General features: G+C 44.3%; 1 protein-coding gene and 1 pseudogene across 1 annotated transcript; both read right to left on the bottom strand.

The window, feature by feature from the left end:
* Positions 1-24,805: 24,805 nt before the first annotated feature.
* On the bottom strand, positions 24,806-50,962 carry LOC134369054 (histone-lysine N-methyltransferase PRDM7-like; annotated as a pseudogene).
* Positions 50,963-57,575: 6,613 nt separating this feature from the next.
* LOC134369053 (testis-specific Y-encoded protein 3-like) lies at positions 57,576-61,816 on the bottom strand (the record flags this gene model as incomplete). Its single annotated transcript, XM_063085253.1, has 8 exons — positions 61,750-61,816; positions 61,207-61,209; positions 59,724-59,863; positions 59,064-59,219; positions 58,242-58,319; positions 58,001-58,112; positions 57,761-57,906; positions 57,576-57,656 (listed from the first exon to the last, which is right to left on the bottom strand). Coding segments are annotated over exons 1-8 (783 nt in total), but the record flags the coding sequence as incomplete, so codon positions are not given.
* Positions 61,817-72,089: the final 10,273 nt, after the last annotated feature.

Genomic DNA, 72,089 nt, shown 5'->3' with positions numbered 1-72,089 from the left:
AGTCTTTAAAGTTTATATATGTAATAAAGTTTATGTATGTAATCACATTGCTTGCAAATAGATATCTGATTTCCTACTTTACAAATTGTATGTCTTTATTCTGTTGTCTGATATTTTTGGATAGTACTTCCAGGACTTTGTTTTAAAAAAGCAGCATAAGTTGGCAACTTTTCCTTCTTCAAGTTCTTAGAGAAAAAAATCTTTTAACTTCCCTCTTTCAGTATGATGTGGTTTTGTCATATATCACTCTTATTGTGTTTGACAATGTTTTTCTCTGCTTCCTTTTACAAAATATTTTATTATAAAACGATATAGAATCTTGTAAAGTGCTTTTGTGCATATTTCTTGGTTCTGTTATTATGATTTATCACTTTTATTAATTTGCATATGTTGAATCATCCTTATATTACTGGAACAAATCTTACTTGATCATGGTGAATAATCTTTTAAATGTGATGTTGGATTTTGTTTGCTAGTATTTGCTGAGAATTTTTGCATTTAGGTTTATCAGCAATTGGTCTTTATATTTATTTATTTATTTTTATGTCTTTGCTTTTTGATACCAGTATAATGCTAGACTCATAATAAGTTTAGAAGTGTTCTCTTCCTTTCAATTTTTTGATGGCATTAAAGAAAAAAAAAAATTGTTTGTTGCTTTTGTTTTGTTTTTAGTGTTTGGTAGAATTTAACAGTGAAGTCACCAGGCCCTGAACTTCCATTTGACAGATGGCCTTATTACTGATTCAACCTTATTGCTCATTATTGGTCTCCTCGTGTTTTCCATTTCCTCATGACTTGGTCTTCATACATTGTAATTGTACAGAAATTTAGGTATTTTTTGCTAGTTTTTCCTGTTTGTTGAAATGTAGTTGTACAAAATGCTATTTTATTATCCATTTTATTTCTGTGATTTCAATTGTAATGTCTTCTTTTTATTCATGTGAGTTTTCTCTTTATTTTTAAAGGTAGTCTAAAGTTTTGTCAACTTTGTTTATCTTTTCAAAAAACACTGCTTGTTTTATCGACTTTTTAAATTTTTAAATCTATATCTTTTCTAATCTTTGTTGCTTTTTCTTCTACAAATTCTGGGTATATCAATTTTTTTTTTTTTTTTTTTTAGTTTCTTAAATTGTAAAATTAGGTTGTTAATTTTACACCTTTCTTCTTACTGTAGACACTCTTTGCTATAAATTTTCCTCTTGAACTGTGAATGTTGTAATGTATAGACATGTTGTGTTGAGTTTTCATTTTAATTTGTCTCAGAAATTTTTCAGTTTTCTAATTTTGTTAAAAACCCATTGATTCAGAAGCAAATTGTTCAATTTCTATGTATGTGAAGAGTTTTTAATGTTCCTTTTACTACTAATTTCTAGTTTAATTTCATTGTGGTAAGCAAAGATACGTTCTATGATTTCAATATTTTTCTTAAATTTTAAGGCTTATTTTGTCACCCTACATAGGGCCTACTTTAGAGAATGTTTTGTGTGCTGTTTATAAGAATGTGTATTGTTTAGATGTTAGATAAAAAGCTTTCTACATGTTTTGTGTATTTGGCCCTTTTAATCTAGAACTTTGATGTTTCTTTGCTGATCATTTGTGCATATAATCTCTTTATTGCTAAAAGTGGGGTGTTTAACTCTCCTTTATTGCAATGAGTCAATATCATTCTTTAGGTTTATAAATATTTGCCTTTTATGTTTGCATGCTCTGGTGTTTGGTGCATTTATATTTAAAATTATTATATGCTTCTGGTGTTTTGGCTTCTTTATCACTATGTAATGCCATTATTTCTGTTTTTTCTTTTGATACATTATTAGTGAATTGTATTTATCTGATATAAATATAGCTACTTTTATTGGTCTTTATTTCTATTCATAGTGACTCCATTTTGTTCAAATTCTAAATTAAAAGGTATTTTTCTTACTCTTGCAACCTGAACGGCATAGCTTGCAGCTCGACATTAGAATACAATGATTTTGGTTCACATGTTTCTCTTAATTATTGTCTGTGGAGTAGTGAGCAAACAGACATTTGGGGTTTTGGTAACAAATGGATTATTTTTTCCCCATTTCTTCACTTTCAGCCTGTGAGTGTCTTTTTAGATGAAGTTTGTTTTGCGGAGGCAGCATGTGGTTAGGTTTATTTGTTAAAATGTATTAACCTACTCTAATCCTTTAATTAAAAACTGTACTGTATTTACATTTAGAATTATTGTTACATTAGTAGTCACTACAGCTATTTCATCACTTGTTTTTTTGTTCATATTTTTTGCTTTTGTAGTCTCTTTTAACTTTTTTTTTCTTCTCTTACTGTCCTTCTTGGTATTTAAGTGATTATCTCTGGTGGCATATTTTAATTCTATGCTATTTATTTTCAGTATATATATTATAAGGTTATTTTATGTTTACCATGTGTTGGGAAAATAGAATAGTTTGGTCAGGGCCCTCACCTCAGGCCCAGTTGGGTGTGGTTTTAGCACATCTTTGTAAGCAAATTGTGCGTGTGTGTGTGTGTGTGTGTGAAGTTAGTACAAATACACACCAATGTATCTTTTTAGTGTTGTTGCTATTCTTGAGTTCTTCAGAAAGAGAGAGAGAGAGAGAGAGAGAGAGAGAGAGAGAGCAGTTTTAGTGAATGAGACAGGTGGACATCTGCCTAAGGCATCTGCCCTGTGCAGCCATGTTTTCCCACCTTTTGCTCCATGACATTTTGGCTGGTTACCCAGCTTATAGACTTATGTGAAGGAGTCTGGTGACGCAGCCTGGCGTGTGTGGGGTCTCGTGACCCAGACTGGCATCTGAAGAGTTTGTGAGCCAGTCTGTGAATGGGCTTGAGGGGCCTGGGAGCTCCAGACCCAGCCCTAGTGCAACAGTTGGCCCAGTCAGCAGGATTACCGGCAGGTAAAAGAGCCCGACAACTGGTATGGTTGCCTACCTTTACAATTGGTGATGTTGACAGGATTCCAGACCTTAGCTGTGGTTCCACAATTGGTGTAGTTGGCAGGATTAAGAGTGCCACACCATGATACTGACAATAAACGTCTTACAGTTATAATAGGTTATTTAAAACTGATAACAACATAACTTTTATTAGAAACAAAAGGATGAAGCAAAAGCATACTCTAAACTTTAACTTTATTACTTTTTACCTTCTGAGTTTTTAATGTCTCTGTTTACATATTTCATTCTGTCTCTTAACCAGTCCTCATAGTTATTACTTTCAACATTTTCTTTTTAGTCTCTATTAAAAATATGTTATTTACTCTCCACATTTACAATATTAGAATATTTTAAACTTGTCTGTATATTTATATTACCAAACAGTTGTATACTGTCTATATTTTGTTGTTACAAATTAATATCTTCTTTTTTCAGACTGAAGAATTTTCTGTAGCATTTCTTTTAGGATGGGTCTGGTGTTGATAAATTTCTTCAGGTTTTTCTTGTCAAAACTCTCTTCTTGCTAAAATGGTAGCTTTGCTGAACAATAGTTTTGGTTGGCAGTGTCTTTCTTACCTTTCATTTATCAGCACTCTAAACATATTATCTCAATCTCTCCTAGCTTGTGAGATTTCTTCTGATAAATCCACTGAAAATCGTATTGAGGATCCTTGAAATGTGACGTATTTCTTTTTGCTGCTTTTAGCATGCTTCTTTATCACTGATTTTGATAATTTGATTATTTTGTGCCTAAGAAATATGGTAATCCCATTTGGGTTGAATATGACTAGTAAATTCTGAGATCCATGTACCTGAGTGCTGTTGTCTTTCTTCAAGTGTAGAGAACTTTCAGCCATTATTCTAAAATATGTTTCTAGGCCATATTTGGTTTGTTTCCTTTGTAATTTATTTGCTTGGTTATAGTTTTCCATAATGTTTACAGGCCTTTCTCATTCTTTGTCTGTCTATCTGTTATCTATCCTCTATATAATCTATTTATTTTTGTTTCTCAGATTCGGTGGCTCCAGGCGTCCCTGGGCTTGTGGCCACATCACTCCAGTCTCTGCCTCTGTCTTTGCATGGCTTCTTCTCTGTGTCTGTGTCTCTTCTGCCCCTTATAAGGACAGCTGTCATTGGATTTAGGACCACCCTGATCCAGAATGACCTCATCTCAAGGTCCCTAACTAATCACATCTGCAAAGACCCTGTGTCCACATAAAATCCTCTTCAAGGTTCTGGGTGGACATTAATTTGGGGGTGTCCCGCTCCCCCCACTGCAGGTTTTATTATGAGGTCCATCTCTGGTCTCCACATTTTTTCTTCAACAAATAAGACTAGCCGAGACCCAGGAAGACTAATAAATCCAGTTTTATAAAGCATCTTTCACACGACCAGATGTTTAGCTCTGTTTGTGGCAACATAAGAAGAGAGCCACAGAAGCAGTAAAGTCACAGGTGTGAAACTGCCAGCAGCAGCAGGGCAGATCAGCAGACACTGGTCTCGGACGCTGAGAAGATACTGTGTCAAGTGCATGGCAGCCCCAGCACTGTCCTCTGAGAACACTCAACACCCAGGATGGAACAGGGTCTGGATGGGCAGGCAGCTGACCTCACGGTGTCTGCGTATGACCGGCAGGCCCTGGACCCAGCCCCTGAGCGGAAGCCCGGTCTCCCCCCACATCGAGTCTTCCCCATGGAGATAGCAAACTCCAAAAAGGTGGACAGAGATCATCATTGGTGACAGCAATAACCACCTGCACAGAGACAGAGCCAACGGGTCCCAGGGCTGGGAGAGGAGGGCATCCCTGCGACCTAATTCTAACCCTCCCCACCAGGAGAAGAGCCAGGACTGGAGAAAACACAAACTGATGTTCTCAACCTGTAGAGGGTCCAGCGAAGCCAGCAGATGCACATGTTCTGTCTCCTAAATGCTCTGTCCTCTGGACACTCTGTCATCGATGGTCTATCCCCTGGATGCTCTGTTCCCTGGAAGCTCTGTCCACTGAACACTTGGTTCCCTGGACACTTTGTCCCCTATTTGCGCGGCCTCTGTGTACATTGTTCTCTGGACACGCTGTCCTAAATGCTCTCTCCTCTGTGTACTTGGTCTTCTGTCTCATCTCCTGATTATTCCATCCACTGCCTGCTTGACCCCAGGTCCCCATCCCCCAGGAGGAACCCCTCTTTTGGCTCTGCCTGAAACCCTGCTCTGCTCTGTCACCCAGGGATTTGGGGAGCACAGAGGTCTGTCCTGGATGTGGACACTGCTGTCCTCTGAAGGGCAGAGATGGCCGTGTGGCCATCGTGGGCTTTGCAGCCAGCAAAGGACCAGGACCTGGTCAGCTGAAGGAAAGAGGAAGATCTCTACTAACTCAGGCAGCGACCTCACTGAGTGACTGCCCCATGGGCAGGCAAGAGGCCCCCTTGTGGGGAGGCTGGTGGGAGGGGATGCTGATATCCATGCAACTACCTCCGGGTCCAAGGTGCAAGATGTATCAGAGTCCCAGGAGCAGCAGGGCTGACACAGTGGGTGATAGGAGACACCCCTGGGGGAGATGGTGAAAAGGTGGAACCCCAACATGGCCCCAAACCCTGAGCCTCTGCAGTGGGGAAAACCCTCCCATTCCTCCAACAGGGACCAAACTCAAAGGGAAAATCCAGGAGAGTGGCTTGGACCCATCCAAGCAGTTGGCTGCGTGGACACTTCTGCAGTAGGAGAGGAAGGCCATCTAGTGGGGATGGAGGGAGTGGCTCTGCAAGCAGCCATGGCTGGGAGACCTGGGACAATTTCTCAGTGCTGGCAGGACATGTGCTGAGGCAGAGAGCTTGGCTGAGTGATCCTGACGGAGTGTCGAAAAGGCTGGTCCAGGAGGTGGCAAATGCCATCCAACCCAGGCAGCATGATGGGCATGGCCTGTGAAGACCTCAGTGCGGAAAGCTTTGGGCCACCTGGCAGAGAAGTCCAAGCACAGGACCGTGACTACTCAGAGAGGACCTGGAAGGCTCAAGTGTGTGTCCTCTCAGAATAAAGATTCAAGTCTGTGATTCCTAGGAAACCCTCATGGGAGCCAACACCACCTGCTTTTCGGAGGATTAGGACAAAACCTCTCATTCAGGTTAGGATTGTGGTACCAAGTCTAAGGACAATGACGACTCAGCACCCAGTGAGACAGTGTGATGGCCTCTAGGGCCACTGGCCTGTAGGATTACTGACCTCCGGTGTTGCTGACCTCTGACCAGCTGGCCAGCCTGCCCCTAGGGCATTAACAAGCAAAAAGAAGCCCAGAGACTTTAAGAACCAGCCTGACATCAGCCCCTAACATCAGCCTTGAAGTGTGCTTTGTTACAGTCCATGAATCAGTATTGACACATTATTGTTAACTAACACACACTGGGGGCTCACTCTCAGTGTTGTGCATTTTGTGGGGTTGGGCAAATGTGTAGAGAGCACTAACATTTATGGAGCAAATGTATTTCACAGGGCCTGTTTTCCAGGGCCGTGTGGCTTCAGGTTTAGCCTAACCATTTAAAATTACATATAGAAATGTTAACCTTGCAAAAGACAGGAAACTTTCTTCAGGCTAGGGTCTCTGATGTGGATGGAGAGTTGTGGCAAAGCAAGGTTGCTGGCTCAAGGACAGACAAGTTACTGATTGATGCGTAAAGATACTGGGAAATCGCTGCAGGGAAAAACAGTGTTTTCTAAGATCAAACTTTTGTTGGTGGACCGACTTAACCTTTTGCACATTGCATTATGGAATGCACGTTGCTGTTTCACGTTGCTGAATTTTACCAGCCTCTACTGTTAAACTACAATTGATCATAAGTACACCTATGTTCCCTTCCTGTAACTTCCTGGTCTGGAGAATAAATGTGGGCAGAGAACCCCAGTGTGTAGTTAATTTCCCATAGGAAGGAATGCTTCTGTCTTGAGGGTTCCAGGAAATTAACCCCTTCGGGTCTCTCACTGCTCAGAAGAAATGGGCTTTAAGTAACCCTTTTTGTGGCTCCATCAACCAGGGGAAGAACGGTGACAAATCCATGTGAGGGAAAGCAACAAAATGCAAAAGGTCATGTATCCCCATTCAAGTTGTAGTTTCACTGCCCTGAACATCCTCTGTGCTCCACTGGTCCATCCCTCCCTCCCCTGACCCCTGCCAACCAGATCTATTTACTGTCTCCATGGTTTTTTGCATTTTACAGGTGTCATGTGGATAGAATCATACAGGATGCACCTTTTTAGATGGCTCCTCTCACTCAGCAACATGCATTTCATGTTCATCCGTGTCTTTACATAGCTCAATAGCTTATTTCTTTTTATTGCTGAGTAATGCTCCATGGTGTAGTTGTAGCAGAGTTTGTTTTCTGCTCACCTACTGGAGGATTTCCTGCTTGCTTCCAAGCTTTGGCAATTATGAACAAAGCTCCTATAAACACGTGTGGGCACATTTTTGTGTGGACATAGCTTTTCTGCTCGGTTGCTAAATGCCAGGAAGCATGATTGCTGCGTCGCAACAGAGTGTTTAGTGCTGTTAAGAAACTGCCAATCATCTTCCAAAACCACCCCACCATTACATATTCCAGTCTTTCTTTTCTTTCTTTCTTTCTTTTTTTTTTTTTTTGAAAAATTTCTGTAACCTACTACTGTCTGCCTAAACTAACAATCGTACCTTGTTTCCTGCCGATTCCTTAAAGAGCCATGGGGAGTTTAGTCTCCCCAGAAGGTCTGTCCACCCCTGCGGGCTGTACCAGCTTCCATCCAACAGACCGAGCTCTGAAAATGATGCCATCTGGTATCAAAGACGTCCCCCATTAGTCCTCACAGTCAGCTCAGCATAAGCACAGACACGGTCACTCTCCCTCACCCTGTCCCCTATCCCCTCCATTTCCTTCAAGGCCGGGGCATTCTGAAAACCTCTGGCACAAAACGGGATCTTAGGGGAAACAACGAAGCCGTTAGTGTCAGGATAGCTGCCCATCCGCTTCTCAGAACTTAGGCTCTTCCCCCAACACCCTCCTTCCTAAGTTCAAACCCTATGAAGCTTCACTAGACTGTACGGAGGCAGACACTGACCTTTCAGTCTCCCCTCGAGGTTCACTGGAGATAAACTGTCTTATTTGATAACATTTGGCTTGGAGTCCTTAAGTCTCTTGGTCTCGCTGACCTAACACACCCATCCCTGGTCACAGGGCTGCAACCTTTCAAAAGTTCAGCAGAAATACAGCAGGTGCAGAGATACACCACGCACACATGGCAAAACCTCAGCAAGTCGTGAGTCACTAGCAAGCATCTCTAAGTGTTCATTTTGCTCTTCTTTCCATTTTTCCGTGTATTAGAAGAATTTCAAAATGCAAGTATTGGGTCAAGCAACCTAGTCGAAGGGGAAAAGTCTTCCCAGTATATGTGGCTGAGGAGACTCCCCTTTGAGAATCTGCCCCAGGGAGGAACCAAAAGGTCCTGAAGAAATGTGAGAATGGAGGTGCTCATCCCAGTGTTATTTACTGTAGAAAAACATGAAATAAATGAAACACCTGCCAGTTCGATTGTACATTCAGGTGGTGAAATACTGTGCAGCCCAGAAAGCCGTGTTTTTGGAGCACGTTTGAAATGTTTCCACAACGCGTGCACACGAGGAGGCTGCAGGAAGTCGGAGCTGGCTCTCAGAGGATGGTGAGGAGGTTTTTGTTTCTTCACTGTACTGGACACCTGGGGCTGCTGGGCTGGGCAGGCATCGTGCAGGAATCAGACACAAGCCCACCCCTGCGACCCTTGCTGAGGTGTCAGCGGTGAGAACTAGAGGGCATTTTGTAGTGAAGTCGTGGTGGGCTCCAGGCACCTGCAGACCCACCTGTGGCTCTGGCCCAGCAGGTCAGGTGGGTGACTTGTGGCTCTCTGGCCATGAGGCAGGTGGTGAATCTGAGGTTCTCATAACAGTGGGTGTTTGTTGCCCCATATGGAATGCTCTCCTGGTTTACTGTCTGCCCCAGCAGGAATGGCAGGGATGGAAGAATGCTGTGGTCGAGGCAGGAGGAGGATGCAAAACCCCCTCAGGACCTTTGAATTCCACCCCCAGTGTCAGGGGCATTTCTAATACCACCATGTACATTTCCACCCTCTCCAAGGGATCTTCCATGCACATGCTGGACACACCATTAGCAAAAGCAAGTGATTAACGGCAGGAGAAAAGAGTTCACTTGTACCTCCCTTCCCAGTGTTCCCAGTGTTCCCGGTATCCCCAGTATTCCCAATGTTCCAAGTGTTCCCAGATTTCCTGGTGTTCCTAGTATTCCCAGTGTTCCCCGTGTTCCCAGTATACCGGGTGTTCTCGTGTTCCATGTGTTCCCGGTGTTCCCCGTGTTCCCAGTGTTCCTGGTGTTCCCCGTGTTCCAAACATTCCCAGATTTGCTGGTGTTCCGAGTATTTCCAGCGTTCCCCATGTTCCTGGTGTTCCCAGTGTTCCCCATGTCCTCAGTATTCCCAATGTTCCCAGTGTTCCTAGATTTCCCAGTGTCCTAGTGTTCCCTGTGTTCCCAGTGTTCCCAGTATTCCCATTGTTCCTGGTATTGCAAGTGTTCACCATCCTCACCAGTCGTGCTCAGCCGGGTCCGCTCCCAGAGGACTAGGTTCACATTGGCCTTGCCCAGCTCCAGGATCCCTGATGTGAGAATCTGTACCTGGGCTGAGGTCCCCTCCCCTGTCCCCTGGGACCCGCTGCCCATCCCCCAGTTTGACCCCTCAGTCAGGAGCACCTTCCAGTGGGCCTCATGTCCTCCCACGTTAATGAAGGTGGCCTAGTCCCTGTGGACTGTCTTCCTCACTCCAGACCAGGACTTGGAGACCAGTTCCAGCACCCTGTTCCTTCACAGGAGGACAAGTCAGCACTTTGAAAACACGAGCCACGGGCCTCCACATCTGAGACACTGGATGGTGCAGCAGGCAGAACCAACTGCACACCCTCGTTTGCCCACACGCATGGCGAGACCCTTGTGGCCACATCACTCCAGTCTCTCCCTCCATCTTCATGTGGCTTCTCCTCTGTGTCTGTGTCTTATCTCCTTCTGCCTCTTTTAAGTATTGTGTCTCGGGGCTGGCTTAGCTCAGCACAGCTATGTTAAGTGGCTTTTCCACTGTTCCCCTCCTGGCAAGGGGTAAACATTACCTTCATCATCAAGGGAAAGTCTTGTGCATTGTGTCCGCAGGCTTCAGGCTGGATTGCTTTGAACCAAGACAGTGGCTCATTGGGAGCCTGTGCCTTAACCAACCAGATGTTATCAGACCACAAGGGTGGTTTCACTTGCATACCACTGATTTCAAAACTGCCCCTTACTCTGCCAGAACCCGCAAAGCCTTATAATCCTCCTGCTTTCCTTTGTTGGTGGAAACTAACCTGGCTCAGTCTCCCTTCCATGTTACTGGAATAAAGGTTTTTGGCTGAAATAGTGCCTGGCTCGGTCTCTCTCTCTTTCCCTATTCTGTGTCTCACTGTATCTAATAATAAGGGCCTTGTGATGACACTGAACCCACTCACACAATCTGGAGCAATCTCTGCATCTCAGGATCCTTAACCAAATCACATCTGCCAGGTCCCTTTGCCATGTGTGGGGCCGACTCACAGGTTCTGGGATGGGGACGTGGGCATCTTTGGGGACAACATTCAGCTGACCACAAAGTCTCACATACAAGAGGTGGAATTCTAGCACAAGAGCCCCAGCTGCAGGCACATCTCCAGGTGACCCTTGCTAAGAGGGAATGCCACGAGTACCCTGACTGGTTCCAGGAGAGCTTTGGGGCATAAGGAGCATCTGCCTTGTGGTGGGAACTGCTCAGACCCCTGTGTCCTGGAGACCTGGCAGGGCTGGCAGGAAGTCAGGGGCAGGGTCACACAGAAGGAACAGTGCCATGCGAGGATGCGGCTGCCCCTCCCCTCCCCATCTCTGCTCACAGCACCTGCCTCAGAGCTGAACTCTGACCTGCCAGGGAGCCAGCCCAGCTGAGGGGCCTTGGAAGAAGCACCCCCCCCAAATGAGCCCAAACGAGAGGGGAGTCTTCAGTGGTGGCCCTGCACTGCACATCCCAGGCCCTCAGAGAGACTCTGTGGTGACAGTGGGTGGCCGTCCTCCCCAACTTTGCGTTGAAACAGAGCAAGGACAGCCCAGGCATCCCTTGTGCATGGATAGGTGGATACACATGGTCTGTCCACACCATGGAGATGGTTCACCCGAGGCCTGAAGCTGTGACATGCTGATGCGGGTGAGCCTCACACAAGGAGCGGAGGGGAGGACGCCAGACACACACGGCACAGAGCATGTGAGGTTTTTCACACGTGTGTACAGAACAGGCGAGTCCACAGGGACAGAAAGCAGATCAATGCTAGCCGGGGCGGGGACTGGGGTGACTGCTGATGGGGACGGGGTCTCCTTTTGGGGTGATGAGAATATCCCGGGTTAACAACACCGTGATGTATTAAAAACCAGTGAGTCGTTCACGTTTGAATGGTGAAAATGATTTTAAAAAGCCAAACCATCTCAGAGAAAAACGTCATTGGAATTTTGGGAGGCATTGCATTGAATTTGTAGATCACTTTGGGTAATATGGACATTTTCACAATGTTCATTCTTCCAATCCAAGAGCATGGGATACTGTTCCATCTTCTCGTGTCCTCTTTATTTGCTCTCAACAGTGGTTTGTATTTCTCTTTGCAGAGAATTTTCACATCCTTGGTCAGCTTTATTCCTAAATTTTTTAATTTTATTTATTTTTTTTCTTTTTTTTGTGGCTCTTGTACATGGGTTAGCTTTCTTGATTTCTTTTTCTGCATGTTCACGGGGGAAGTATAAAAATGGTACTGATTTTTGTGTGTTCATTTTGTATCCTGCAACTTTGCTGATATCATTTATCAACTCCAAGAGTTTTTCTGTAGAGGCTTTACTGTGTTTGATATGTAGGATCATGTCATCTGCACACAGGGACAGTTTGACTTCATCCTTTCCAGTCTGGGTGCCCTTTATTTCCTTCTCTTCACTGATTGCGCTGGCAAGTACTTCCGACACTATGTTGAATACCAGTGGTGAGAGTGGGCATCCTTGTCTAGTTCCTGTTCTTAAAGGAAAAGCTTTCAGCTTTTCCCCATTCAGGATGATGTTGGCAGTGGGTTTATCATATATGGCTTTAATTATGTTGAGATACTTTCCATCTATGCCTAACTTGTAGAGAGTCTTTATCATGAAAGGATGTTGAATTTTGTCAAATGCTTTTTCAGCATCAATAGAGATGATCATATGTTTTTTGTCTTTGCTTTTATTAATGTGGTGTATCACATTTATTATTTGCATATTTTGAACCAACCTTGCATCCCTGGGATGAATCCCACTTGATCATGGTGTATAATTTTCTGTATGTGTTGCTGTATTCTGTTAGCTGGTATTTGATTGAGGATTCTTACATCTCTATTCATCAAGGATGTTGGCCTATAATTTTCTGTTTTTGATTCATATTTGGTTTTGGAATTGGTGATAGTTGCCTCACAGAATGAGTTTGGAAAAATGGCCTCTGTTTCAATCTTTCGGAACAGTTTGTAGAGAATTGGTATCAGTTCCTCTCTGAAGATTTGGTAGAACTTGCAGCGAACCCATCCAGTTCTGGGCTTTTCTTTGTTGGGAGCCTTCTGATAACAGCTTCAATCTCTTTTATTGTTATTGGTCTGTTCAGATTTTGTATATCTTCTTTCTTCAGTTTTGGTAACTTGTATGCATCCAGAGATTTATCCATTTCCTCCAGATTTTCAAATCCAGACATTTATATGGAACAACAAAAGACCATGCATAGCCAAAGCAATCCTGAACAAAGAAAAATGAAGCTGGAGGCATAACACTCCCTGACTTTAAATTATATTACAAAGCTATAATAACCAAAACAGTATGGTACTGGTGTAAAAACAGAAACATGGACCAATGGAACAGAATAGAGAACCCAGAAATTAAGCCATATGCCTTCAACATCTGATCTTTGAGAAAGGCAGCAAGTCTACATACTTGGGAAGAGACTGCCTTTTCAACAAATGTGCTGGGAAAACTGGATAATCATATGTAGGAGAATGAAACTAGACACATGTCTGTCACCATATACCAGAAACAACTCAAAATGGATTAAAGGATTATATATACATCCTGGAAAATAAAACTCCTTAAAGAAAACATAGGGGAGGGCTGACCGCATGGCGCACTTGGGAGAGAGCAGCGCTCCCGCTATGCAGGTTCGGATCCTACATAGGGATGGCCGGTGTGCTCTCTGGCTGAGCACAGTGCAGGCGACACCAAGTCAAGGGTTGCGATCCCCTTACCGGTCACGAAAAGGACAAAAAAAAAAAAAAAAAAAAAAAAAAAAGAAAGAAAAAAAAAAGAAAAAGAAAATATAGGGGAAACGCTCCAGGAAATAGGAGTGGGTACAGAATTCATGAATAGGACCCCCAAAGCACAGGGAACTAAAGGTAAAATAAACAAATGGGATTATATCAAACTAAAAAGCTTCTGCACAGCAAAAGAAACAATCAACAGAGGAAAAAAACAACCAACAGAGTAGGAGAAAATATTTGCAACATATACATCTGACAAAGGTTTACTATCCATAATATACAAGGAACCCAAACAAATTTACAAGAAAATAACAAATAAACCTATTAAAAAATGGGCAAAGCAGCTGAACAGATATTTCTCACAGGAAGATATACGAATGGCCAACAGACATGTGAAAAAGTGTCCAATATCACTCCTACATCTGGGAAATGCAAATCAAAACCACACTGAGATACTATCTCACCCCAGTTAGGATGGTTAACATCTGAAACACTGACAATGATAAGTGCTGGAGAGGTAGTGGAGAAAAAGGAACTCTCATCCACTTTTTGTGGGGCTGCAAAATGGTACGGCCTTTATGGAAAACGATATGGAGCTTCCTGAAGGAATTACAGAGAGATCTACCATATGACCCAGAGATCCCACTGCTGGGAATAGACCCAGATTAATGGAAATCATCATGCCAAAGGGATACATGCACTCCAATGTTTATTGCAGCTCTGTATACAATAGCCAAGAGCTGGAACCAGCTGAAATGTTCATCATCTGATGAGTGGATAAGGAAACTGTGGTACATCTACACAATGGAATTCTACTCTGCGATAAAAAAGAAAGATATACTACCATTCACAAAAACATGGATGGACTTAGAGAAAATTATATTAAGTGAAACAAGTCAGGGACAGAGAGAAATATCACATGTTCTCACTTATTTGTGGGAGCTAAATATGAACAAGTGAATAAATACACAAACAAATAACAGTTGGGGGGGAAGAAGACAGAAGAAGCACAAAAATTCCTTGAAGTATTTAGGCCAACTGCACAGATATGATGTGGAGGTGGGGGAGGAGAAAGGGTAAAGAGGAACAGATAAAGGGGCATGAAAATCAAGTACAACGTATTTTGAGAAGTAAAATTAAATTAAATTAAATTCAAAACAAACAAACAAATAATAATAATAAAAAGCCAAACCAGAGCAGCAGCCCCAGGCCCATGCTGACACCTGCTGACCCAGGACCTGTTCCTGGGAATGGGCTGGGATACAGCAAGGTTGTTTTCTTCAACTACAGTTCCCAGTGCTGCTCTGATGGGCCACCATCAGCCCATCTGGGCAGCCAGCCCCACCCTGCAAAGGCCAACCCAAGGCAGGCAGGCCCAGGAGGGCCAGACCCCACAGACCCAGAGGTCTTAATAAATCGCCTTCCCTGCAGCCACAGTGCACCTGAGGCTGCACTTCCTGCCTCCCATCAGTGCTGCAGGGCTGCAGGCCAGGAGGGGTGTGAGGACTCCCGGGCCCTGCAGCATCCAGCTCAAGTGGCCTGCGGGACCCACCGCAGGCAGAGCTGGACAGCGAGCTGCTGCTAAGGTAGGTGCGGCTCCCACACTTGCCATCTGAAGTTCTCCTACAGCAGGCAGACATCGGAAGCAAGAAAAAAGCCCTAAGGAGGCATAGCCTAGGTTAATCCACCCAGATAAAAAGAGCGCCTGGGGCCAGAAACCAGGAGGCGTGACTCAACTCCAGCACTGTGTGCCTCTCACCTGGCTCCCATCCAGTGTCTGCTCCTTGGTGTCTAAAATCTTTGCACACATCTGGCCTGGTGTTCCCTGCGAGGGATGGGTGAGCCACCACAGGAGCAGCCAGCACAGGGACAGCTCACATTCATAAGAGGCTGGCTCTGGGGGCCTGCAAGCTTTTTCATGAGGACTGACCACTGGTGACTGTGAGAAAGTCCCCGTCTCCCTGGGGACTTGGTCTCAACTTCAGAATCCTGTTCATTTGCAATGCAAATGTCAGGAGTGGGTTTTCACAGATGTGGCTGGTGGCTTCCTAATCACCAGTGTGAATGGTGATGCTGGAGTCTCCACAATCAGAGGTTGACTGAGATGTGCCTGCCCCTCCTACTGTGGCTTGAGTATGGTGGGGGATCTGGTCATGGGCTGCAGCCTCTGGGATGGGTCCAAGGCATGAACTCCAGCAGCCTGTGACCAGACACTGTGCTATGACTCCCGGTGACCCCGAGGATGACTCTAAGGGGTGTGTGATCCAGCCTCTACAACCCTTTAAGGAGACCCACACTCCCAGGAGCCTACACAATGGGGACTGCAGGAGTGTCCTGGGGCAGCCATAGCAAAGGACCACAAACTGGGGACTTAACACAACAGGAATTGATTCTCCCCCAGCTATGGAGGCAGAAGTCTGAGATCCACAGAAGGCAGGGCCACGCTCCCTCCGGAGGCTCCAGGGGAGGATCCTTCCCACCTCTTCCAGCTCCTGGTGGCTCGAGGAGTCCCTGGGCTCGTGGGCACATCATTCTGGTCTCTGCTTCCATCTTCACATGGCTTCTCCTCTGTGTCTGTTTCCTCTTCCATGTCTTATGAGGACACCTGTCATTGGATTTAGGGCCCACTCTAATCCTAGATCATGTCATCTCAAAATTATTAATTACATCTGCAAGCACTCTTTTTCCAAATAAGGTCCCCTGAACGGGTACTGGGGATAAATCTATCGGGGGCACTATCCAACCCACTACAGTGTGTAATAAAATAACCTTTTGTGTGGGAGGTGACCGAGGTCTGGAGCAGACTGTTACAAATAGCACTGGGCAGGGTCTGGGCTGAACAAGGGTGCCGAAGGCCCTTCTGGTGGAAGGTCCATGGCCCGGCCTGTCAGAGTATGAGCCTGTCTGCAGCGAGGCTGTGCCAGTACCAGACCCAGAATGAGTTACCTTGGAAAGCTGGTTCTTCTGGAATTCATCATTAAGACCATCTTGTAACCAATAATTACAGGGTTAGAAGAAATCGTTCACAAGACACATGATGGCACTGCTGTCTTAGGCTCAACAGGAATGAAATGGATGTTTAAAACAAGGAAAGCTCGGGCAGTTGCAAAGTGTGGCTGTCGAGGAAACTAAGCAGGCTTCACGGTTTCAGGGAAGCCTCTCCTGAATGCAGACAGCAGAGTTGGGTGAGGCTGGACCCCAGGGTTCTTCCCGAGGGCATACATTTAAGCACCGTCGCGTGAGTAATGGTCTTGAGACAGATCTCTGCAGCGTGGGCTGTGGTTGAGGAAGTGTGAGCTACATTAAGTCTCATTTTCTGTCACAGCTGGGGAGGGGTTTGCAAAGCACTTTTGTGTTTAGGAAAAAGTCGAGGTTATGAAGAGTCCCGACACACCAGGGGCTGGAAGGAGGAGGCATCCGTTCCCTCACGTCAGCATTTAGGGATGCAGGTGGACAGCTCTGCTGCTGTGGTGACTCAAGCCCAGCCTGTGTCCTCCTGGCTTGTCACCTTCCTCCTGGGTGGAGGATCAGCAGCAGGACAGGTGGGTGGTTGTGCGGGGTGACCACGGGGCACAGCGTCCTTCCTTCCTCCTCACATCAGGCCGGCTGGGGTTCACCTCACCTCCACCCACTTCCCACTGGAAACTTGGGGTCATTGCGCCTGAGCTGCAGGGTGGGGCAGGTGGGAGATGTTGTCTGGACACAATCTCAGGACAAAGGAAAGCAGACTGTGGTGGGTGCTGGGTAGCTCCAACACTGTGGGGTGAGCTGGACTCTGGGCACAATGATGCCTGAGGTGCAGGTCAGTGCAGACCAGACCCCCGATGCAGTGTGGCTGTGGGAATCCTGTAAGAGGGGCGTGTGGTAGCTGCCAGCCTGACGCTAACAGTGGCGGTGATCATGCCAAACAACTGCAGTTTTGCATCAGGCATGGGAGTGGAGTTCCTGGAGAAAATCGCAGGAATAAAGTCGCCTTCTGAGAGTGTATGTAGCTGTGTTCAACATGGATGCAGTCATGTTATGCACAAAATTTCTCCTATTGCTTCCTCTATTTGTCTGCACATTATACACCCTTATCTATCCTGTTGAATAATCCAGCTAAGTCCATGCAGATGGCTGTGGGCCACCGTGCTGCAGCAACTGGCTGGTCAGCACGCAGTCAGGGGCCAGGCCCACAGGGATGTTGCCATTCTCTTTCTTGGTGTGTTGGGGCACTCGTGGTATGTCGCTGCTTTGTAGTGAGCACTCGGGTGAACATGCTTGTAACGGAAACATTTTCAGGGTTTATGAGGGAAAGTGGCAATTAACCTGTCACTCAGCTGATTCCAGCCCAGCCTCCCAGAGAGCCTGCAAGTGGGACAGCCGTACTTACAGGAAGCCCGCTTTGTTTAACAACACAAACCAGCAAATTCGCTGTAATTGCAGACACTTGGTAGAGAATGGCCAATAGCTTGTCTGACATCAACCTGCATAGTTAAAATTCCCAGGTGCCATAAGTCTCTGTTGCCGAGAAAATATCCAGCACTCTCAATTGAGAGGCATTAAGTGCTCTCAGCACCCCACATAGCATTAGGGTCTCACCTTGTGTTCACAGGGCAGCTTAGGGCTGGGGCCACACGTGTGACACACCCTTTCACAAAAGGATACCATGTGTGTGCAGAAGGCCAACTAGAGGTGCCTGGTAGCTCTGATGAGATCTGCAGAACTGCTTCTGTTTCCGCTGCCCCCAGGGAGGTCACTGAGGCCCAAAGATGCCAGCAGACCCCAGGCACCACTTCATCGCATGACAGGTAAACTCCTGGTCAGGGCCCGACACAGAACACCCATCTTAGCAGACAGTGGCCTCCTTGGCCACAGAACACACTAATCTTTGGAACCCAAGGGACACACCTAGAGGTCCCAAGTGGGGACCACTCCTGGATTCAGGAGGCCACAAATGAGTTTGGAATGATGGTCAAAATTAGTAGAACAGATGCAACTGTCCAGAAGAGCCTGGTGTGGCCTGAGCACACTCAGGTGAGGACACCTGGAGTCCCATGTTTGTGTGGTGAGTTGGGCGAGAGACCAGGTCAAGGCTGAGGCATGGGCACAATGGTTTCTACCCTGGTTCTCCACACATCAGACACTCTGTGAGCCCAGCATCCCTCCCCAGTGAACCATCTGCCCCTGCAGAACAGCAGCGTCCCTGCTCCAAGGCTGAAATCCCTTCGTCACGTGGGAGATGTTGCTGGGAGGTGCAGGGAGCATGGAGCTGGAGGCAGAGTTGCATGGAGTTTCAACATTGACAGCGTGCACCCTGGGACAGCAGACTCTGCTATCCATGCGCCCAGGGCAGCCCCTAACTGCTCAGCATCGCAGCCTCGAGGCTGCCAGTTAGGGTTAGAAGAGTCCCAGTCTAAGCATGGCTGTGATGCTCAGCATAGTCAATTATGCACAGTGTCGAATACTCGAAAGCACTCACGCATCAAGCACACGTCGCAGCCAGACCAGCCAGACTGACAGAGGGAGCAAGAGGCTGCTTCCTGAAGGTTATGTACACCAAGGCACAGCCCTCTCCTCAGGACACCCCCAGGTCCCTGGGGACCCTGTAAAGTTACAGCGAACATACAAGGGGGGTGCGTGGGCTCCTTGAGTCTGGGATCTGATTTTACTCTGTGTGAGCCTGCCAGGGCCACCATAACAAAGTCCTACAGCCTGGGCGGCTTAAACAACAGACATTTATTTCTCCCAGTCCTGGAGGCTGGAAGTCTGAGATCAGGACGTGGCAGGGCTGGTTTTTCCTGAGGCCTCTCTCCTTGTAGACACCATCTTCTTCCTCTATCCTCACATGGTCATCCCTCTGTGTGTGTCTGTGTCCTAATCTTCTTTTCTTATAAGGACACCAGTCCTCTTGGATCGGGACTCACCCTAGTGACCTCATTTTATCTCAATCACCTCTTTAAAGACCCTGTCTCCAAACACAGTCACATTCTGAGGTCCTGGGGTCAGGGCTCCAACACATGAGCTTTAAGGGGACTTGGCGCAGCCCATGCACCCTACTTAGGGCTAAAATGTGTTCTAGTCCCTCTCGCCTCAAGTCCCATGGGGTGATGTGGTGGCTTGGGGGACACTCTATGAGCAGGGGTTGGAGTCCCAGCTGGGAAATCCACTGGCACTTTTAATCCCATGGTGAGGGGGCCAATCCCCTCCTGAGTTGAGCGGTTCTGGGGTGTCTTCCATCAGGCTGTGTCACCTCGACCTTCTGGGGCACTCATGCAACCCACCCAGGAGTGCTTGGTGTCAGGAAGCTAAGGGGCATCCTGGAGAGGACTTCGGGGCTGTGTGATGTCCCCCCTGACAGATGCTCAGCAAACATGGAGACCCTCAGGAGTTGGGAGTTGGGGTGCCCGGGTCCGACGTTTGGTTCCGGAAGCCTCATGGGTCTGGGTGTGTGATGCTGGGGGCGAGGAGTGCATTAGGTGGTGACGCAGGTGGGGGCTTGACGGGGCTGTGGCTGCAGGTGGCATGAGTGGTGGGATTAGATTCTGGAGGAGGAACCGTTAGGAGCACTAAGGTGCAGAGCTAGGGCGTGAAGGGGAGTGGGAGATAGTGGACAGCCCCTGTGTCTGGCTCAGAGCAAACCCCCGGGGTGGGCACAGCAAACCCCATCTCTGCTGACTGGATGCCTCTTAGACCCCAGGGGAGGTGGCCACTTGGTGGCTGCATAGATGCAGCTGGAGCTGGGGAGAGGAGCCCAGGTGGAGGCGGCACTGCTGGTGTCATCAGCATAGCGATGACAAGGAAGGGGCAAGGGGACGTCTGTCACCAGCAGACCACAAGAGTGGTCAGGGGCCATCTTTGCTGAGGCAGGTTCTGAGCCACACAAGGCAGCGGCCTCGATGGCTTGAGCCTCTCAGTTCAGATGCGTCACACCTCTAAATCCAGCTGCTGTGAAGTTGCCATGGCACAGGCTGGTGGCTCAGAGGGCTGCCCTGCTGGGCATCACTGGGGTGTCGGGCAGCAGAGACCCTCTGCCCCGGGGAGGGTCTAGCGTTGTCAGCACTGCCTCCTGGCTATGGGACTTTCCACCTGTGCTGTGGTTTCCATGGTTCCCACTCTGCATGGCACTGTGCATCGAGTAAGTCACCCTGCCCACCCCCAAGGTGTCCATGGCATGTTTGGATGACAGATATGGGGTGGAGAAGCTGCTGCTTCGGCTATGAAGGGAAGCAATTGGATCCCTGCCTTCTTCTCAGCCCTGAGCCCAAACTGTTGCTGCTGCAAATGGCCTGTTCATCTGACTGTCCAAAAACTAAATAGCAAGTTTTTACCTGTTCCCAGCTGCAACAGGACTTCCACAGGCTTGAGGGGAATCATGGCCCCCAGGGACAGGAACACTGGGACAGATTCTCTCCCACTCCTTCTCCATCTCCCAGACACCTGCAGAATAAAAGAGACTTCGGGGTTTTATTTGGGTTTTTTTTGGAGGATCTCTTGGGGGAACTTAGGGGAAAAAAGTCCAAAAAATCATACCTTCAAAAAAGACGGAAGAATTATTTCATGATTCCAGCACCTTAAATATCGTGAAGGAACTTTTGTGAACCAGCAGTAAGTGCTTGATGAGGACACATGATTTCAACGCAGAGAGACGGTGAAACTTCATAGCAGACTCAGAACCTACTTACAGCACGCTTGCGGCATCGCCAGGGCTAGACTGGGCTCTGGGTGTTTAGGAGTGAAAAGGGCAGTCTGTGCAATAGGTTCCTGGGGCTGCCACAACAGAGGACCACAGGCTGGGCAGCTCGAACAGCTGAAGCTTGAACAGCAAGGTGTCCCCTCTCACTGTTCTGGGGCACAAGCCCAAGATCGAGTGTCGGCAGGACTGGCTCCTTCTGAGGCTGTGGGGAAGAACCTGCCCCACACTTCTCTCCCAGCTTCCAACGGCCACAGCGGCCTTGGTTTGTAGACAGCCAGCTTCCCCCTATCATAGACAGCCAGCTTCCCCCATCCATGTCTTTCCTATACCCAGATTTCCTCTTTCAAAAAGGACCCCAGTCGTACTGGATTATAGGCCCACGACAATGACCTCATCTTACCCTGATCGTTTGTAAAGACCCTATTCGCAGGTACTGGGGATTACAACTTTTAGGGGAAACACAATTCAAGCCATACCAGTCTGCCTTTGAAAGATATACAAGCAATCAACGACATACATAATAATATGGAGAGCTAACTTTTATTGAGTACTTACCATGTGCCAGACATGGTGCTAAGTGTGTTATACACATTCATTAGCCCTGCAACAGCTCTGTGAGGTAGCACTATGGGCTGAATTGGGCTCCCCCACCCCAATTCATAAGTTGAAGCCCTAACCCCCAGTAGCTCAGAATGTGACTATATGTGGTCTCACGGTGATAAAATGAGGTTGCTAGGCCTGGCCCTAATTCAATGTCCTGTTCTTATAAGAAGAGGGAATTTGGGCACAAAGAAAGGATGCTTGTACACAGTGAAAAGACCACGCGAGGACCCAGGGAGAAGAGGACCTCACGAGAAACTGGCCCTGCCACACCTCGATCTTGGCCAGGACTCTGAGAGGATAGAGCTCTGCTGCTGAAGCCCTGTTCATGGTATTTTGTTATGGCAGCCCTGACAAACTCGTACAGGCAGGAACATATACTCTCCCTGTTCTTCTGACAAAGAAACTGAGGCACAGAGTGTTACCAACCGGCCAGGCTTGCCCTGCCCTCTCGCATTAAACAAATGACCTCGAAGTCCAAAATCTGATGCAAGGATTGGAAGGTTTATTCAGATTACACGTACTCAACTAAATGTCTAACCAAGCAAACAAACAAAGAGAAAAGAGGAGCAGTGGAACCAGTTCAGCCTAGACCCAATCGGCAGGGCCAACCTACCCCATTAACAAGAATTGAAAAAGAAATTCTCCCCCTTGTTTTCAGCATAAAGAAGAAAAGTACCAACTAGATTTAAATCAAAAAAACAAAGCATAGCCAGGAGCCCTCCACGGTGCACCTGCACAGATGTGGATACAATCCAAGGAAACAGAAGAGGTCTCGGAAAGTCAGAGAAAGGTAAAGAGAATAAAGCATTGCCTTGTCAGAACTTAGGACAGGGACTCCAGGAGAGATCTGCCAGCAGCAGAGACATGAGAGCAAAATAGTCCCAGTGGCCACTTGCCTCTTGCAGCTGGAGTCCTCTCCGATGCCCTCCCAATTTTTGCCAGTGATTAAATTAGGCTCTCGGATTCCAAAGTCATAGAAATGAACAATGTACCCAGCAGTAAAGCAAGCAGCGCTTTATGAAAAGAGGAGATGGACTTATTCATGAGGGGGGTAGCAACAGTAATTTAGCCCCCCCTGGGGAGCTGCTCAGGGTCTTTTTATAGGAAAGGAGTTAAGGGGTGGCAGGCAGCATCACTGGAGGTGGTCCGTTCTGTTCTTCCTGGTTGTGTCATGAGTGCATGCTCAGTAGGCAGTGCTGTTCATCATTGTCACCCCAGGAGGGTCATTGTAGCAGTCACCTTGATACTTTGTGCACAGGTGGGAATTCCTAAAGCGGTCTTAGGTTAATCTGTAACTTTTACAATGATAGTAAACAAGCCTTGGGAAGGCGTTTTGCCACTCAGGAAATATCTGTTTCCTGTCTTATGTCAGTCTGTTTGTCAGGGCAGCCCATGGGGTAATCATTTGCCCGGAGGGGTCTCATGACTGAGGAGTGGAAAAGTAACGAAGTGTCTTCTGCAGGGAAAATGGAGTCAGTTTGGTTGCAGGCTTAGCCTTACTCTGTTCCAAGAGAGGTTTAGTGACTTAGCTCACGTGGTCAGGACCCGACAGAAACGAGGCCTCTCTCTGCAGCACACACACTCTGGGATGCTGTGCTGTGCTTCCTTAGACTCCCTGGAAAAATGTGGTTCCTCAGTGCACCCTCAGTGTGCAGGAGCGTGAGTGTGGAGATAAAACCCGTTTCAACCATCTTAAGCAAATGGGCACAAGGCGGAGGAGTATTGGATATGTTGGGGAAGGAATGAAGGACCAAGCCCAGGAGCGAGAGACAGACCTGGCCGCAGAGATAGCTGGGTGCGGACTGGATGCACTGGGCTTTGTCTCCTCTCCCCGCTGCACCCTCGGAGGAAGAACTGGCTCTTCTCCCATCACAGAGCATGTGCCACACCTCACAGACTGTGACGAGGTAGATTGATTTAACTAATGCCATATTTACTGTTCGAAAAGTGTCCTTGTTTGAACCCACCCCCAACACCTATGGTGAAAATTGAAGCTTAAAAATTGTCCTGTTCTTACAAAAATTTTAAATTCTGCCTGCCTTTGCTGTTTCCCGCCTATGCTGTCCCTGACTAATAAAACCAAGAGCTGTTTCTGGATGTATCTAGACAACCTGAGGAGGAAACCGCCCTGTGGAAGTTTTTGCTGTCCCTAAGTGATTAACTGGCTTGTCTTGGCTTCTGTAACCAGCTGGCAGGAGGCCTCGCGAAACCCTCTCCCTCCTCATACTAGGAGGAAACGTGTGTGACTATATGATAACTTTAAGTGTGTGACTAAATGATTTTCTTGCCTGTGTGACTATGTGCCTTTAATAGACCCTTTCAATTTAAACTCAGGGCTGTTCTCTTACCAGAATATCTGGAGAGACAGTTGCCGGTAAAGACCCCCTTTTAAAATTCTCAGTTGGGCGTTCTGGTTCCTTTTCTGTGAGACAGCCTCACCACAAGTCCAGCTGCGGAGAGACTGGGATCCAGGGTGGTCAGATTCCCACGGGGCAGATGTCCACTGGCTGCCGCCAGCCCAGCACTGCGGGAGTTGGTGTTTAGTGGGTGCAGAGTCTCAGTCTGGGAGATGAGAGAGTTCTGGAGAGGGACAGTGGTGATGTTTGCACAGCAGTGTGAACGTGCTCAATACCCCTGACCTGGACACTTAGATGGTCAAGATGGTCAGTTCTATGTTACGAATGTTTCACCACAATAAAGATTATTCCTTAGAGAGAGATACTGACGGGTGCACTGAGAGATGGGCTTAGATGGGCCCCACTTGGGTTGGGCCCCAACCTTAAGCCATGCAGCTTGCGAGGCGCCGTGGCTGGGCGCTCGCAGGCGTCAGTGGCATGGACAGGGAGGTAAGTCCCCAACCCAGGATGGCGCAGGCAGCAGAAAGGCGTCCTGGCGAGGGATCATCCCGGGGCTGTCCAGGGCCAGGGGACCCTCGGGCTGCAGCAGCGAGTAGGACTAATGGTCCCAGAGGGAGCGCGGCTGTGAGGGCGTCGTGTCCATCCATACTCGGGGGGCCAAACGGCAGAGAGCAGGTGTCCGCGAGAGCCCTCCTGACCCGCGGGCGGAGCGGCGGACCCCGGGTCGCGGTGCGTGCGGCCCGTCTCTGGACCCTGCTGGCCGGGTCCACACAGCTGTGGGGCGGCGAAGCCTGGAGTCCGGGAGCCCGGGACCCCGGGCCACAGCCGCACCGCATGGTGAGCCCCGGGGACGTGTGCCAGGCGCGTTCCGGGGCGGGAGTCAGGACGGGGAGGGAGCCAAGGAGCGACAGGGGCAACCAGGAGGCCGCCCAGGGCCATGCTCTGCCAGAGACTGCGCGACGTCTTCCGTGAGCCTCCCAGCGCCCGGGCACTGCCGCGCGCCCAGGGCCACCTGCGTGCCGGGGCCCAGCAGCCGTGCCGCTCCCCCCGTCCAACGCCCCGCTCTCTGCCGGCGCCACCCCGCCCACCCGCCACACCCGTCACCGCTCGGCTCCACTCGGTCCCATCCGCCACCGCTCGGCTCCACCCGCCACCGCTCGACTTCACTCGCCACCGTCCGGCTCCGCTTGGTCCCATCCGCCAGCATTCGGCTCAGATGGCAGCCTGAGGGTGGGGTGCAGGTGTAGGTCCTTCAGAGTGACAGCTGAGGGGCAGGTGTTGGTGCAGCAGAGTGACAGCTGGGGTGCAGGTGTAGGAAGTGGGCAGCTGCAGACGGGAGGTTTGCCCCTACTTTAGCTGGTTCCCGAGTGTCCACCTTCTGACTGCATCCTTCACACTCTCCGCGAGCCAGACGGAGCCTGTCAGCAGGTGGGAAGCCGACCGTGCAGGGCGTCAGCAGTCCAGGGGATCTGCCATCACCGGACAGGGGCTACCTCAGCAGAGCTTGAGCCACGACGCCAGGTGTAGTGGATCGAATCATGCCCCCCGCCAACTCATTGCAGCTTGAATTGTGTCCCCCAAGTTTTATGAATTAGAAACTTAGGGAGGTCAAGATGGCGGAAGAGGAGAGGTGCCTGCCGCTTTTCCGCCACCAGTAGAAGCAGCCTGAGGCCCGCGCCAGTTGCAGCTGTAGCAGAGTCAGAGCAAAGGAACGGCTTCGAAAGGGTGTCTTTACCCTGCTGAGAACCGGGAATCTTCCCGCAACGCAAGCAAGGGACCCCCCGGTGCGCCGTAGCCTGCGTCTCAGCCGCAGCCGCAGAAGTGGAAACATGGAAGCCTGAACAGCGTGTGTCACCCCAGGCTGCAGCGGTGACCACAGCTTCTGACCCCCACCCCCCGCCTCCACCTGCCCGTCCCTGGAGCTGGAAGCAATTCAACTGGTGGCCTAGACAGGGAGACGTCCAGTGGGATAGGCAGAAGTTCCATGGAGACCACATGTAGGCTTCACAGCTGCCACCCAGCTTCATTCCCAGCCCAGCCCAGTGCACACAGAGCGGGGAGACGTCCGGCAGGGGAGGCGGGAACTCCACAGGGTCCACGCTGCTGCTGCACAATCCAGCAGCAGGTAGGCTTCATCACCGCCGCCCGGCTCCATCCCAAGCCCGGCCTAGCGCACACAGGGCAGGGAGACATCCTGCAGGGGAAGGGGAAGCTCTGCAGAGACCACACGCTCTGCGGTGCCTCGGTGCATCCCAGCAGCCCGGAACAGAGCACACAGGAACAGGGAGTCACTGAGGTAGCGATACCAAATTGGCAACCACAGCAACATCTTAGTCAATAGTGCCAAACCTGTGGACTGTGAAACCCCCTGCCACAATGAATAAACAACAAAGAAAAGATAGAAATACAAAAAATCAAGAAAGTACACCACCAAAAGATAATAAATCTCAAGCTCTAGATCCTATAGAACAAGAAGCCCTTGAAGTGACTGACAAGGAATTTCAAGTGATAATTCTGAGGAAACTGAATGAGATACAAGAAAACTCAGCTAGACATCATGATGAAATGAGGAAAAGTATACAGGACATGAAAGAGGAAATGTACAAGGAAATCAATGCCCTGAAAAATAATGTAGCAGAACTTGCCGAACTGAAGAAGTTATTCAGGGAAATAAAAAACACAACAGAGAGCTTAACCAACAGGCTTGTGGAACTTGAAGAGAGAACCTCTGAACTTGAAGATGGGCTGTTTGAAATAACACAAGCAGACAAAAAAAAAAAAAAAAAAAAAAGAAAGAAAGAAAGAAAGAAAGAAAGAAAAAAGAATCAAAGGCATTGAAGAAAATCTGAGAGAGATATCAGATAACCTTAAGCGCTCAAATATCCGACTCATGGGTATTCCAGAAGGGGAGGAAAAAGGAAATTGCATTGAAAACATATTCAACAAAATAGTGGCAGAAAACTTCCCAGGTATAGGAAAAATCACAGATCTTCAGATCCAGGAAGCTCAACGATCTCCAAATGTATTCAACTCAAAAAGGCCTTCTCCAAGACATGTTATAGTCAAATTGGCAAAACTCAAAGACATAGAGAGAATCTTAAAAGCTGCAAGAGAGAAGCATCAAATCACCTATAAGGGAGCCCCAATCAGACTAACATCAGACTTTTCATCACAAACCCTAAAAGCCAGAAAGGAAAGGGATGATATATTCAAAATACTAAAAGAGAGATTGCCAGCCAAGAATACTCTACCCTGCAAGGCTATCCTTCCGAAATAAAGGGCAAATAATATATTTCTCAGATAAACATAAACTGCGGGAGTTCACCACCACACGACCACCTTTACAAGAAATTCTCAAGGGAGTACTGGGTTTGATTCCTGAAAAATAACTACCACTGCCATAAAAACCCAAGAAAAATCTAAAGCCACTAGTATAATACAAATGGCATTCATGAAGAGAAAACAAACAAACAAAAGGCTATCTACAACCTAAGGAACCAACAAACACAGAAAACGAACAGTAAATCAGAAAGCAAGGAACAAAAGACACTGAAGCCAACCAAACAACATACAACAAAATGCTAAGAATAAACCAACACTATTCAATAACAACTCATAATGTAAAAGGATTAAATTCCCCAATCAAAAGACACAGACTTGCTGACTGGATTAAAAAGGAGGACCCAACTATACGCTGCCTTCAAGAGATCCACCTCACCTATAAAGACTCACATAGACTAAGAGTGAAAGGATGGGAAAAGATTTACCATGCAAACAGAAAAGAAAAACGAGCTGGAGTAGCTATTCTTATATCTGACAAAGTAGACTTTAAACTAAAAACCATAAAAAGAGACAACGAGGGAACTATATAATGATAAAAGGACTGTTCCATCAAGAAGACATAACAATCATAAATATGTACGCACCCAAAGTTGGAGCAGCCAGATTTATAAAACAAACTCTATTAGAACTAAAGAAGGAAATAGACACTACTACCATAATAGCAGGGGACCTGAACAACCCACTGTCAATATTAGACAGATCATCTAGGCAAAGAATCAGTAGAGAAACACAAGAACTACACAATACTCTAGACCAATTGGAATTGGCAGATATCTACAGAACATTCCACCCAACAACCTCAGAATATTCATTCTTCTCATCAGCACATGGATCATTCTCTAGGATAGATCACATATTAGGTCACAAATCAAGTCTCAATAAATTCAAAAAAATTGGAATTATCCCATGTATCTTCTCAGACCACAATGGATTAAAACTAGAAATTAATAACAAACGAATCTCTGGAAACTATACAAACACATGGAAATTAAACAGCATTCTACTTAATGACATATGGGTCCAAGAAGAAATCAAGCAGGAAATCAAAAAATTTCTTGAAACTAATGAAAACAATGATACGTCATACCAAAACCTGTGGGATACTGCAAAAGCAGTATTGAGGGGAAAATTTATTGCATTAAACGCTCACTTCAGAAGAATAGAAAGATGGCAAGTGAACAACCTAACACTTCACCTTAAAGAACTAGAAAAACAAGAACCATCCAAACCTAAATTTAGCAGACGGAAGGAAATCATTAATATCAGAGCAGAACTGAATGAAATTGAAAACCAAAAAACAATTCAAAAGATCAATGAATCAAAAAGTTGGTTTTTTGAAAAGATAAATAAAATTGACAAACCATTACCATGGCTAACAAAAAAAAGAAGAGAGAAGACTCAAATAACAAAAATTAGAAATGAAAAAGGCGATATTACAACTGATTCATCTGAAATACAAGGAATCATTCGAGACTACTATAAACAACTATATGCCAACAAATTTGAAAATCTGGAGGAAATGGATAAATTTCTGGACACACACAAGCTCCCAAAACTGAACCGTGAAGACGTAGAAAATTTGAACAGACCAATAACAATAAAGGAGATTGAAGCTGTTATCAGAATGCTCCCAACAAAGAAAAGCCCAGGACCAGATGGATTCACAGCAGAATTTTACCAAACATTCAAACAGGAATTGACACCGATTCTTTACAAACTATTCCAAAAGATTGAAACAGACGCAAGTCTCCCTAACTCTTTCTATGAAGCAAACATCATCCTGATACCAAAACCAGGTAAAGATATAACCAAAAAAGAAAACTACAGGCCGATATCCTTGATGAATATAGATGCAAAAATCCTCACTAAATTACTAGCAAACAGAATACAGCAACACATACGTAAAATTATTCATCACGATCAAGTGGGATTCATCCCAGGGATGCAAGGTTGGTTCAACATACGCAAATCAATAAATGTGTTACACCATATTAATAAACTCAAACACAAGGACCATATGATCATCTCTATAGATGCTGAAAAAGCATTTGATAAAGTTCAGCACTCATTCATGACAAAGACCCTCTATAAGTTAGGTATAGAGGGAAAGTATCTCAACATAATTAAAGCCATATATGCCAAACCCACAGCCAATATCATCCTGAATGGGGAAAAGCTGAAAGCTTTTCCTTTAAGAACAGGAACTAGACAAGGATGCCCACTCTCACCACTCCTATTCAACATAGTGTTGGAAGTACTAGCCAGAGCAATCAGAGAAGAGCAGGAAATAAAAGGCATTCAGTTTGGAAAAGATGAAGTCAAACTGTCCCTGTTTGCAGATGACATGATCCTATATATCGAACAGCCTAAAACCTCTACAAAAAAACTGCTGGAATTGATAAATGATTTCAGCACAGTAGCAGGATACAAAATCAACCCACAAAAATCAGTAGCATTTCTTTTCTCCAATAGTGAACATGCAGAAAGAGAAATCAAGAAAGCCTGCCCATTTACAATAGCCACCAAAAAAATAAAATACTTAGGAATTGAGTTAACCAAGGATGTGAAAAATCTCTATAATGAGAACTACAAACCACTGCTGAGAGAAATTAGAGAGGATACAAGAAGATGGAAAGATATCCCATGCTCTTGGATTGGAAGAATCAACATAGTGAAAATGTCCATACTACCCAAAGTGATATACAAATTCAATGCAATCCCCATCAAAATTCCAAAGACATTTTTCTCAGAAATGGAAAAAACTATCCAGACGTTTATATGGAACAATAAAAGACCACGCATAGCCAAAGCAATGCTGAGCAAAAAAAAATAAAGCTGGAGGCATAACACTACCTGATTTAAGCTATAATACAAAGCTATAATAACCAAAACAGTATGGTACTGGCATAAAAACAGACACACTGACCAATGGAATAGAATAGAGAATCCAGAAATCAACCCACACACTTACTGTCAGCTGATCTTTGAAAAAGGCACCAAGCCTATTCAGTGGCGAAGGGACTGCCTCTTCAGCAAATGGTGCTGGGAGAACTGGATATCCATATGCAGGAGAATGAAACTAGATCCATACCTCTCGCCGTATACTAAAATCAACTCAAAATGGATTAAGGATTTAAATATACCCCCTGAAACAATAAGACTTCTTAAAGAAAACATAGGAGAAACACTTCAGGAAAGAGGACTGGGCACAGACTTCATGAATACGACCCCAAAAGCATGGGCAACCAAAGGAAAAATAAACAAATGGGATTATATCAAACTAAAAAGCTTCTGTACAGCAAAAGAAACAATTAAAAGAGTTAAAAGACAACCAACAGAGTGGGAGAAAATATTTGCAAAATATATATCTGACAAAGGATTAATATCCAGAATATATAAGGAACTCAAACAACTGTACAAGAAGAAAACAAGCAACCCAATTAAAAAAATGGGCAAAAGAGCTAAGTAGGCATTTCTCTAAGGAAGATATACAAATGGCTAACAGACATATGAAAAAGTGCTCACCATCACTCAGCATCCGGGAAATGCAAATCAAAACCACATTGAGATACCATCTAACCCCAGTTAGGATGGCTAAAATCCAAAAGAACGATAAATGCTGGCAAGGCTGCGGAGAAAAAGGAACTCTCATACATTGTTGGTGGGACTGCAAAATGGTGCAGCCTCTATGGAAAATGGTATGGAGGTTCCTCAAATAATTGCAGATAGATCTACCATACGACCCAGCTATACCACTGTTGGGAATATACCCAGAGGAATGGAAATCATCAAGTCGAAGGTATACCTGTTTCCCAATGTTTATCGCAGCATTCTTTACAATAGCCAAGAGTTGGAACCAGCCCAAATGCCCATCATCAGATGAGTGGATACGGAAAATGTGGTACATCTACACAATGGAATACTACTCAGCTATAAAAACGAATGAAATACTGCCATTTGCAACAACATGGATGGACCTTGAGAGAATTATATTAAGTGAAACAAGTCAGGCACAGAAAGAGAAATACCACAGGTTCTCACTTATTGGTGGGAGCTAAAAATTAATATATAAATTCACACACACACACACACACACATACACACACACACACACACACACACACACACACACAAACTGGGGGGGGGAAGATATAACAACTACAATTATTTGAAGTTGATACGACAAGCAAACAGAAAGGTCATTGTTGGGGGGCAGGGGGGGAGGGAGAAGGGAGGGAGGTTTTGGTGATGGGGAGCAATAATCAGCCACAATGTATATCGACAAAATAAAATTTAAAAAAAAAGAAATACTAAAAGAGAGATTGCCAGCCAAGAATACTCTACCCTGCAAGGCTATCCTTCCGAAATAAAGGGCAAATAATATATTTCTCAGATAAACATAAACTGTGGAGTTCACCACCACACAACCACCCTTACAAGAAAGTCTCAAGGGAGTACTGGGTTTGGTTCCTGAAAAATAACTACCAATGCCGTAAAAACCCAAGAAAAATCTAAATCCACTAGTATAATACAAATAGCATTCATGAAGAGAAAACAAACAAACAAAAAGGCTATCTACAACCTAAGGAACCAACAAACACAGAAAACAAACAGTAAATCAGAAAGCAAGGAACAAAAGACACTGAAGCCAACCAAACAACAATCAACAAAATGCTAGGAATAAACCAACACTATTCAATAACAACTCATAATGTAAAAGGATTAAATTCCCCAATCAAAAGACACAGACTTGCTGACTGGATTAAAAAGGAGGACCCAACTATACGCTGCCTTCAAGAAACCCACCTCACCTATAAAAACTCACATAGACTAAGAGTGAAAGGATGGGAAAAGATTTACCATGCAAACAGAAAAGAAAAACGAGCTGGAGTAGCTATTCTTATATCTGACAAAGTAGACTTTAAACTAAAAACCATAAAAAGAGACAACGAGGGAACTATATAATGATAAAAGGACTGATCCATTAAGAAGACATAGCAATCATAAATATGTACGCACCCAATGTTGGAGCAGCCAGATTTATAAAACAAACTCTATTAGAACTAAAGAAGGAAATAGACACTACTACCATAATAGAAGGGGACCTGAACACCCCACTGTCAATATAGGATAGATCATCCAGGCAAAAAATCAGCAGAGAAACACAAGATCTAAAAAATACTCTAGACCAGTTGGACTTGGCAGATATCTAGAGAACATTCCACCGAACATCCTCAGAATACTCATTCTTCTCATCAGCACATGGATCATTCTCCAGGATAGATCACATATTGGGTCATAAATCAAGTCTCAACAAATTCAAAAAAATTGGAATTATCCCATGTATTTTCTCAGACCATAATGGATTAAAACTAGAAATGAATGACAAACGAAATTCTGGAAACTATACAAACACATGGAAATTAAACAGCATTCTACTTAATGACATATGGGTCCAAGAAGAAATCAAGCAGGAAATCAAAACATTTATTGAAACTAATGAAAATAATGATACATCATTATTATTATCCCAAAACCTGTGGGATACTGCAAAAGCGGTATTAAGGGGGAAATTTATTGCATTAAATGCTCACCTCAGAAGAATGGAAAGATGGCAAGTGAACAATCTAACACTTCACCTTAAAGATCTAGAAAAACAAGAATGATCCAAACCTAAAGTTAGCAGACGGAAAGAAATCATTAAGATCAGAGCAGAACTTAATGAAATTGAAACCCAAAAAACAATACAAAAGATCAATGAATCAAAAAGTTGGTTTTTTGAAAAGATAAATAAAATTGACAAACCATTAGCATGGCTAAAAAAAAAAAAAAAGAAGAGAGAAGATTCAGATAACAAAAATTAGAAATGAAAAAGGCGATATTACAACTGATTCATCTGAAATACAAGGAATCATTCAAGACTACTATAAACAACTATACACCAACAAGTTTGAAAATCTGGAGGAAATGGATAAATTTCTGAACACACACCAGCTCCCAAAACTGAGCCATGAAGATACAGAAAATCTGAACAGACCAATAACAATAAAGGAGATTGAAGCTGTTAGCAGAAAGCTACCAACAAAGAAAAGCCCAGGACCAGATGGATTCACAGCAGAATTTTACCAAACATTCAATGAGGAATTGACACCAATTCTTTACAGACTATTCCAAAAGATTGAAACAGACGCAAGTCTCCCTAACTCTTTCTATGAAGCAAACATCATCCTGATATCAAAACCAGGTAAAGACATAACCAGAAAAGAAAACAACAGGCCGATATCCTTGATGAATATAGATGCAAAAATCCTCACTAAAATACTAGCAAACAGAATACAGCAACACATACGTAAAATTATTAACTACAATCAAGTGGGATTCATCCAGGGATGAAAGGTTTGTTTAACTTATGCAAATCAATAAATGTGATACGCCATATTAATAAAATCAAACACAAGGACCATATGATCATCTCTGTAGATGCTGAAAACGTTTGATAAAATTTAACACTCATTCATGACAAAGACCCTCTATAAGTTAGGTATAGAGGGAATGTATCTCAACATAATTAAAGCCATATATAATAAACCCACTGCCAATATCATCCTGAATGGGGAAAAGCTGAAAGCTGTTCCTATAAGAACAGGAACTAGACAAGGATGCCCACTCTCACCTCTCCTATTCAACATAGTGTTGGAAGTACTAGCCAGAGCAATCAGAGAAGAGAAGGAAATAAAGTGTATCCAGATTGGAAAAGGTGAAGTCAAACTGTCCCTGTTTGCAGATGACATGACCCTATATATCGAACAGCCTAAAGCCTCTACAAAAAAAAAAAAAAAAACTTCCTCTTGGAGGTGATAAATGACTTCAGCACAGTAGCAGGATACAAATCAACACACAAAAATTAGTAGCATTTCTATTCTCCAATAGTGAACATGCAGAAAGAGAAATCAAGAAAGCCTGCCCATTTACAACAGCCACCAAAGAAAATAAAATACTTAGGAATTGAGTTAACCAAGGATGTGAAAAATCTCTATAATGAGAACTACAAACCACTGCTGAGAGAAATTAGAGAGGATACAAGAAGATGGAAAGATATCCCATGCTCTTGGATTGGAAGAATCAACATAGTGAAAATTTCCATACTACCCAAAGTGATATACAAATTTAATCAATCCCCATCAAAAGTCCAATGACATTTTTCTCAGAAATGGAAAGAACTATCCAGAAATTTATGTGGAATAACAAAAGATCACGCATAGCCAAAGCATGCTGAGCAAAAAAATAAAGTTGGAGGCATAACACCACCTGACTTTAAACTATACTACAAAGCTATAATAACCAAAACAGTATGGCACTGGCATAAAAACAGACACACTGATCAATGGATTAGAATTCAGAATCCAGAAATCAACCCACACACCTACAGCTATCTGATCTTTGACACAGGCACCGAGACTATACACTGGGGAAGAGACATCCTCTTTAGCAAATGGTGCTGGGAGAACTCGATATCAATATGCAGGAGAATGAAACTAGACCCACATCTTACACCATACACTAAAGTCAACTCAAAATGGATTAAAGAATTAAATACACACCCTGAAACAATAAAACTTCTTAAAGAAAACATAGGAGAGACACTTCAGGAAATAGGAATGGACACAGACTTCATGAATACGACCCCCAAAGCACGGGCAACCAAAGGAAAAATAAACAAATGGGATTATATCAAACTAAAGAGCTTCTGCACAGCAAAAGAAACAATTAACAGAGTTAAATGCAACCAACAGAGTGGGAGAAAATATTTGCAAAATATACATCTGACAAAGGATTAATATCCAGAATATATAAGGAACTCAAACAACTTTACAAGAAAAAAACAAGCAACCCAATTAAAAAATGGGCAAAAGAGCTAAGTAGGCATTTCTCTAAGGAAGATATACAAATGGCCAACAGACATATAAAAAAATGCTCAACATCACTCAGCATCCGGGAAATGCAAATCAAAACTACACTGAGATACCATCTCACCCAAGTTAGGATGGCTAAAATCCAAAAGTCTCTGAACAATAAATGCTGGCGAGGTTGCGGAGAAAAAGGAACTCTCATACATTTTTGGTGGGACTGCAAAATGGTGCGGCCTCTATGGAAAATGGTATGGAGGTTCCTCAAACAATTCCAGATAGATCTTCCATATGACCCAGCTATCCCACTGCTGGGAATATACCCAGAGGGATGGAAATCATCAAGTCGAAGGTACACCTGTTCCCCAATGTTCATCGCGGCACTCTTTACAATAGCCAAGAGTTGGAACCAGCCCAAATGTCCATCATCGGATGAGTGGATACGGAAAATGCAGTATATCTACACAATGGAATACTACTCTGCTATAAAAAGGAATGAAATAGTGCCATTTGCAACAACATGGATGGACCTTGAGAGAATTATATTAAGTGAAACAAGTCAGGCACAGAAAGAGAAATACCACATGTTCTCACTTATTGGTGGGAGCTAAAAATAGATAAATAAATTCACACACACACACACACACACACACACACACACACACACACACACACACACACACAGGCAAAAAAAAAAAAAACGGCTTGGGGGGGAGACATAATAGGTATAATTCCTTGAAGTTGATACGACGAGCAAACAGAAAGGACATTGTTGGGAGGGAGAGGGGAGAGAGAGGAGGGAGGGAGGTTTCAGTAATGGGCCACAATAATTAACAACATTGTATATTGACAAAATAAAATTAACAAAAAATAAATAAATAAATAAACTTAGCCCCCACTGTGACTGTTAAGAGGGTGGGAAATCCTATTATGGTAATTGAAAGGTGGAGCCTTAAAGAGGTGACTGGATTGTAGGACCATGCAGTAGTGAATGGATTAAAAATGGTGCTCAGGGGCGTGTTTCTGAGGGCTTTAAAAGAAGAGGAGAGCCTGACTCTCTCTCTCTCTCTCTGTCTTGCTTCCTCCCACCATGTGATCTGCTGGTACCCGCCAGCTGCTGCTGCTTTTCCTCCATGAGTAGAAGCAGCCGGAGGCCTGCGCCAGATGCAGCTGTCCCAGAATCCTAAGCCAAATAAAACTCTTTCCATTATAAATTACCCAGTCTCAGGTATTCTGTTACAGCAACACAAAAGTGGGCTAATACACCAGGGTCTGTGACTAAATTTTGCCACACACTGGTTGAGTTCTTGGATAATTTGCCAAGAAATGGAGACTTTTATGTAAGTGTGCTTATGTACAAATACATATACACCTCTATATATCTCTCTCACCGTATAAATATCTCACTATATATCTCTCACTGTGTATCTCTCATTATATAAAAACCTTACTATTTATTTATTTCATTATGTATCTCTCACTGTATAATCCTCTCATTATACGCATATCTCACTATATAAACATCTCACTATAAAATATCTCACTATATATCTCACTATATAAATATCTCAGCATATCTCACTTTACATCTCTCACTGTATATCTCTCATTATACACACAATTGAACTCTCTTCTCTCATGTTCTTTTCCATCTATCACAATATTATCGATGTCACTGGCTGCAAGAAGCAGCAGTCACTGGCTGCTTCTGACCTTAATTGGGTCGACACACATGGAGTTTAGGACAAGGTCAGGCCGATGTGCTCGGTGTCAGCTCTCTGCAGGTCATCAGCTGGGGGACACTTGGGTGACTTCTGAGATGTGCTGACCATTCCTGCCCATCTCCAGGCACCACGGGTACATTGCTGAGGGTCAGACTGGACAATGGGTAGATTGTGGTGACAAGACCCACCCAGGGCAATGTGGGTGCCCAGACACCTCAATCCCAACACCTGGCATGGTCCAGTGACTGCCATCCCTGGCTGCACTGCAGACACTCTCGGGATGCTTCTTTTTCATTCTGGCTAGTTGATTTGAAATTCTTATGTGGTCGTCATAGGGTTCAGGGCTACCTGTGATCCAGGTGGAGGCCCCTTCTCAGTCTGGCTTCCACTCTCATCTACTGAAAGGAAACAAGCAATGTAGACAGGGTTTAATTCCCTGTTGGAAAGCAAGATGCGGACAGAAGTTTTGAGAAATGGTTCCAGGTCCAGAGCTGTGTGGCCCCCCATCCACACCCCAACACCCCAGGGCTCTGTGAACCCATGGGGGTGGGTTTGTTCTGTTGATGGGAACTGTAGGGACAGAGACGCCAGTATTGCACGGGTTAATGTTAGGATTATGCCTCGAGGTTTAGGGCTGGATATCATGGTTGTGGTCAGGGTTGGTTCTCAGGTAACCTCAAACCCTTCCTTAACTTGAAAGGGCTGAGGCCAGTGTTTCCTGTACTCAGTTGCATTTTTCTAGGATCCCAATTTGCTCCAGCACTTGTTTAAAATTCCCCATATTACCTTGTAATATGTCCAGTGCAGTCAGTCTCCAGCACGTTGTTTCAATCCTGTAACCCTCAACAGGCAGGTGGATGTTTTGTCAACCTTTGATTTCCTTCCTCAGCATTCTGAGCACATCAGGACAGCCACGACACATCTGCAGGGTTTACTTTTAGCACTTTTCTTAGAGGACTTAAATGCTGTTTTCGAGACTCTGGGTTTCATCACAAATTCATTGCTTGTGATGCACTTGCCAACTCCAGGTCAGCTTGTTGTTTTTCTGTGAACTCACCACCTCTCTCTCTCTCAACAGCAGAATCTGATCAGAAATTGGCTCCCACGTCGAATGCTGTATGCCAGTCACAGCCCTGAGGGAAAGAGGTCTTCAAGTCTGAACCTGTGGGCTGCCCACCTAGCTCCCTGGAGCTGTGCCTGGACAGGGCCTTGAGACCCATGGGGCCTCCATGTTGGGCAGTGCCCCCAATGCTCAGAGCCCACCCGGCACAGGATCAGTAGCTTTCTCCCCAGTGCCCACCGGCCTCTCACTGAAGACACACTCAGTCTGTGCAGGGACATGGTTTTCTTCTCTGTGTGAGGATTCACTCCCAGAAGGGACCAGGGGCAGAAGGAGGAGCGGAGGAGTGGGCACCGTCCCCTTCTCCCCCCTGCTCCTCTGTGGAACCCTGGCCCTGGACACCAGCCTTTTATACCCCATCCCAAGCTAACCAGCTTCAGACAGGTCACAGTGGAGTCCCCAAAATGTTACTCCCATGACTCCATCCATCTACCACCTCCTAGAGCATTCTCCTCCTGGGTCCCTGCCCAGTCAGATATGTCCCATGACTCCTTCCCTTCTCCAGGCCCCGCCTCCCTCTCCCCAATTCCAGAGACTTCATTTTACAGGTGGAACGTTTGGGTCTGGGGGAGATGACCTACCTTGGAGCATATGCAAATTATATGTCGGGCAGCCTCAGACCAAGACCGCAGTGGTCTCCTCCCACCACCCTCATGCTGTTTTCAGGAGCTGGAGGATCAGGGACCAAGAGCCCACAGCTGGGGAGGGCTCTGTGATTACAGGGTTTGGGCCCACCCCACCACCGAAGCCCTGCTCTGTAAACATGCCCCAGATCCTGGGGCTGCAATTGCCCCCTCTGCTATGATGCCTGATACCCAGCCTAAGACTGGACCCATAGAGAAGGGGTTGGGGGCTCGGGGAACTGGTTTCCTGACTCCTTTTCATTGTCTCTTGAGTTCCCACTCATGTCCCTGCCTGGCTTCTGCCTCTAAGGCTACAGAGATCAGAGGAAACAGGAAAGGCCAAGGGGGTGCTGGTGGAGGCGGGCCCCTCCTGGCCCATCTCAGTCTCCATGTCCTCCCCTGGTTCTCTCCCTGGGCCCAGGAGGTGATTTAAGCAGGGCTTGGTTCCCATGAGACCCAGCTGAGAGTCCAAGTTCTCCGTGGCCTCCTGGACTCTCCCACCTTTAGGACTGAGAACAAGGTACACAGCCTGCACTGCAGCTTTGTCTGGGGATGATGTTTATTGGAACAGGAGGCCAGAAGGACATGGAGGGGAGCCAAGTGGGACATGGAGGGGATCCGCACCCGTCCACAGACCATGAACCCTTAAGGAACCCCTGCCTCCCACATTTTCTGCCTCATCTCTGGTCATGAAAATGGAGGGTGTGTTTGATCGGTCACATCTGTCTCTACACTCCTGGGGAATATGAGAGGTCAAGAGAAGTTCTCTGAAGTTCCCTCAGTGCTGGGTTGTGGAGGTGTGTGGTGGCCACACACTCTCTGTTGAGATGTGGTTTTACTGCTGACTCACTTGCCCTTCCTGCAAACATAGGGCTTCTCCCCTGTGTGCGTCCTCTGGTGTCGCATGAGGTGTGACTTACAGCCAAAGCCTCTCCCACACTCCCTGCAAACATAGGGCTTCTCCCCTGTGGGTGTCCTCTGGTGTCAGATGAGGCCTGACTTGTTACTGAAGCCTCTCCCACACTCTCCACACTTGACTTTTGCAATTCTTGAGATTCTTACCCCCACAGATAACTTGCCTGTGTTCTCTGGATTCACCTTCTGGCCTGTTCTGGACTCTTCTTCCATCTCACTCTCCCTAGAACTCTCCATTTGGCCTTTGGGCGGGCTGGAAAATGTGCTTGAAATCCTCCTGTGCCTTGTCCTCTTATATAAGGGTTGGACCTTTCTTTGGCCTCTTGACCTTCGGCCTCATCATTCCAGCTGTGTGGATCAGGATGTTGCTGCTCCTGATTCTGACCCACTGCACAGAAATCTCCTGGCTGGAGATGTTCTCTTGCAGATGTCTCTGGGAAGGTTGGAGAGGAGTGATTGTGTTCCACATGTTGCCTGAGGAATTTCTGACTGGAGAAGGCCAGAGGGCATGAAGAACAAGGGTGGATCTCTGGCTTTGGTTCCGCTGAAAGAAGAAGGTTTTGGTCAGGGGAGGTGTAGACAACTGGGCCATCTGCTTTGTTGTATAGTAAGGCCTGCTCCACTAATCATTCCTCATGTGTTAATACAAGCTGTCTCCCACCAAGCATTCCTTTACAGTCTATTTTTCATTCTGTTTTTGTTTACTACATCTTCCTCAGAAATCTAGAAAGCCCACATCAAGGGCCTTGTCTATGGATCAGCCAAACCAGGGACCTTCAATAGCATCAGAGGCAGCTTCAGTCTTTATACAGAAGGAACTGCAGTGACTTCCCCCCCCCACACACTACAATTATCTTCTAGGTCATATCATATCCTCTTCTCTCCCTAATCTCTGGGTACTTTTCCTGATAGAGCATCTGCAGCTATTTTATTCTACTGAGAAATAATAACTCTGGATTACATAGATGGTGATAGAGTTTGGATGTGTTGTCCCCCCAAAACTCATGTGAAAATCTGATCCCCAATATGGCAGTGTTGGGAGCTGTTTGAATCATGGGGGCAGATCCCTCATGAATGAATTACTGTTCTCCCCGGAAGGTGGCAGTAGTGAGTGAGTTCTCACTCTATTAGTTCCCATGAGGGCTGGTTGTTTAAAAGACCCTAGCACCTCCCCCATCTCTTTCTCTTGCTTCCTCTTGCCGCTTGTACCCACCAGCTGCCTACCACTTTCCACCATGAGTAGAAGCAGCCTGAGGCTCATGCCAGGTGCAGCTGTCCCAGAATCATAAGCTAAATAAACCTCTGTTCTTTATAAATTATCCAGTCTCAGGTATTGTGTTATAGCAACACAAAAAGGGCTATTATGGATGGACTCATCCTTAGTGACTTTTCTTATGAGGGGAAAAGGATCTAGTAAGTCACGAACTACTTCGTCTGGAGATGCACAAATGTAGAAGGCAGTGTAGAGTTAAAGATGTAAGTACACCTGAGTTTGAGTCTCCCCAGTCAAAGACATTTAATTGAGGACTCTTGTGTACCTGGTTCTCCATCAGGAAGTGGGATTCAGAGTGGTCCAGGCCCCCTTGAGTAAAGGACTCTGGTTCCTGCTGCCTAAACTAGATTATGGATTGCTTCCATCTCAGTGTCCACAAATCATAAAATAAAAATATGTTCTTCCTTGGGTGACACATCAAGTATTCCTACTTGAGGTATTTCATTCAGTCTTAACCCATTTCAAATTTAATAGGAAGTTCTGTTTTAATTGTATCCCTAATCAGACTTCTTTCCTCCTGACTCCCATCTTTATCCAACCCACCATCTTCTCTTACCTGGAGACTGATGTGGCGTCTGAGGGGATTACCCACTGCAGATTATTTTCTGAAAATTAACTCAAAGTCCACAATTGTTTCCATCTCAGGAAAATCCCCAGTGTCTTGGCAGGAATCATGGGCACTACATGTCCAGGCTTCTGTGTATCTCTCTGACCTCTGCTCTCTTCTCTGCTTCCTTCACCTGGGTGGTCTCAGCCATTCCTCAAACACCCTCACTCTCTCCTGCCTCAGAGCTGTTGCACGAGCTGCTCCTTCTGCCTGGAGACATTTGAGCACAACTCTGCACCTCTCAAATGTTATGTCCTGAGAGGAACCTTCCCTCATGTTCCCTGCCATACCCTCCCTCCCCTCATGATGATCTCTAGGCACTTTTCTTGCTTAGTTTTCTTGAAAGCATGAATGACTGTCTCATTTTATGCACATGCCTGTGTGTGTCTGCGTGTTTCCCTAACTCACATGTCAGCTGCTCAATAGCACTTATTCTGATCATCTTGTTCTATCCATATTTCCTGTTTCTCGAACATTGTCTGGCACAGAGTAAGAATTCAAATGACACCTAATTGAAATAATGAATGAATGAAAAACAACATATGTATGTTATTTAGAAATACGGAAGAAATTAAGAAATAATTAAAAGAGCCAGAAGAAACTGCCTTGTTGAAACAGCCGGTAGGTGCTTGAGAACTTGTTCTTTGTCTCTAAGCCTGTCAGGACTATATGTTGTTATATATTTTGCATATAAAGTAGTTAAAAAATAAAATGAGAACAAAAATTTTAAAATATAAATTGTCCCTAAAAGTCAAATGCATATGAAACAAAGCCTTAATTTCAGAAACACCTGATTTGAAATTTTTCTGACTTCAGACTGCATTTTACTCTACTTAACAGTTGTACCATGAAAATTCCCAAGGAGAATTCTTTCTCTTCTGTCCTTTTTAAAGAATAATGTGGTGCCTACCTCTCCCTGCTGTGAGCTCTTTCTTCCACTTGCTGTCCCACTTGATACCCAGCTCCTGGCCATATTCATCCCCGTACCAGACCAGCAGTTCACAGCCCGGCCTGATGACCTGGCAAGTTCAATAGAAGATCTGCCCATGGTATTGAAATGCCACCAGGTTCTGCTCCTCATCATCCCGGGCACAGTTCACATACCTGGGGTTGAGGCAGACAAAGGGACAGAAAATAACAGGCAGTGAGTCTCCACTACCTGCCAGGGCCGTGTTGGGCTTGTCACCAGATGGTCAAGGCCCCCATGCTGTGACGGGCCATGCCGTTACCCTCCTCCAGGAACCTGCTGTTCATACCTAAGCCTCTTTCTCCAAGTCCTGCTTATGGTGCTCATCCTGCCTGGAATGCTTTTCCCCCCTTGCCTACTTAACCATTCTTCAAAGCCCAATTACAGACTTACCTCCACCATGATTGGCCATAAAACACTGACTTCTCACTTCTCTAAACTCTCAATCGATTTCTACTTATACCACAGAATTTGGTGTTTGATCAATCATGTACTCTGCTTCTAGATAAGCTCACATCATTCTATACTCACCCCAAGTCTATCTTCTTTTGAAAGACCTTTTTCTAATCTCCCATAGTTTACCCAGGTGCCATTCACCTGCCTCCCTGGGTTCCCATAGAAACTTAGAGGTCCCTTTGTCCTAGCATGATAATACACAATAATAACAACATATCCCTATTCTTATCCTCTAATAAAACAAGAACCTTCATGGAAAGGGGCTGGTCCATGCAGCACAGAGGTCCATGACCACACTGAAGCTCACTTCTCAGGCTTCAGGTTTTAATTTCACTGAAGCTGGGAAGAATTCCTGTCCTCACAGATTAAAGGTCCCTTGTTTTACATTGTCTTGGCCTTGTGTACTTCTCCTATAATCAAATGTTTCATTTATGCTTGCAATAGTCCTTCACAAGGGCATGGGTTGTGTGATCTATTCATGAGATGTACTCCATTTTCTAAACTAGAGTACAGCAAATGCTTAATAAATGCTGATTAGATAAATTAAAGTGTGAATCCAGCATCCCCAATGAATCTAGGCTCCTCAGGGTTTATCCTGGTGCCCCAATTTTGTCTATCATAGAGATTTAGTTTTTTGATTAAAAAATGGTAATGTTTATATTTTACCTCTTTTTTCCTGGATGTTCATAATAAGAAAGTACATTGTAAGGGGAGCAGAGAGTGTAAAAACCATCGAGGGAGGAATGCTGAGGAGGAAAGAAGCTGAGCTTGAGAGAGATGAGTGTCCCTGCTGGAACCCGAAACCTATTGGCCTTACCTCATCCAGTTGGCCCGAGATTTGTCCTTTCCATCCACATACTCATAGCAGTTTCTCCCCTTGGTGATCTGAGTTTCAGAAAAATAAGTTAGTCATTTTTGGGTTTGATGGGCAGGTAATAATCAGAATTATTTTATTCTACTGTCATCCATGCATTTGAGCCTGCATGGATTCAGCCGCCAATGGTGACACATGCTGTGTACTCCTCAGCATCATCTACACATCTGAGTTGATTTGTCCAGTCAGAGCTGAGGCCCCATAGGGAGAATGCACTTTTTCTGTCTCTGTGCCACTTTTCTCCCACTCACCCACTGACCTTTAAATAGGAGTTCCAGGTTCATGTAAAGACGACTAAGTACACAGATCTAACCATGTTGTCACTATCCATGTTCTAGCATGTAGAAGGTGATGTCCCACCAAAGGCACAGAAGGGATATAGGAAGCCAGAAGATGGGGTAAGGTAGGCCCTTCTCACCATCCAGGAGTAGCCACTGTTGGCTGCCTCTTCATCTTCTGTGATCTGGCCCTCATAGGGGCCAAAGTGCTGACCCAACAGCAGATCGGATGCCTCATTCCATACTCCAAGCCCGGCCTCGGGGATGCCCGACGGCCCAATTCTCAGCCCAGGGGGCAAAGTGAGGGCTGAGTGGTTGGGATGCCCCTTGTCCACTGCACTGTCCTTTACAAATGTAGGGGGTCTATAAGCCAGTCAGCTGTCGATGAAGAAGTCCTGGCATTTCGCACAATCTGAAGGCAAGAGCAGCAGGGATTAGGAAAAGTATAGTGCGTGTTCCTGGATATAAAGAGCTTCAGAAAGAGCCCAGCATTTACATAATTCAGCCTCAATCCTGTACTCCAAGCCACCAGAGTAAAGGAATGATTTGGGGTCACACAACAAGATATAATTATTGTACCGGGACATAGCCTTCTCCATGAGTGGGCCAAAAGGGTCACTTACACAGGTAGTCATCATCCTGAGGCTCACAGACCTCTTTGTATGCATGACCCTTTCTCGCAGGCTATACATCTTCATTTCAATCTCCTTTCTCTTGAGTTCTACATTGGAGAAGAGTAAGTGAGTGAAGTTAGGAGTCTGGAGTGTTTGTCCCTGTATCTTCAGAAATTGTGAAATCTCCTGCAATCAAATTATTGTCTATCCTTCTACATACTCTGGCTCGCCACCTCTTCACTACCTCTTAACTATTATTTCAGAGAGACTAAGACTCTACACCCACACTGACTACAAATGCATAATTCAATTTTAGTTTCTGGATTCCCAGGATCAGGATTAACTTCCGAAACTTTCTGGTCACAAAACAGTTAATGCATGCATTTATTTATCCATGAAATATTTGTTGAAGGTGCATTACATATTAGGCATTGAACAAGGGCAGGGATATACAGTAAGAAAATGTGGTCTCTATTATCACAGATGGATTTATTGGACACCTTGACTGTATATTTATTTTAGTGCTTTTAAACAATATATGAGCCATTGGTCTTTATCTTCATTTTACAGATTAGCATTAATGAGCTCAGAGAATTTATAATGTCTTCCCAAGGTCCAAATGATTCTACGTGGATTACAACAAGTGTGTGACTTCAGAGTTAGTGTTTGTTCTTACATGTTATTCAATACAGCATCTAACTTCTGGTCTCAGCTTAGTCCAGCTTAAGCACAGGTCTATCGAAAGTCTACGCCACATATCTAGACCATACTCATCAACCATTCTAAAGGACCTAGAGGGACTAAAGTCCCCAAATTATTTTCTCTTACCCAATTTTTCTCTAGAATGCTGTCCGGAGGTACTTGCTTCAGCAGGAGGGGACACTCGTTTCGGGGCCTTCTCTGAGTCCCTTGTGTTCAGTAAATCTGTTGTTCCTGACAATTTCTTCAAAATAGATTCATTATTTAACAGTGATCTGGATATTCCCTTTAATGTGAGAATCACATATTAAAAGACAACATACATTTCTTTCGTTCCTTAGGGCTTGCAACCTGTTTTCACATGCATGACTTTAGTTAATGGTTCAACAATCCCTGGAAAAACTTGGAGTGACTGAATACCAGAGAGAAAGGGAAAGGTCTGTGTGGGCAGGACAGTCTTAAGGCTCTTTTGCTTCAACTTTCTATATATACATGAGAGCGAGGGAGGGAGAATAATCTGGAAGACTACCTGGAGACTCAACAAGGTCTGTGAAAGAAGGAGGTAGGGGCTTATAGGGAAAAAGAGGGGATCTTCTATGAACTAGGAGACATTTGACAGAAGGAGAAAGGTAGGAAAGCACAGAGGGTACAAAACACATCTGGAGAATGAACAGTGAGGTTGGGAAGAGAAGAAACAGTTGGCATAAAGGTTATCTAGACAACTAAGAGAGTGATGCTAAGAGCTGCAAACTGCCATATCCTGGAAGGGATATTTAACTTTGAAATTGAATTAACTAGTTCCTGTTCCAATTCTGCCTAAGTAATGGTGTACTACCAGCTAATTCTATTCACTTTCCCGATCCGTAAATTGGCATACATGCTAATTCTTAATGGTACAGTGAACATGAAATGTAATAACGCTCACCAAAGTGTTTTGAGATTAATAATTTCTCTTATAGTCCTGACATCAATTTTCCTCCTCAACCATCTCTACAGTCAAAATCTAATTCAAAGATATTATCTTCAGCACTCTCTGACCCTGTTACCTCTATTTTAATTTGAAAAATTTGGAATTATTCAGAAAACACTGAGGGGGTCATCAAGGGCTCTGAGTTGGGCCTGGGACTCCTGAGAATAATCAGGTATGGACCAGGCTCTCAAAGAGCTCGTAATACAGAGGTGGCAGGCTATACAAATGATTACAAACAGCATGAGATTTGCCTAGTTCGGGCCCAGAGGAAGGAGCAGTTAACTTCTTCCTACAGGGATGAGCATTTCAAATCAGTACCAGGATACATTTCTACTGAATAGTGTAATATACATGAAGTGCTAAGTCATTCTCCTATCTGTTGTTTCTCAATCAAACTTCAAACTTCTCAGGGCTAGGAGCAGTCTTCTCACATCCGAATGGGTCCCTTATGAGAGAGTAGGAACTATCTCCGTCTTCATCTGGGACCAGGCACAATGTAAATTGACTGTATATTGCCAAGCTCCCCTCAGACTGTCTTAGCGTATCTCTCACTTAGCACATCAGAGAAGAATCAGGTTGAAATAATCAGTCAGATGAATAATGTAAAGGTGTATGAGTAAGGCAGCATGAACTTTACAAAAGAAGAAAGATTTAATCAGCTCTTAAGTACTTTAGGGAAAGAAGGAGTATTGGATTAGACTGAACCACTACTGACTGTGATGTCAGGCATAATCTAACATTTCTGTACTTCAGTTTTCTCATCCACAAAATGGTTATGCTTATAGTACCAACTTCATAGGGTTGTTGTAAGGTTTGAGTGAGTTTATTCACGTACAATGCTTAAAATAAAGTCTGAAATATTGCAAAAATAAAACAAGCAGTAGTGATTATCATTGCTCTTCTTATTAACTCTTAAAAGGATGATGTCTGCCATTATGCTAAAGAGATCAGAAAAAGGGAGGCAGCAGTCCTACGATACTGTGCACATTCTCCTTCTCTTACCTGTGTTTGGATCTTACATGAGGAAGATTGTTGTGTCAATAGGATTTTTCAGGTATTCACCTTCTGGTGTTTACTCTGTTCCACTCTGAAGACCACCCAAGGAGGATTGACCAAAAGGTGATGAGAAATCAGTGTTTTGATGGGTAAATATTTCCAAGCTCAGAAGATTCTCATTAGGGACAGAGAATTCTGAACTAGAGAGTGACAATTCCAAGTATTATCCAAGGGTGATTTGAAAATGGTTTCTGAAGTACCATGAAGACCTTTGCTTCTATTGGAGGCACTGCTAATTTTCTTAAAATGTTTTTTTTAAAAATAGAGCTCTGGATCTTGGTGTTAACACCACACTCTAACCAACTGAAGTAACTGGTCACCCATCAAAAAACAAACAAAACAAAACAAAACCTCATCTCTGCTTCATCTTGTGTTGACAAGGTTTCTATTACATTTTTTTTTTTAAAATATATTGGCTTGACTTTCATGAAAAAACGCTGAACAAAACCACACAATGGAGGAAAGGACAGTCTCTTCAAGAGATGGTATTGGGAAAACTCGATCACCATATGCAAAAGAATGAAGATTGACCCTATGTTACACTACATACAAAAATTACATCAAAATAGATTAAAGGCCTTCATGTGACACCCAAAAGTATAAAACTTCAAGAAGGAGACATGGGGGAAAGCTTCAAGAAATTAAGTTTGGCCACGATTTCTTGGAAATGACACCAAAGCATAAGTGACAAAAGCAAAAACAGACAAAGAGAACTATGTAAAACTTAAAAACTTCTGAGCACCAAAGGAAACAATCAAGGAGTGAAAAGGCAACCTACAGACTGGAAGAAAATATTTACAAACCATATATCTGATGAGGGGTTAATATCTAGAATATATAAAGAATTCCTACAACTCAGCAAGAAAAAAACTCAGTTAAAAGAGTGGGTGCTATGACTGGGTTTTTTTCCTCCAAAATTCATATTTTGAAACCCTACTTCCTGGTGTGATAATATTTGGAGATGGAGCTTTCGGGAAGTAACTAGGGCTAGATGAGTTCATGAGGGTGGGGTCCTCATGATGGGATTAGTGCTTTTTATAAGAAGAGGAAGAGAGGGATTCCCCCCAAGAGGTGGAAGTAACCTAAATATCCATTAAAAAATGAATGGATAAGGAAAATGTGGTATAGAAATACAATGGAATATTATTTAGCCTTAAAAAATAAAGAAACCCTGCCATATGCTGCCACATGGATAAATCCTGAAGACATTTTACTAAGTTAAGTAAGCCAGTCACAATAAGCCAAATATGGCATGGTTCATTATTTGAGGTATCTAAAGTAATCAAATTCATAGAAACAAAGTAGAATTGTTGCCAAGAGCTGGGGCAGGAGGAAATGGGGTATTGTTGTTCAATGGGTATAGTTTTATAGTCATGCCAGGTGAAAAAGTTCTAGCAGTTTCTTGCACATCAGTGTGTATATAGCTAATAATATGAAACACTCAAAAACTGTTAGGAGGGTGAGTTTATGTTATGTGATTTCTTACCACAATAAGAAACAATAAATTGACTAAGATGGGGATTTAACTGAATCCAGATAATGATGTGTGACAAACCGTGGGGTTAGTCATTTCTTCTTCTAAGACACTTGATCCAATGACTGCACTATTATGAGATTAGGGTTAGAAAGCTCTTTGGTGGATTTACAGTTCAATTAAGGTTTAGTTAAATTGCCCACTAATTAATTAACAATGTTTAGCAAAACAAGTCTTTCTTTATGACTTTAAAGAATGGTAAACTTTCGGGCCGAGCCCGTGGCGCACTTGGTAGAGTGCTGCGCTGCAGCGCAGCGACGCTCCAGCTGTGGGTTCGGATCCTATGTAGGACTGACCGGTGCACTCACTGGCTGAGTGCCGGTCACGAAAAAAAAAAAAAAAAAAAAAAAAGAAAAAAGAAAAAAAAAAAAAGAATGGTAAACTTTAAACGTATAGAAAAGTACAGAGAATAATGCTGGAAAACATAAATCCACCACCATGCAGTCCCATTTCAACATTGTGCCACAGCTGCTTGAGATGTTTTTATTTCTACTTTTTATTTCAAAATTCAAAAGTAAAAATGAAACAAACAAAAAAGGTAACTATGACATAGTGAAGCCACCTGCCAGCCCTTCCTCCTTCTCTTGTGATGATAACTTCTGAGTTTGGTATTTCTTACTCACATTCAGGTTTTTATACATTTAGCACTTATTACTGTATCTGTAAATAAAATATGTAATCATTTTACACGTTTAAAACCTTTATATGAACAGCCTCTTGCTGTATATACTCTTTCGCATCTTGCTTGTTTGTCGAACATTTGTTTTTGAGAGAACATGTTCTCCTTTGTTAACTCCTAAGATAAAGCCGAGACATCAACCCAGGCTGGTTTCAGGAGGTCACTTCTAATTCCTCCTGGCCCCTCACCTTTCTGCCTAGGTATCCATTCTTCATCGGAATCCTCAGTGTCATCCACATGGAGTTTGGCCTGCCTTCATTGACACATGAAAGCTGTTCGAGGGGCTCTAGAAAGAAGCCAAATCTTTGTCCTAAAAGGGAAGAGGTGGGAGGAGGAACAAAGGGTGGTGGCAATGGAAAGCACCACAAAGCCAGTGTGGCTCAGCATGGGCTGGGAGAGTCTTGAACAAGGTCAAGATGTGAGCTCTGCATGACTAGTGCTGACACTCAGCCATACCCTGACAAATAAAAATAACAAAATTTCCCCTCCAGATTTGTCTCCATACAGAAGGGAACTGTGGGCAGATGCAGCCACCTAAGAGAGAGCCATAATAATACAGGGACAGAAGACCTGTTTTCTATTTCCCAGGCTGGTCTTCAGCCAGCACTTGGAGTAACCTATGTTAATCAGTTCATTATAGTTCCTTTTCACATTCTTATAGCAAATTTTCTTCGATTCTCCCATCTCTGCCCATTCTTCCTTGGAGAAGTATATCGAAAAGCCTTTGAAAGCATCTTTAGCCTAGAGAAAATAACATAGTTCATCAGTGATTTACTGTATACATCACAACACCGAGTGGGGCCTTTTCTTCTACCTTGTAATCATAACAAGCAGAACACAGCCTGGGGCCTTGGGGTGGTCTCTGTGAAACAAGGATAAAGACATTTGTTCCCGCCCTCCCCAGATTGTGTCCTGTTTGAGAGGACACAGCATTTTCCTAGCTCTCCCCAACACAGAGAGTTTGATTCCAGTGTCCTTTTCTCTCCCATGTCCCAGACGGGACAAATTGTCCCCACTCCACGCACATTCACAGCCAGGGTCACACAGAGTTGCAGGCCATGGGTCTGTGGCCTTCCAGACACCAGCTCCTGTCACTCGGTTCCCCTGTCCATCCTTCTTACAGATCCTGCTTGGAGCCCAGCTTGACTTCCCCCAACTCTCACCTTGGGCTTCTGCCCTGTACTCCCTGCATCTCCCTCAGGGGTCTCCTCCCGGGATCTGTTGGAGCTCTCGGTGCTGGGACAGGCTGGCAACTCCCTGCTCCAACTCCAATGTTGGGAAGAACCCTTGAGTCTCCCAGCTACAAGGCCAACGTTCCTGTGGAAAGAGATGGTGCTGAGAGGAGGCCACAGCCCAGACCATTATGCACAACCAGGCTCTGTCTTCTCCACTTGGCCATGTTGTCCAGACCAGGAAGATGTGGAGACTTTGCAAGAACTGGAGGATGTTGGGGAGGTCTGAGGGCTATCGATGGGATAGGGGGAGGGTCTCTGCTGGCCATGACAGACCACCTAACATAAGCTGTTCTGTTTCAGTGCCCCTGCATCTTGACACGTCTGAGGAAGGGTGGCAAAGGTGCCTGAGGGTCAAGGCTCAGGTATCTTCGAGGGGAGTCCTGAGATGTGATGGCTGGGGGAGGCCCATGGAGACTTTGAGGCCCCCTGACTGATGGGACTCGGGTCAGACTCACCAGCTCCACTGAGAGGAAATGAACATTTCTCATAGGAAGCTTCTGGGATCTTCAACTGGAGATTCTGGAAATCTGTGGGAGTAAAGCAGTCTGGATCTCTAAGGAGCAGCAATCCCACAGGCTGAGGAGATTGCGGGTCTCCAAGGCCAATGAGATTTGGGGTCTCTCAGGCTGAGGTTCTGGGGGTTTTGGGGTTGAGAGGATTTGGGGTATCTCAGGCTGATAGTATTTGGGGTTTTTCAGGACAAGATTTTGGGTCTTTCGTGCTGAAGAGATTTGGGATACTCAGGTCGAGAGGCTTTGGGATTCATCAGGTAAAGGGAGTTTGGGGTCCCTGAGGATGAGAGGATTTTGCATTTTTGAGGCTGAGGAAACTCGGGGTCTCTCAGGCTAAGGAGATTTGGGGTCTCTCATTAGGGGGCATTAGGCTCTCTGACACTGACGTTATTTGGGGGTCTTTGAAGCAGAAGGACGTTTCCAGGCTGAGTAGGATCTCTGAGCTCGGGGAAAGTCAGTCTCTCTGTGGCTGCGGAATTTAGCGTTTCCCAGGCTGAGGGGAATTGTGATTCCTCAGGCTTAGGTTGTTTGGACTCTAATCATTAGAGGATTTGGCGTTCCTGTGGGTGAACGGTAGATTTGAGGTGTCTGAAGCTGAGGTGCGTCGGGGTCTCAGGCGAGGGGGTTTGAGGTCGGTCCAGGTTAGCGGATTCGAGGTCTCTTGGGGATCAGGGGATCTGGGGTTTCCCAGGCTGAAATTTGAAGGTCTCGGGCTAAAGGTGTACAAGGGTTTCATACTGCACGGCAAAGACTTCCCGAGTTCCTGTCAGTCTCCCTGGCTTTCTCCTGCCCCGCTGCGCACCCTGACTGGCGCCCGCTGGGATCCTCTCTGGTTGAAACGGCCACGCAGCCACCGGTACCACCAAACCACCTATCAGAGTTGTGACCCAAACGCTCCCGCCAATGAGCGATCAGAAGGACATAAATGGGCGGAGAGTAGGGAGGAGCCAAGCCTGTCAGTCACAGGCTCCCCTCAGTCCTAGGCTCGGGTGGTAAGGCGGGACCTGGTCTTTCCCGCCTTGTGGACAATCCGCCCCAAACCTAAGGGACTGGCTGCTCTGGGTGGATCCCTGAAGGGGTGATTGGATTATAGCACCATGCAGTAGTGAATGGTTTAAAAATGGTGGTGAGTGACGTTGTTCTGAGGACTTTAAAAGAAGAGGAGAGTCTGTCTCTCTGTTCTCTCTCTCTCTCAGCTTTCACCATCTTGCAGCGTGAGACCCCTGGGTCACTGTTGCCACCACCAGATGGACTTTGGACTTCCCAGCCTCAGAAACTTTCGCAATAAATTTCATTTTCTTTATAAATCACCCAGTTCAGGTATTTTTTTATAAGCAACAAAAACAGACTAATACAGCAAGCTTTTCTCTCAGGCTCATCTTTAGGCTTCAGGTAATCCACAAGAGAAGACTTGAGCAGATGTAAACTGCTCGTATAGTTTTGACGGTGTACCAAAATTCTGAGCCAATCTGAAAAGAACAAGACAGCATTTTTTTATTTGTCCTGTCTTACATTTTGTTCTGGGCACATAAAGATATGTCTCCCAAATTACTGCTTAATGGAACAGAGACATCAGTGATTGCACACGACAAGTATGGTCTACTCAAAACAGTTTTGAAAAGTAAGTTTACAAAATCGACTATAATGATCAGAAATAAACCATGGTGAGGGAGAATAACGTGTTCTCCAAAATTACTACATTGCAATAATCATAAATTCCAGGTTTCAAAAACAAAACAAAACAAAAACCTAACAAACGGGAAAACTTTTCAAAGCATGCAAAGAAACATGAAAGCACTTCCCATTCACGGGAAAATAGTGATGATGATGATGATGATGATGATGATGATGATGATGATGATGATGATGATGATAATTTTAAAAATGGTGGGTGGGGACTCCCAGCCAATGAACTTATTAGACAGACTTTAAATCACCCAAAACAACTGTCATACATATGTCCAAGAGGTAAAGGGAATGATGCACAAAGAAATAAAAGAAACCAAGGGAACAATGTCTAACCAAATAGAGATTCTCAATAAGGAGATAGAAATCAACAGCTCGAAAACCATAACATGTGAATTGATACCTTCACTAGAGGTTTCAAATGAAGGTTTGAGCATGCAGAAGAAAAAATCAGAAAACTTAGTTAGGTCACTTGAAATGATCCTGTATGACGAGCAGAAAGAGAGAAGAAAGAAAAAATTAAACACAGCCTAGGAGACTGTGTGATCCCCATAAAGCAAGCCAATTGTATTAATCCACTTCTGTTGCCGATAACAGAAAACCTGAAACTGAGTGATTTATAAAGAAACAAAACATGTTTCTTACAGTTCTGGAGGCTGGGAAGTCCAAGGTCCAGGAAACATATCCGGTGAAGGCCTTCTTCTTGGTGGTGACTCCACAGCAATGCAGGCTGTCACAGGGAGAGAATGGGTGAGCAAGAGAGCTAACCTGCTCACTTGCTTTCCTTCTAAAGTTGTCAGAACCACACCCATGATAACTCATTACTTCACGGACAAGGGCATAGTACTCACAATCCAATACCTCCTCAAAGACCCTATCTTTCAAATATTATAATAGTACTTCCCACTCTCTTAGCACTGTTACAATGGAGGTCAAGCCCCAGTGAGTTTTGAGGAACAGTCGAAGCCCAGAATGACAGTCCCAGAAGAGAGGCTAAAGAGAAAAGGGCAGGAAAACAAACAAACAAACAAAAACAACAACAAAAAAAACCCACATTTCGAAGAATAATTGCCCGAACTCCCAAAATTCTTGAGAAGACATGAAAGTTCAGATAGAATGTTCTTTGGCTTAGAAGCCTTTAGACCAAATTATCTCTTCCTGAAGCCCTCACATTTCTTCAACACCCAGACCCTGTAGGCAGAATAGGCTCACACTGTTACCTGCCCTTTCTGAATGCCCTGTTTAGTTTATGTCCCTCTCTCACTTCTCTGCAGGAGGTCAACGAGAATAGAGATTTTTTGACACCTTCTCATGCAATGACAAACCCATACATAAATAGCTTAGAACAAACAAATCATGAAGAAATTGTGCATAGAGTAAGTTTATTAAAGGAATAATCCAGTTAAAAACTGGAGGGGCTGTGACCATCAACTCCATTCACCACTGCACTGTGTTTACAGAACACTTACAAGTAAACCTGACAAGTAAACCCAAGATTCCCCCCCGCCCTTGAAAACGACCTGACACATTCCCTTCAAAGCGTTCATTCTCTTTTGGGGGCTAGCGGTAAAGAGGGCACAACTAGGAGGCGTAGTTGTTACTGACTTTTCCGAAAGCCTCTCTTATGTGATCCAAGTGGGATTTATGCTCCTCGTTAAATTCAGTGAGTGCACAAGCTATCCCTGTTTCTAAATATGTAACAAGGTTAGTTATGCCTATAAGTAAAGCATTTCCGTGACTCCAAAAAATAACTCACAGATAATATCAGTTAAAGGAGATAGACGGATTTGATGCAGAAATGGAGAAAACAGCCAAATTCACTTGGAGACAGACTCAGACACAAACTATATATGAATGAATGAACAAACGGTAACAGTGGCAGATAGCAAAGCAAAGAGATGAAAATATTGAAACCACTGTAGAGATGTGAGTGTTCAGTTTACATCAGCAAGGATAAATGATATCAGATGATAAAAGTATAGGCAGAGTCAGAGGAAGAGACACACACTCACACACAGAATGAGAAAGACACCTGGTGAAATGCAGACACTCAATTTGAATTTTAAACAGAGAATACCAAGACACTGACATCAGGAAAAACAAATGTGGTTCAGAGATATCAAGTCAGAATGCTCACAAATTAATCATGTGATTATGAGGCCCACATGCACTGATACTCCATGGAAGGAAACATTAGGGAAAATGTGCAATTTCACACTTCTTTTGGTAACCCCAAAACAGCGGGACCATGTGAAAGCAGTAATATGACTGAATTACACCTATGAGTCAAGGACGAAACTCAGGAAGCTGCATTCTCTTGGGTGGACATGACCAAGCCACTAGGCAATCGCAGTTTAGTCAACAGTAGACAGCTACGGTTTTGCTAGACCCTCCATGGAAGTTCTCCTCACATTTCACTCCAAGAGCAGCTACAGTTAAAACTGGCAACCAAGGGCTAGCGGGAGATAAGTATTTGGAGAACCCTTTCCTAACCTTTTCTCCATTCATTAAACGCTAAGTAAGACCCCTAAACTTGCAGCTAAATACTCAGGAAAGGGCACACAGAAATCTGCTGACCTGCTCTCATGCAGGGCTTCTGGAACTGCTGTCTTTTACAAGCACAATGGAAGATAGGTAGCAGTACATGGCACCGGAAAAGGTTCCTGCTGTTTGGATCAAGATGGACCAAGTTGCTTAGAAAGCCTGTCCCGTTCTTTCCTTTTATGTTAACCTTATGCACAACATGCTGAAAACACCACAGAAAATGAAAGGTTTCTGGGTTCCTAATACGGTGTGGGGTATCATTTACTAAGACAACATTCTCACTGGAGTATACCAAGAAAGGAATGTACTCATAATGGCTTTACCTATTTACATTTTGGGATCTTCACCTAATACACAGGGTCTTGGGTAAAAGCTTAGACCATCTGAAAATAGGAATATTAAGAATAATGTCTACATCTAGGATCATCTAGGGACAGACAGCACATGGGTGAAAGTCTAGCAGTTGTATATTTAACCACTCCACCTCCCTGCTCTGTTTATATTTTTTGCCCAAACTCAGTCACCTGGAAAAACAACGGGACTCACATACAACTACAAGGAGACCCGCTTTTTCCCAAAAGTTTATCTTTTCACTTAGTCACCTTTGCCAGAAACAAAGCCACACCTTCAGTGCCTTCCCTCATCCCTTTGTGTCCTTTCCCACAGTCCCTTCATATACCATATATTCCCATTTCTTAAAATGTTGCTGGGAAGCCTGGCCCTGACAGGTTGATTGTCCCAGCAAAGCACTGTGCATTCATCTACCTAAGGATGACATTTGGTTCAGAAGAGAAACGAACTTTAATATTTCCACCTTGAATTCTCTTAACGCACAAGAGAGGATATTTGGAGGAGCCCTGTGCAAGAAAATTTCACCCTGATTATCTTACTTCTGTAATCACTAGGTCCTTTCCTTGAACAACCCTCACATTCCTGGGAAAAACAAGAAGTGTCAAACTAAACTGTTTCTCTTTCCTTTCTTCTTTCTCCACAACCCCCTGCTCTGTGGGGAAGGAATAAAAAAAGTCCTCAGACGGAATCCCAAACCTTGTGTATCTGCTCTCTACAACTTTATAAGCCCAGATCCGCCACAGACTGACAGTTCCTGGACAAAGAATTAAAAATCCCACATGGATTTGACCTATGTAGAATCTCACCCCAATCCGGTACACAAGCACACACACAGAGACACATATGTTTGATGGTGTTTATTTCTCCTTCACACCAATCCGATTTTATCCAAGTGTCTTGCTGTCTGCATTTTTCATCACCTGACCGGCTTTTCTTTCAATCCTGAGCATGAGAACACTGTATCTGAAGTCACTTTTTAGAAGTTCTGCTTTTTTAGGTAAAGTCTGATGCTCCGAGATATTCAACTCAAAAACTTGGAATACTCTAAAACACACAAACACACATAAAAACTCATTTTCTCTGAAAAATGTTAAAAATTGCTTTAATTATGCAAGGTCCTGCCCAGGAAAAACTAGCCCTTCCCCGTTTGTGACCTCTTCAATTTCCCCTTACCATGTGTTAGAAATTGCTCTCCGTAACATCTGCCCCACTGCCAGTGTTCTCTGTATGAGTAGAATAAGCTAAGGAGATAAACAAGAAAATTAAAAGACACTGATTACCAAAATGGAAAATTGATGAGAGAAAGGAATGAGAGACTGTACAAATATTCATAGCCTTTTGTGGAAAGGGTGAAAGGAGGAACATTTGATGAGCCAAAATTTAAGGGGGTGGAGAAATGACTGAGGGTGGGGTTGGCTGTCATGGAATTAAGTTCAGAGAAGTAAAGGATTGAGCTTTGCTTCTGTCCAAACGACTCCGGACACTGACTATAGTGCAGTGGGCTTAAGCTTCCCCAGCTATAACTTGTTTTGCAGTGCAGTTTCTCCAACGTTCCTGTTTCATCTTGATGCCCTGGGTGACCTGGTTTGTGTCATTCCCTGTCTTTCAATTTCTACACTTGTGAAATGAGTGTCCAGGTACCTAAAAACATGCATTTCAGCCCCTACTTCCTGAGCTGCTCACCTGCCCTCTCGGTTCCCTGTCCAGGCACCTGCATCCTCATGTGGTACCGCAGGGGATTGAGCCATAGGTCTTTACAGATGATCTGTTAGGGGAACCAGGACAGGACCGCTCAGGGTTCAGACACCATTCCCAAGAAGGCTGGGAACCCTCCCTGGTCATTTCTGAATTTTCGCAGTGAGGCCCTACCTCAGCGATCCTGTTAGATCCTGCAAAGTTGTGGTCAGAAAACCAGTTGAAGAAGTTAACACTGCTGTTGTGGTGCCTGCGGCTATAAGCCTCATGTTCATAATCCTGATACCACTGAACTGGAGTGGAATGAGATGCCCTGTATCCTGCAGGGAAGAAAAGTATACAGGAAGGGGTTGGAGCATGCTGACGATGATAAACCCAACACCTTCACTACCCATCCTGGGATCCACCTCCTACCGGTGACATTAATGAGATATTCCTTAATAATCACTTTATTCCGGAAGTACGGGTTGTTCCGAAAGAACAACATGATCTTGCAGCAGTGAATGGGATGCCTGATTTCCTCCACCTGTCATGACAAAGTGGAGAAGGTTAAAATTTCTCTTCAGGTCACCTACCCTTTTCTGTTTGCCTGAAAGTATTGCTTCTCTTATCCTTCCCCGCTCAACCTTCCAGCCTCAGTCTCACTAGTTCTGACCTCCAAGTCGATCATGTAGCTAAGCAAGTCTTCATCTTCATCGCTGATCATGGCCAACATCTCGGGGTGGTTCACAATCTGCCTCAGGTCAAGGAGCCTTTCCATGCTACGGAAGTAGGCGCTAGAAGCAACTGAGCATGTATAACCAGCTAGGAGAGTGTGTTGCGCAGGGGTCTCCCACACCTCACACATTGTGTCTCCCACACCTTATGCACCGTGCCCTCCCTGCCTTTCATGAGACACACTCAAGGCAATGGGTGCCTTGCATGGCCTTAAATGGGAGACTGTCCACGTTGACACAGGGAGGGGCTCCTTTCTGAGGGATGCTGAGCTCTATGTGTCCCTGATGTACTAGGGGCAAAAGTGAATCTGCTTGTATCTAAGTATGCACTTTATCAGCTCTTACTGACTAGGGTGGGAATTCATACACTTTCCTACAGCATTATTGTCAGCAAAGCCTGTCCTTCAAACACCTTTTCTACATGAGAACTCCTTTGTGCTATTCACGACACTGATCCAGAATGACTTCTAATTCTCCGCCCCAGTTAGTGTCTCTGTGCCATAAGTATTTGTATTTGCACGAGTGTGGCTGCAGCTCCGTCTTCCCTCAGTCTGTACCTTCCCCCACAACCCCCAAGTAGATGTTTTCCAGTACAGGAATGGAACACTGGTCCTTGGTGCTATCAGTTCCATTCTCTAAACAACTGAGCAACCGGCCAGAAAAGCCTGTATATTCTCATGTTGAGCTGTCCCGTGGATCGATTGCTATTACCCTTGCCCATGCTCCTACTGGTCAGTACAAAGCGAGATTCAAAAGGATACGGCTTTGGCCCAGAAGCCAGGGATGCCCTGGATGATGGCCCTTCGGTGACCGAGATGAGTCCTGCGTCTCTGCACCAGGTTCTGCCTCAAACGAGCAAAGGCCCTCCTGGCTTGGTTGTTCACGGGCTCCAACTCTAACTGAAGGGCCTCCAGTGACTACAGAGGGGATAAGGACAACATGGGGCTCCACAGAGTCTGTGTCGGGGTCTTCTATTCAAGCTTCTCCTCAGGCTCTACAAGTTGCATCAGAGTTTCCTCCCCCAGGTCTTCTTCCTGAACTTATTCCTCAAATTCCTCCTCCTCCTCTTCCCTGTCAGGCTCCTACACCACCCTCTCACCGTCCATCACGTGCTGCGCCCACTCCCCCTTCCACTGCTCCTGCTCCTCCTTCTCCTCGTCCTGCTCAACTCCCTCCACCTCCTGAATAACATCCACCAACACAAGCACCACATCCTCCTGCTCCTCGACTTCTCTCTCCCCTTGTCCCTCTTCGGATTTCCCCTTCTCTTCCTGCTCCTCCTGCCACTCAACGACCTCCGCCACCGCCATTACATCCACAAGCACAGCACCACGTCTTCCTGCTCTTTATCCTCCTGGTCGTCGACTTTTCCTTCCTCACAAGCCTCTTCCGGTTTCTCCTCTTTCCTCCTCCACAGCGACCTCCACCACCTCCACTGCCTCAAACAAAACTGGCGCCACCTCCTGCCCGGTCGCCGCCGCCTCCCTCTCTGCCAAGGCCTCGCTTTCCTGCACAGCTTCAACCCCGGTCCAGGAGGCCTCCTCGGGCGTCCCACCCAACTCTGCCAGGGTCGCACACCCCACGCCATTACTGGCCTCTGGCGGCTGCTCCCCAAGAGGCCTACCGGCCCCTCCCTCCCCAGGGCCCTTTCCCACACCTACCTTTATCCAGTGTTCGGCGGAAGACCCTTCCTCCCGGGAGCCCGCCTCACTCGCCATGCTGCCCTGGTCCTCAGCAGGCTCAGCTGCGCCGGGTAGGCAAGGTCGAAAGCCTTGAGCTGCACACCCCCAGCAGCAGCTAGAGAAGCCGAGCCACAGGCAGCTTCCGGCTCTGAGAACTTCCGGGAGCCTCGCGGTCGGTCACGGCATTCTGCGCATGCGCAGGACTTTGGCCCGCTCTGCCGGCTTCATGGCGCCAAGGCACCCAGCCACGCCCAGCCATCTACTGTTGGTCCACGGCCAATGGATGAAGAGGTAGTGGCTGTCACGCAGGATGGCCCCGCCTCCCGTACTCAGGCATCTGGGGCACAACTGCCCCGCCTGCGAACCCTGGCCGTTGTCTCTAGGAAGCCCTCCAAGCTTGCCCGGTGCAGTGCACACACACAGCCGGTTTGCACTTTGTAAAGTCCAATGAGTGTTCCACTCCAAAGTCCATGCCTGCGTCTTGTGTGGCACCGAACCCAGACAACATAAAGTACTTAAGGACACGAAGTGGGCGCATTGGACAGTACTGGGTATTTCAGTTCCAGCCCACAGACAGAATGAGGTTCTCTGAGGGTCGGGCCCATGTGTTGCTCTATATGATGCCGCGCTGGATTTCATCGGGTCTAGAGGCAGAGAGCAGTACTGCAAGCCCTCCCTCAGGATTAGGAAAATTAGGGGTCTCAGAAATAGTGCACGATTGTCTCTGCAAGTATCAGACCCACTCCTCCTCAGTGCCTGGCACAATGGAATTGATTCAGCAGAATGTCCGTCCGCCTGCATGCACACATTTATGCAGTGCCTTCCCAGAGACTGAGAGAGCAAGCCGTGGCCTCCTTTCTACCAATGGCAGATGGCCACCGGCCGTTTGTGCTTTGGAAGAAAGGAAGTCATGCGCAGGAATGTAGGTTCCTCTCTTCGGTATGTATAGTGGGTCGGTAGGTCAAGGGTGTCGTCCAGATCTCCTACACCCTTCTTCCTCGTGATCTTTCTCTTTACTCCCCTCCCTGTTGGGTAGAGGGTACCGATCGTGGTTCCCCATGGGCTGTGTTGAGTGACTGATGTCACTGTCTTGTTTTCTAGTGTCTCGATGGACTTGTACACAGGCACCCCCTTGCTTCACAACTGTGTTTTCTGCCCTTCCTTCTTTATTCTGGTAACCTGGTTTTGCACTTTCACTTGCACAAGTAGACTCCCGGGCTACCTCCTGCAAAAGAGGCAAGGTGAAAGGGACCAGGGCAAAGAGCACATGAAGTACACAGTAAAAACTGCCTGGGACCAAGTTATGTGAAGTCCTACCTGTCCTTCGACCCTTTTGATGATGACAGATTAGCACCAATTAGTACACCTGTACCACCACATCCTTCTTTCTCGATGCCGCCTGTCCCCAGGCACCATGCTTGAGCCTCAAGCACTCTCTGGTCAATCAGCCTCTGAGTCCAACTTTTTCTTCACGACGCTCACATGTTCCCATGGTTTTCCCTGAACTTCCCTGGGAGTGTCCTCACACCAGCTGCTGTGTGAGCCCATGTCTTCAGTGGCTTTTATTTTCTATAACAAACGTAGAGGAGGCCCCTGGGAGCCAACGAGCTCTGAGATGTTCTCCTTTGCTCCTGACATGCAGAAATGTAAACTGTCTAGGTAAATATCAGGAAGGGGATTTTGAGGGAAGTAGAGTCATGCAAGCTTGTCGAAGCATTAGGTCATCTGAAAGTGAGGAAAAGAGAAGGAATCCTCCCCTCCTGACCGATGGAGACTTTGCACTGCACACTCATGGACACCGCATGAGAGTGGCTGTCCCGGGAAGTGTCCATGCTCTTGGGATTGTCATTACTGGTCTCTTTTCCAGGAGCGAACATTTCTTAGTATGCCTCCTGGTCTGGGTCGAATGTGAACGCCCTCTTTGATTTCTTTGTAAGAGTCACTCCTTTTTTTTCCTAAAGTGTATGTCTTATCTGGACATTACACCACCAAAAGCAATCCGTGAAGCCTAAACACGTGAAATCAATCAACCACCTACTAGAAACATCTTGGTTCATTGAGGTATGAAAGAGTTTCCCTTTATCTCAGTGAAACAAGGTGAGATCTCTAAGTCACCCTCAGACGGGCTGCAGAATAATGGTGACCAAGATGAGAGAAAGAGCAGTAAGGGCATGTGACACAGAGTGCTATGGACATCTTGAACTGAAAATTTTGACAGGCAGGCATAGAAGACGCGAGACTCATCGAACAATACACCTAGGGAGATCAGGTGACACCGTTTCACTGACACAGACACTGAGAGAGAGAGAGAGAGAGAGAGAGAGAGAGAGAGAGAGAGAGAGAGAGAGAGAGAGAGAGAGAGAGAGAGAGAGAGAGAGAGAGAGAGAGAAGCAGAGACTGAGGATATGAATGGACGAGTACGGGGACATCCTCACGTGCACGGTGCACTGTAAAAGAGTAACAAGAAACACCTCATCGAAGAGGACATGAGGAAAGGAATTGTTACAGAGGGAGTGAGCCAGAAAACTCACAAATTGATCAGGTCATTACCCCTGGATTGTGACGGGCTAGGGCCCATTGGAACTGGCATTGAAGAGAGGACAGCACGGGCAAATCAAACCCATGGAACCTCACCTGGGATAACCCCCTATCTCTTTCTGTGCCTGACTCATTTCACTTAATATAATCCTCTCAAGGTCCATCCATGTTGTTGCAAATGGCACTATTTCATTCGTTTTTATAGCTGAGTAGTATTCCATTGTGTAGTTGTACCACATTTTCTGTATCCACTCATCCGATGATGGACATTTGGGCTGGTTCCAACTCTTGGCTATTGTAAAGAGTGCTGCGATGAACATTGGGGAACAGGTGTACCTTCGACTTGATGATTTCCATCCCTCTGGGTATATTCCCAGCAGTGGGATAGCTGGGCCACATGGCAGATCTATCTGCAATTGTTTGAGGAACCTCCATACCATTTTCCATAGAGGCTGCACCATTTTGCAGTCCCAGCACAATGTATCCCACCATTCTATATACTATTTTTATGAAGTGCAACTTCTTATTTAGATTCCATAGATGACTGAAATAGCGTGGCATTTGTATTTCTGTTTCTGAAATTTTACTCATAATTTCCTGCAATGTTATCCATGTTGTTGCATATGACAGGTTATTGTTTTTAATGGCTGAATAGTATTCCATTGTGAATATGTGCCATATTTTATTATTCATCTATCCATTCTTGAAAACTTACCTTGATTTAACGTCTTGGCTATCGTAAATGGTGATGCAACAAACATGAGATTGCAGATATCTTTTCAAAATACTAATTACATTTTCTTTAAATATATTCAAATTAGTCTGTTCCTTGACCATTTTGTTCTACTACTTTTAATAGTTCAAGTAAATTTCATACTATTTTATATAATAGTTGTACTTAAATTTTATTTCCACTGAAACTGTGTGTGAGCGTTTTCTTTTCTCCACATTCTCATCAACACTTATTGGCCATTTTGATAATAGTCACCCCAGCAGGAGCAAGATGATATATCATTTTGGGTTTGATGTGCATTTTCCTGATGAGTAGTGAAGCTCAACATTATTTTCATATACCTGTTTTTCTTTTGTATGTCTCCTTTTGAGAAATGTCCATTTAACTCTTATAACTATTTTTAATTCGGTGTTTGTTTTATTACTATTGAGTTGTTTAAAGGTTGTTATATACACATATTTTGGGTGTTAACCTTTATAAGATTTATAGTTTGAAATTTTATTTTTATATTCTGTAGATTGGCTCTTTACTCTTCTGATTTCCTTTGCTAGTTTAGTTTGATGTAATCCCAATTGTTTATTATAGTTTTGGTTGCCTCTGCTTTTAGACGCATCCCTGAAATCATTACTCAGCCTGATGTCATGAATTTTCTTCAAGACTTTATGGCACAGCCCTGCATTGTCTTGTAATATTTTTATAGTTTATAGTCTTACACTTAAGTTTTTATCTACTTTGAGTCAGTTTTAATAGAAGGTCACAAACAGGGGTCTAATTTTTTCTGCAGGTAGATATCCAACACATTTGACAGTACTTCTTTCTCATTGTGTGTCCTTGGCACGTTTGTCAAAAATCATATGGCTATGAATAAGTTTATTTTGAGTCTCTCCATACTGTCTCATGTTTTGTTTCCTTGTTTTGTTTTAATACTAGTCCATTTCTGTTTTGGTTACTATAGCTTTGTAGTATATTTTAAAGTAAGGTGAGGTAACCCCTCCACTTTGTTCTTTTTGTGAAAGATTGCTTTTCTTTTTCTGTTTTATTGGGGGGATTATACAAATTTTAGGACTTTTTTTTCTGTTTTTCTGAGAAATTTCTTTGATATTTTGATAGACATTGCATTTCTGTCTACATTGCTTTGGGTAGTGTGGATTTTTGAACAATATTTAGTTTTACAATCCACAGACACAAACTATCTTTTGATTTTTGAGTCTTTCTAAATTTTCTTCATGAATGTTTTATGTTTTTTATTGTATAGATCTATTAGCTCTTTGGTTATATTTTCCTAGCCTTTTTGTACCACTATAAATATAGTTGTGTTCTTGTCCTTGTTTTTCCAGATAGTTAACTAGAGTATAAAGATGTTACTATGTCGTGTATGTTAGTTTTGTGTGCTCCAATTTTACTAACTTTATTTATTATATCTCACAGTTCAGGGGTGCAGTATTTAAGATTTTTATATGTAAGACAGTATTATCTGGAATGAGAAAAAGTTTAACTTGTTTATTTTATTTATTTTTTTTTTAAGTTCGGATGCCTTTAATTTCTTCCTCTTTGCTAATTGTTCTGGCTATCCACGAAAATGTTGAATAGCATTTTTGTCTTGCTTTAAATCTAAGTAAAGTAACTGTAACTTTTCTTTAGTCAGAGTGATATTATTTGTGACTTTGTCATATATGGCTTTAATTATACGAAAGCACATTTCTCCTACATCTAATTTGTTTGTAGTTTTTAATCATAAAAATTGTTTAATTTTATCACAAGATTTTTTTGGCACCTATCAAAATAATTATAGTTTTGTGTTTTAATTCTGATAATGTGATGAATCATGTTTATTGATTTGCATGTGTTTAATCATCTTTGCATCCCTGGGATAAATTCCAGTTGATCACATTAAATAATCTTTTTAATGTTCTGTTGAATCTAATTTGCTAACATGCTAACATCTTGTTGATAGTTTTTGCCTCTACATTCATTAGGTTAGGTAATTAGTGTGTAACTTTAGTTGTTTTGGTTGTTGTTTTGTCCTTGTATGGCTTTGTTATCAGAATAATTCTAGCATTATAGAATGATTTTAAAGTACTTCTTCCTTCTCAATTTGAAAAAAAAAAAGTGAGAAGAACTGGCATTTTACGTTTTTAAATTTTTGGTAAATTTCAGCAGTTGAGGTGTCAGAGACCCTGGGCTTTTTAATTTAATTTTATTTTTTGTTGTTTATGTTCATATTTTTTTCGCTATTGAAATATAACTGATTATACATATTTGTGGGAAACAGATTGATATCAGTACCTATGTACCTATGTGATGATCAAATCAGGATAACTAGTACATTCATCATTCTTTGTGACCCTTTTCCACTTTCTCACTAATCTTTCTCCCCCTCCCACATTTCCACCCCTAGTAACCACAGTTATGTTCTCTCCTTTTGAAAGTTCTTTATTGTGATTGTTGTATTTTTACTACTTATTTATTTATTTGTTTTTTAGCTCCTATTCATGAGTGAGGACATGTGGTATTTCTCTTTCTGGTGCCTGGATTATTTCACTTAGCATAAATTTCACTAAGAGTGAAGAGATCCTTGTGAAATGTGGAAGGAAGAAATGGAAACACAGAAAGAAGAACAGGGCATCCAGCCTCAGCCACACTGCAGTATTCTGGCCTTGAACCAGGTAGAGAGAAGGTAAGCTGGAAAAGACCTCAACAATTCCCATGACAACCACAAATGCCAGTGATCGCCTACTTGGGGTAGTCTCCAAATAGTTTTGGATCTGAACTCATTCAGCACTTGCTCTCTACTTCCCAGGTGGGCAGACAGACATGCTGAGTGGGAAATGCACTGAAAGTGGAGTGGTTCTGCACATTTGTGGCCAGCCTTGCATAGCCGGCAGCAGCTGAATCAAGAAGTGACCCATGGCCCATAGCTGAACTAGTAGCAGCCATGGCTCTCACTATGACCCTCCACATGGTCACATGAGTGACACCAGCAGGTCCGTGATCCTAAGTACATGGTAGCTGGACCACTGTGCTGGGTTGACTGTGCCTGAGTCTCTTTGTCTGGAGACACTGTTAACATTCTATAGTTCTCAGGTGTTAGCAGGACCAAGGCATAAGCTGCATGGAGCCTAGGGCAGACAGAAAAACTGAGACCCTAGAGACTGAAATCACTCAGTACTCCTCCACCCAAGGTGAGCAGGCAGACTGACTGAGCAGAAAGTCTGCTGGAATTCAGCAGGTCCCCACATTCACAGTCTGCCTTGTGTGACCCATGGGGACTCAGGCCTTGGGTGCCCACATGGCCAATGGATAACTTAGCAAAAGCCTCACTGTAGAGGATTCTTAAAGCAAATGTACTTCACAGGGCCTGGTTTTTCAAAGCCTTGCAGTTTCCAATATTGACCTTGAAGAGGACTGGAAATTTTCCTCAGGCTACAAAGTCTCCATTGTAAGATAAAGATTTGTGGCACAGCAAGGTTGCTGGCTCAAGGACAGACCAGTTACTGATTGTTATGTAAAGATACTGAGAAATTGCTGTAAGAAGGTATGTTTGCTAAGATCAAGCTTTTGTTGATAGGGCCACTTATTTGCCTTATTGGGATGTCATCTTATTTCTTTCACTGAAAGTTACCAGCCTACCTATATTGTTAAACTATAACCCCACCTATGTTCTCTTCCTGTAACTTCCTGGTCTGGAAAATAAATGCAGGAAGAGAACCCCAATTTGGGGTTAATTTCCCAAGGAAGGGATGCCTCTCGCTTGAGAGTCCTGGGAAGATTAACCACTTTGTGGTCTCTCACGGGTCAGAAGAGATGGGCTTTGAGTAATCCTTTGCATCCAGGGGAAGTAGGGTGACAAATCCATGGGGGACCTCACTTCCCTCCAGGGCCATCCACATACTTACATGGCTACTGGAATCCCAGCCATTTGGAGCCTAGACCCCTGAACTATAAGGGGCAAGTTTGGATCCCTTCGTCTGGAGGAGCTTCCTGCATTCTACAGTGCTCACATAGGCACCAGCAAGGTCAGGACACAGGCAGCTTGGAGCCTAGGACAGACAGAGTAACCTAAACCCCAGCATCTGAACTCACTCAACACCCTTCTCCCCAGGCAAGAAGGCAGACTGGCTGAGCAGAAAATCCTCTGGAGTGTAGCAGATCCCCACAATCACTGTCTGCCTGGCGTGGCCCATGCAGGCTGAGCCCATGGGTGCCTGCACAGCCCACAGTTAACATGACAGAATTCCTGCCTCCCCTGCAACACGACACATGGTAGCATAGGTGCTGGTAGGGCCCAAATCCCAGCTAACTGGAGCCTAGACTCCTATGCTGGACCCAGAGAATCTGAGTCCCTTTGCCTAAAGGCACTGACTGCATTCTGCAATGTTCATTCAGATGCAGGTGGGACCAAGGTGCAGGCTGTCTGGAGACTAGGACAGATGGAAGGACTGAGACACAACATCTGAACATAGGCAGCACTCACTCCCCAAGCCAGGCCTCGATAGTTCTGCTAGGCTCAGGTGAAAGCTTGTTGGCTCACATTGGTCTCAACAGTTATTGAATAGCAGCTTTCTGTTTTTACAGCATTCCTCCAGACAGGTGCTGGAGGAATCATTCACATAGGCATAGTTCCGGATCAGCTGAGCCCGTGGCCCTCTACAGACCTACCAGGGACTGCTACAAAAGTATACATCTATGCACTGACTGACAGCAGATCATGAATCCCAACAAGAAACCCACCTCAGCCAGACACTGCTGAATGACCCTCCACCTAGGTGACAAAGACATCCACTGACAACTCTGATTGAATACAGTTGAAGAAGTTACCTGAAGGCTGCACTACCACTCACCCAGATCCAAAATTAAAACGTTCAACCCAACTGACAATATAGAGTATTTCTGAAGGAAAGTCTCTGCATAAAAAGCCATGCCTAGAATTAAATGCAGTGACTATGCCACCAGAAGCCTAAAAGTCAATGCAGAGATATGAGACACAAGAACAAACAGGGAAGCTTGACTCCTCTAAAAGAAGACTGTAATTCTCTAGTACCAGACCACAAACAACAGGAAGTTAATGATTTGCCTGAGTGGGAATCCCAAAGGGCAATACTAAGGAAATTCAAAATGATGGATGAAAAAAATAGAAACCACAATTAATTCAAGAAGAAATTTGAGGACATGTATAAGAAGTTCAACAAAGAGATACAATTGATTTTTTTTTTTTTTTAAATCAAGCAGAAGTGGAAACTGAGAGGATAAACAGCAGGAAAGAAGTGGAAGAAGGAATCTCCAAACTAGAAGTCAGGCATTTTGAATTAATACATTTGGGAAAGAAAGAAAAAGAGAAGAAAAGAAAAAGGAATTTTGAAAAAGACATTCCCTACAAATAGAAACTGAAAATGTGCAGGAGTTGCCATCCTTAGATAACATAGATTTCAAACCAAGAACCATAAAAAGAAAAAAAAAAAGACAAGGGTAGTATATAATATATAATATTAATATATAAAAGAATCAATGCAGCGAGAAGATATAACAATCATAAATATATATAAACCCAACATAAGAGCACACAGATATATAAAACAATTTTATTGGATATAAGGGGAGAAATTGACCCCAACCCAGTAATAGCAGGGACGTTAGTATGCCACTTTTCACTGTGTGATGGAGATGCAAAGATTGGTCAGAGCCCAAATATTAAGAGCATTGAGAAGCCCAAAGGGACTGCACTGAGAAAACTCCCTCAAGAAGGGAGTAACAAGGCACAGCCACATCAATATTTGCTTCAGCTTTTATTGTAAAGACAAGGAAATACAAGAGAAAAAACAAATTAATCAGTCATTTAACAAAAGAATGAAAAGAAATTGGGTATGGGGAAATTTCTGGAAAACATCTTGAGAAAAAAGGAAAGGGAGTAAAGCTGGACAAGAAATGACCTTAATCAATGACTTTCTTATCTAATCTAGCAGAAACTATTTACTATTTTCAGCACATGCTGTTTTCAGGGCTTAGGTTCTGCATAACTGCATTTAGGATTTTTGCCTTTTGTGCACTCCCTGTTCTTTGTCAAGCCTATGTGCTCCCACATATCCCCCTTTTTTTGTTTAAGCAAAATCTAAATCAATAGGGTGTCTGAAGTAGGTTCAGGAAGTGAGTAATATGGAATCTTTTGAAGTACAGTCAGCATGGCTTCTGCATGGAGAGTTCTTTGGAGAAAGGTGCATAGTGCCTTCAGCACTTAAAGAAAACACAGTAAAAATAATGTACCAATACCAGCAATAATCTATATTCTCACATTGAGTCCTGAAAACCAATTAGCAGGCTAAAGCCAATGATCAAAAACATTTAACTGATTGATGGTTGCATTTTGTGTTTCCTCTTGAAGTTGAAGGATCTTCTTCTGGAGCTTATATTTAAGATTATCTCTACTCAAATCAGAGTGAAAAGCTCCATGTAATAACCATTGTACATCCTCCCAAAATGTAGAATTATCAAAAAGAACAGGAGTGATACATATCGATCAATATCCAGCATCACAGTTAAGTTGACTTTGTGTCCAAAGTGCTTGCTGATATGCACCTAACCAAGATACAGTGGCTTCTAAGGCACTTAGTCTTTGTAAAATATCTTGGGCAATTTTTGTTTGAGTTAAATGTTCAGAAGTTAAATTTTTAAAAGAACCATTTGTTTTTTGAGCTGTCTGAATTAAATGAGGCAATGCAACCACAGTTGTCACAGCTGTAGGTGCAATTATTGAGGAAATAAGAATGCCCCAAAATCTCTTATGGTGAACTCATTCTAGAGCAGAAATTATTTGCTCCAGGGCAGAATTCCCCATCCATTTATGAGTAAGTTTAATTGGTAACCAGGCTTCTGCTCTTTGTTTTAACACAAAGACATGAGTACTATTAAGGGCAGAGATATTAGAATGTGCGTTGCCAGGAGTAAACCATGTTTTATTGGAAGGAAAGGCGATGTTAAAACCTTGAGTATGGAAACCTGTAGAAGTAAAATTAGTTATAGTAACATTAGGTTCCTGAGAGGTGATAGTAAATATGTATGATCAGGATGTGCATATCATAAGAGAGTCACTGGTGTCATTTGGCTATCCATGTAATTTCTCATTTCTTTGAAATTCCCCTTGTCAGATAGTATGAGGGAAAAATGGAGTAGCTAAACACCTAGTAGACTTTTTTTAAAAAAATGGAAGTATAATATTAATTACAGCAAAGCCTCAGAAGAGGACCTGCCAACCCAGGATTCCATTGAGATGACTGACCAGAATAATTAAAAAGAAGAGTATAATTCCAGGTGGTATTAGAATCCAGTACCAACAAATCACATGGACCCCAATTTTCTAAAGTCCAATTATTACACAATGTGTTTTCTGTAAAATTGGTACAGTGGCAAGAAATCCAATTAAAGTCTTGAACATCTCTAATAGACCTCCCACGATGAGAACAATCAGGAATATTGGGTTTAGAATGCTTGTCTCCCCATTTAGAATTTCCACCAACTCCTGCAGTTTGAATAAATATTTGATGTTTTGCAGGTATAATATGATTAAAAGCTGTAAAAATGTGGTTCATATACCACTGTGGTCAAAAAGGAATGCAAAAGTCGCTAGCGATAAAATTAGTCACTATACATAAAGGCAATTCCTCAGCAAGGAAACACCAATTATGAAAAAGTTTGTGCCATCCATTATGATAACCCTTCGTACAGCCATTTATTCAGCAATCTTGTGAGGGGGAAGCCAGTCACCTCCAGAGTAAGCAGTATCATTAGATAACAGAAGAGTCTCTGAATCACCCCAAGTAAGCAAATCAAAAACAGGAGGATTCAAAACATGGGTCCAAAAAATATTATTGGTTACAGAAGCCTGAATAAAAAGGGAAAGCCCATATATCTTGAACAGGCATGCTACCTTTGGACCTTTGCAATTGATAGTTTTGTGAGCAAGCATGGCTACAAACAGGTTTTCTAGCATCTTTGGAGTCTGAGTGGTTTCTAGAGTGCTCTCCATCTGTGTGGTAAGCTTCTTTAAATCACTCCAAGGTGGACCAGAGGACAGCATTGTAGAGGTCAATCTTCCATTTCTTGTTCATCATTCCTGGGGGTGGTTATACAGTAGGATTCTGCAGTTCTGGAATTGGATTTATTCCCACATGGTGACACATGATATGGTGAATGGCCTTTGCTGCCATTGAAAGGAGGCCTACAGGAGAAAGAACAGAAGCATATCTTCTTCCCCATGTCTAACCATTTTGGCCTTTGTAAAGGATGTCAATACAAAATGAATGGTTTAGGCCTATCAGGAGGGGATGTGAAATGTTGATCCACCACTGTTAAATTTTGGGAACGACCATTTAAAATTTTTAGGGTAAATGATCTCTCATTAATTGTTCTTGGGGGATCCAACATCCTTCTGTGTTATCCCTTTTTTGTTTATTTAGTTGTGATTTGAGGAGACCATTAGCCCTTTCCACTATTGCTTGACCAGTGGGGTTATTTGGGATTCCCATAACATGTTTAATATTCCATGTATCACAAAATATTTGAAGGCCTTTGGAAGTATATGCAGGTCCATTGTCAGTTTTAATTTGAATTGGAATCCCCATAGTAGCAATAGCAGAGAGAAGATGTTTTCTAACGTTTTATTGTTTCCCCTTTCTGTGCTCAACAGTAACATGTAGATATTTAAGATGCCCAAAAGGGTCATAATGAGTGACATCTATTTGCCATATTTCATCTCCTTTTAGTCTACGGGGATTTATGCTTCCAGGGGAGGTCATTTAGAATATCTTTGGCGAAGCTCCATTGGCGCAATCGGTTAGTGCGCG

Source organism: Cynocephalus volans, unplaced genomic scaffold (genome assembly GCF_027409185.1).
Source record: "Cynocephalus volans isolate mCynVol1 unplaced genomic scaffold, mCynVol1.pri scaffold_35, whole genome shotgun sequence".
Classification (NCBI taxonomy): Eukaryota; Metazoa; Chordata; class Mammalia; order Dermoptera; family Cynocephalidae; genus Cynocephalus; species Cynocephalus volans.
This window is presented reverse-complemented; position numbering and strand designations above follow the sequence as displayed.